A 72,089-nucleotide genomic window follows, 5' to 3' on the forward strand; every position below is an offset into this window, starting at 1 on the left:
AACCTGAAAATTATAAAGCGTTGCAACGCGAAACGATTTTATTATTTGGAAAGTTCTGTTGATGTCGTTATATTTTGTGATACTACGAGGATTGCTCATATAAAGTAAAAAAATACATGCCCTCACAGCATGAGCACGGATGGCCGAGTGGTCTAAGCGGATGACTTTTTACTCCAGGACTCCAGGGGTCAGTGATTCGAGCCCAGTTGAGGTTCACTTTTTTTCCTTTTTAAAATTGTATTATTGTTGTTTTACTGAAGAATTTTAGGTCCTATGTTTAAATTTATCAATATAAAGCATTTAATGACAATATTCAATACATGCCAAAATCTGTGAAAAGGCCCCTTTAATTTAAGTTGCATCTTTGAGCATATAAAGTTCACTATAGAATCAAAAAATGCACAAACGACTTAGTACTTTTATGTCATCATCGCTGAAACATACCTACCAGGATTTGAAGAAACATATAAAATACAAACTACGCAAAGCTTATCACTCTTATTTAAATGACATGCTTGACCCAGAAAATGATAGAAATTCCAAGTCTCTCTGGAAATATATCAAAAGCCGTAAACAAGATGCAGGAGGCATAAGCACTCTGAAAAATGAAGGCTCCATAGCAGACACAGCCCAGGGGAAAGCCGGCATGCTGAATAAGCAATTTACCTCCGTCTTCACAGAAGAAAATCTCTCTAACATCCCCGTTAAAGGACCATATCCATTTAAATCCATGGACCCAATTACCATTACTCGCCAAGGCGTTATTAACAGCATAAACCGACTCAACGAGAAAAAGGCATCTGGGCCCGACAAATTACCAATCATCATGCTAAAAAATAGCTGTGAAATTATAGCAGACATTCTTTTATGCATATTTCAACGTTCTCTGGATACAGGAATTGTTCCATCAGACTGGAAAACGGCAAATGTTGTTCCCATCTTTAAAAAGGGCGATCGCTCGAATCCATCTAATTATCGACCTGTCTCACTAACTTCTGTGGTCTCCAAAATGCTCGAGCATATAGTGGTATCTATCATAATGAAACACCTAGACTCGCAGAACATCTTACACGAGAATCAACACGGCTTCCGACAGAAACGGTCATGTGAGTCCCAGTTGTTGTTAACTACAGACGACCTTTCGAAACACCTAAATTCAGGCAAACAAGTTGACATGGCCATTTTGGACTTTTCTAAGGCCTTCGATAAGGTTCCACACCAACGTCTATCTTCAAAACTTCAATTCTATGGCAGCTCTAATAACACACGCCGATGGATTGACTGCTTCCTATTTGGACGGAGCCAGAAGGTTGTCGTCCAGGATGCCTCATCTGAATCTTCACCAGTCACCTCAGGCGTACCACAAGGAACTGTCCTCGGGCCTTGCCTATTTCTTCTATAAATCAATGGCATCTCTGACAACATCTCTTCAACTATACGTCTCTTCGCGGATGATTGCGTTCTTTATCGCCCGATTAACTCAAACTCTGATCAGCAACTTCTACAACAGGACCTCGATACCCTCAAACATTGGAGCAAATCTTGGCAGATGGAGTTTAATGTTAAAAAATGCGCCATAATGAATATCTCCAACTCCACTAAGAAAAGACTTTATAACTATACTATGAATGACGAAACCCTCGAAACTGTTAAACATCACCCTTACTTAGGAGTCGAACTTTGTGATAATCTAAAATTCAACACCCATATCGATAACATGACCAAGAAAGCTTCACAAACTCTGGGATTCATCAAACGCATCTTGAATAAATGTCCACAACCAGTAAAAGAAAGGGCATATGTGACTCTTGTTCGACCTAAATTAGAATACTCGGCACCAATATGGAATCCACAACAACAAACACAGATTAAACAGATTGAACAAATACAACGCAACGCTGCAAGATTTGTCGCCAATAAACCGTTTAATCCACATCAGCCAGACAGTGTCATATCCATTCTTTCAACTCTCCAGTGGCCGTCTCTCTAACAACGACGGCAGTAATTTGATTTAGTCCTCCTCTTCAGAGTCATTAATGGTCTTACCGCAGTTCCTGTCACATACATCCCACCCCAGCATTTATTAGACCTACCAGACAAAGCAACAGCCTGAAGCTCCTGCAAGCACATTGCAGAGTGAACGTCTACCAACACTCCTTTTTCCCAAGAACAATACCATCATGGAACCTTCTACCTACCTCAGTCGTTACAGCCCCTAGCCTGGACGCGTTCAAGTCAGCAGTCCAGTCTATCCATAACAGCGCCTAGAACATGAGGCACCTTTTTGTACAGTGTATTATACAAGTTGGCTTTATAGCCATTTTATCCGTGTTTGATGCATTAACGCACTCTACCATGTACAGATTTTAACCCTCTTCAGTAGATGTCCACCGTGGCGTTGAAGAGTACTCCATCGAAGTTGAAGTTGATAACGTACGTGTAAGTAAGATTAAAGTTTACTATATTGCACACTTGGTGCATATTCCGGAATGCACGAAATGTTGTTTGCTTAAACTAACCAGACCGAAAACTTCTTTTTATGCAGATCCGAAACATTGTTTTGTAATCAAGGTCGAGTATTGATCATATTTGCTGAATTTATTACATAGATTGTTAGATCATTTTTGATACATTCGATTATCTTTACCTTTAAAATAATTCAAATTACCTTGCAGAAAGAATGTTATTAGAGAGAGAAGTGAAAGATAATTTGTTTCATTTCATTTCCTTCTTTAAGTGTGACATAACTAGTGATCAATACAAAGAGTTAAAGAAAGAAATGTTAGTCTGATCACTTTTCCTTATTCTTTTTGGAGATGTTAAATATGGCAGACAACATATTTGACGAGTTGGAGATGTTAAATATGGCAGACAACATATTTGCCGCTTTGGAGATGTTAAATATGGCAGACAACATATTTGCCGCAGTATGGAATTGGGGACAAAGTCTATTCTGGTTCCCGTCGTACTATAATATAACAACACAAAGTGACAGGGGCAGGTAATCCAGACTAAGGCAAAGTCATGCTTTAAAAATAAAAGGTGCATTGTACAAAAATGTTTAAACAAATCGTGTTTTATAATAACTTAATACTAAAAATTAGAAAGGGACGTACATGTATTTTCTGTGAACGACAACAACAATAAGCAAACGTTGAGGATCTCTAGTAAAATGATAATGTGAATTTTTATGACAATCAAACAGATTGGCAATGTCGTTAGATGTACGCTTTCATGTCCGATATTGTTTTTATTATGTTCTGTTTAATAAAGCGGCTCGGCCTTGCACTGTAGATATGCTTAAAGATCAACAGTAGAATTATGACGTAAAAATAATACTTTATAAAGGAACACCATATAATAACATTAACATTAAAACAAAATATTTAAAAAGCATAAAAAAATGATTTTGAAGATCGGTGATTTCCGTAATGCGTTCCACATGTATTGGGCTCGTGGCCAAGTCACTTTAACACTATCAATATGTCATAAACAACATTTTTCATCATTTTGACCAAAACATAAATTAATTCTGATATACTATTTATATACAAGGTAGGTATCTCTTGAAACATGAAAATCACCTATACCAACATTATAAGCCATGCATTGTCTAAATGGCGGTCGATTTTCGTAAACTATGTACCATTTTGTTGGGAAAGGTTGCTTCGTGACGAAAAATGAAAAAAATGCTACTTAACAACATAAACTACAAGAAAACACTTCTTGAACTCGTAGAAATGCTAGGTCGGCTCTTATCTGTTCGAACGTTTAGTGCCGACTTTACAAGACTAAAACTATCGAAATACGCCGGCTACAGAATATAATCCGCATAAGTACAATAAACAAATACGAGTTTATCAACTAACAACACAATTTCGTCATATTTATATATTTCACGGCTTATTGTTAAGACAAATTATATACATATATATAAAATAACAGAAATAAGATAATTGTTACTTTGAAGTAAATTGCGACAACAACGAGATCAATTCAGCATAAAACAACATCGTGTGCAGGGTCAGCATCGGGTTTCAACAAAAAGGCCCTGTCCGGGTAATAGAAAAAGAAATTAAACAAATATTCTAGACAATTCTTGTTTAAATGACGCGAAATTTCCGTAAGATTTTTTCATTTCAAATCAAAATTATTTGTTTTGACTACAGTGTTGAAGTGTTAAATTTAAACGGTTCGTTTGGACTTGCAATCGAACATCGATCAATTTCTGGTAATAATTGTATCTGGTCAGTATGTGTCATTTATAATTGTCTGATTAACTAATAATTCAATATTTAAAACAATCAAGATACGCCGTCATGTGTGTGTACAAAGAAAACCTTCGATTTATATGTCGATCCTTACGATGACAACAGCTGATATCGTTTCTTTTGTTTTGAACTCAAGCAAGTGGTGTTTGAATACGTCACATCCGGTTTGAACCAAAATGTCGACTCGATCGCGAAGTGCGAAAATTCGGCATAGTTATCGGCTGTATACTCACTGAATACGTTGGTTTTAATCGAATAATTGCATGGATATGCATTAAAATATAATAATCTCACATACAATTAGTATATGTAAGGTTTTTTAAACCGCTGCTGGTGATCTTTTACTGAATACGCTGTACATAATTTCCTCATTAAAACGAAAGTTGAGGTGGATGTATATATTTGTAAGGATAAAAAGTTGCTTTAATGAGACTCACAATTAAAGGTAAATTATACTCATTATTATTTTCCATGTTCTTGAATATACAATTTTCAATTATTTCAGTCCACCATACCGGATCGATATTTAGTAATTTGCAAATCCGGGGTGTACTTATTTTCGGATTATTTTTTGTTAAATAATTTCGGTTTTATATTGGCACTAGAAATATGAATAGTGTTGTTGTTCTATATACATCTATTTAAGTTATTAATTACCCATGTGTTATAAATATTCTTGTATATTATGTAAATAACAACAATAGTAGGATTCAACAAAATGTTTCTTAAAAAGTACAACAATAGCTTTTTTAGTGGGAGACTATGTAATTGACAGATTGTCAAACGCTTATACAGTATTCGACATTAACGGGAGTCCGGTAGTTCAAGACTCGTGGAAATGAGACCCGGACCACTTGTTTTTGTGTCAAGGAAGTCCGGTCAGGACTCCTTCAAAATCATCTGTGAATTATAAAAAAAATCCCTTCGACTATTTATTCGTTTCGCAAAATCAGAATGTCTGTACAAAGATAATTTTACTCAATACAGTCATTGTCAATCACTGTCTATAAAAACGTTCAGTTTCATTAGTTTATTGTCACAATTAAATTCTAATAATTTAATATTAACCCTCTACATTCAACTGAAGGAAGTTTTTAATACGAAGAAATTACCTCACACTTCAACCACTTTTAAGAGCTTTAAGAGCTCTTCTTAAAAAGGAAGATTATAGGCAGCTGGTCTATTGTAAATGAGAAGTGTTCAGTCAAAACTAAGTGATGTCGGAAGCATATAGAAAAAACGAACAATACCATCATTTGTACCATTCACTTGAATTAGTATTTTTCTGTTTTCATATGATCCTGTCTGGTCAACAAGTTTTTGTCAGAAGATTTTGTACACTTATTATTGCAGTATTATGATGAAAATACTTTGTCAATTGTATGGTGTATGTAAGCAAAAATAAGAAGAAATTCCATTAAAGAGTTTTAATCAAACGACTTGGCACGCAAATTACATTAAATTAAATGTCATGATAGCAGTTGAAATTTCTCAAACACATTTCCCCTGAGTCTCGTTATCAGATTAAAAAAAATACAATTATGCCACCATTTTTAATACAAAAGAGCTTTAGACAAAGGAAGTAAAGTAAGTTAGTGAAAAGTGGAAAATACTGCAATAGATAAAATATATTTAAAATTAAAACATTTTATTGTTATTTCCTATATTTTGAATTTTTGAACAGCTACGGAAATAAAATGCCAAATCTAAGTAAATTTATGATAACGCTAAGTTCACAAGTCTGTCTTCTTTTCAGCTTCTCACAAATTAAGTATACAATTACTCCCAAATATGTTTTAGAATCTGAACATGATTAAAAAAAAAATACTTCGATTTCAGAAAATATTAAGTCCTGGGATTCCATATATTGCAGCAACTGGCTGTTCTATTGTTTTTAGCCTTAACATTTTCAGAAAAAAACAAAGGTATTCACATATAACACAGGACAGTAAAGGCATGTCTAACTGCAATATTGATCAGTCATATGTTTATATACCTTAAATGGTCAACGTTGAGAAACACATTGCCCCCACCATTATCTGGCTGCTATTGAATTATAATTGTCCTCCTGTCTTTTAGGAAAAAAATGAGACATAGTAATGGCTCCATCTGTATGTTCTTCCGTCCATCAAACTGTGTCCGGTCAATAACTTATTTATTCATCAAAAGATTTTGAAAATACGTTGCATAAATGCTCATAATATGACGACATGCCATGCAAAAAATCGATTCCTTATCTTCAAGGTCAAGGTCACTCTTGGAGTCAAAGGTAAGCATAGTCTGCATATTTCATGTCCGATAAACCCTTTTTCATTCCTTTTATTCCTCAACAGAATTTGAAATAACATCGCACACATTTCACCATAATAAGACGATGTGTCATGTGAAACACCCCGACCTCCCATGATCAAATTTAAGGTCACACTTGGAGGTCAAAAGTCAACATGGTATGTTAAAGGTTATTTTTAATGTCTGGTCCTTAACTTGTTTATTCCTCAGGGGATTCTGAAAATACTTGGCACAAATATTCACTATAATAAGACGACATATCATGCAAATCTCGCAGGTCAAGGTCATGTTTGGGGGTCACATATCAACATAGGATGTTACATGATTTTTTGTTCGGTCCACAACTCTTTCATTCATTAAGGGATTTTGCTTTTTTAACAAATTCTACACAATGAGAGAACATGCAATGCGAAACATCAAGACCCATATCTGCCAGTTCAAGGTCACATTTGGATGGCAAATATAAATCACACTGTGCTTCTACTTTTTAACTGCAGTTGCCACCAGTGTCTGACACTTTGTTCATTAAAAATAAGTTATTTTATACAAATTGGATTTTCGGCTACTTTTTGGCTTCAGTTTCCGCTTGCGGCTGACAATTTTTTCATTTAATATAGGTTATTGTACCAAAGTTTTGTTTTCGCCTTCTTTTGTGGCTACAGTTTCCGCTAGCGGCTGACAATTTGTCAAATTAATGGAAATATTTCACAGTGATCTGTGTCTGGCTATCTTTTGGCTACAGTGGCCGCTAGCGGCTATGGTAGCAAGTACCGGCTATAGGTTTTGGCTACTCAGCCGCAACCTAGCCGCTACTGGTTGACTTTTGCTACCTCCAGGATACCCATTTCGGTTACATTTTTAGGTAGCGGCTAGGTAGCGACTAGGTAGCCGCTACTTAGCGGGTAGTCAGCCGCTTCCTTTTCATTTCTGTAATTAAGAGTATTTTGAACATAAATGATTGATATCACTGCTTAACAAAATAAATAAGTATTTTCGGTGAATTGTACTTAATGCGTAAATAATATAATTAAAAATGCTTTAGTCATTTTGGATTTACCTACTTTCGATTTCAACGAACTTTGATATCCGATAACAGAGAGATTCATCTAAATGGTATATCACGGAAGACCGATGAGCTATACTTTTCACTGATTAATTTTACGTCTGGTTATATTTGTCAATTGTTTTTTTTTTAAATAATTGTTTATGGTTGAGTCGTATTAATTAAATAATTTGTGTCATGCGGGTTTGACTGTACAGAGTGATTGGGCATTGCAAATTTAGGCAATTTATGACTCTTCCCGTAATTACAATGAGCAGACATCTATTGTGTCTAGGATTAACAGTAAATGAAGATGGTCTTTTTAGCAATTTCGTTTTACTCAAACTTATATGTGATTTGTTTTTACGTGAATATAATATGTTCGCTTAAATCGACTATTATATGTTTCTTTGTAATGGTATGAAACTTACAGGATGATATTGTCAGTACATTATGGATAACCTTACTTTAGCTTAAATTTTCGTTTTCGTTTAAAGTAAAGTATATTAAGTTATCGATAATAGTGAAAAAGTGTTGTAATTGAATACTTTATAAGTTTACAAATATAATACCAACTGTCGATTTCGACTTTGGTATGTGATATTGTAAATACATGTTTTACAACAGCTGAAATGATATAGTTTATAAATTGTGTGTGCGTGTGTGTATGTGTATTTATTTAAGATTATATATTTTGTAAATTATGCCACTCTTTCTATGTTAAACATGCTTTGTGATTATTGTACATGTATAATTATGTTGTTCGAATCTTCGATATCGAAGGAAATAAAGAATATATATGTATTATTACTGTGAGCACTGAAACTATGATCACTGTAACAGTAGCTGGATATGGAACAAAAAGAACATAATAACTGTGTCATTATTTAGTTACGAGTACATTCTTGGTATTTAAATAGTACGTTCTTATGGGACACTATTTGCGTCAACGATTTCTAAATTAAATTGTAAATGGACCATTTCCTGTTTATGAAAGCTTTAATTGGCACTGAAAAATAAACAGACCGACAAACAATAAAAAAACTGATTACTATATAAATAAATAAACAAGTTAAGAATTCTCTAATAGCGTAATCGTCTCTGTTTCAAAGATACCAATATAGTTACCATTGGTATTCATTGTTAACTAGTATATTAATGCAATCAACTATGTATACATTGTTTTATTAATGAATTCAATTAATTCCAACATTTTACACATCAGGTACGAACAACAAGTTAAATAACGGATTTTATTGGAAGTAACGTCCTCGTAGTTCATAAATATAAAAAATGGCATCGTCAGGAAATGTGTTGATCGTTGAGGACGACGATGATCCTAAACTTCAGCAAACTGCAAATCTAATGGAAAAAGCGGATGATCCACTCTTTGCAATATCAAGGCCAAATGAACCGCAACATATACAAACCGATGGAGATTCCAGTACTAAATTAATACCGCAACCTATGTCTACTCCAATGAACATTTCTAAACGGTTGCCGCATTTCGGTGAACAACAGAGAGCATCCCATGGAGCATCTGCTTCGAGAATATCCAAAACAGAAGAAATGTCTGCCGTTGAAGACAGATGTCAGAAGTTTCAAGGTAACGATGTGGCGCCTCAACAACGCCAGCGGGCGGGAAAAAATAATTTCGTTGAAAAAGAAGTAGACGAAATTGAGACGAAGAACCGGAATTTGATGAAGGATTGTAAGCCAAAAGAAGAACGCGCGTTTGTGGTATTACATAATGCAAAAGCCAGGTGCTTTAACCAGCACTTTTCGATTGAACTTCAATCTACAATTAGGTATACTTTTGTGTTGTTTCACCCTTTTGTGTAGTGGGTTCGTTTTGACGGGGGCAGTTTTATCACAAATTAGGAAAGCTGTAGGTAGAGTCAATAACATATTCAAATGCTTTGCTTCAGACGTATATTAGATTACGCTCAAATTTGAGTTGATGGACATTGCCGGAATTATTCACAAACAAGACTAAAACTGAGTCTAATTTTGCCCAAATTCATTTTTTATAAAAGCTAACAGTGAAAGAAAAAATTTAATGCAATTATAGTTGGCAATTTAATACCTCTAGAGCAGATTAATATGGCCAAATGTCAGCCCAAAATAAGCACTATTAGCACTGACAAATAAGCTGGATGGTTATATACATTATTACAAATTATAGTAAATAATAAATATGCACATTATGTCCTAAGTTCATTTATTTGTGCGTTAGCTTGATAGTTTTGAATAACAATATCCCAGGCAAAAGATAACTGCATTTTTTACAATTGGCCAGTAAAAGACACGGTCTGGTCCAGACATTTTTAATTTAAATCAGCTTTAAGCTCAATCCAGTCGATCTATCACTGTTTTAATAGCGTTAAACTTGTTTTAAATATGAAATCTTATATTTAATATTTTGATTTACTTTCAGACAAAGAAACGGCCAGTATCTGCCTGAACAGTCTGTCATTGATGAAAATATCAAAGTGACTATCACAGTCATCGGAAAGCCAGGCCTTAAAGATTTGCTAGAACAAACCGTGAATAAGATTTGGAAGGAAAGATTTGACTTCGCAAAAGTATCCACTGATGGTAATACACATTTGCAAACCAAAAAAGCATGATTAATAATGCAAAATTCGTACATTTGTAAAGCGGCTTAAATTGCACAGGCGTAAGTTCACATGTCATACGAATGTGATAAAATATGTTAGGTATATGATTGTGTAATTAATGAACACTTTGTGTACTCGACTTATATGTATTTCTTTTAAAGCTGATGATAAATGGCTGCTTGTGAAGGGTCTATCTGGGAAGGAGGGTGTTACTTTCCTGAAGCACTGTGAAGTAACTTTCGATTGCTTCTTAGAACAGTTTAAAGAGGGCACAGTACACCCACCCACTGGCAAATCACGGTATTTTGTATACACATATTATGTGACTGTATATCAGGTGAATTATACTAGTCTGAAATGAAATATTTGTTTTTGAAGTTACCATGTACGGTTCTTTAAATAACTTTTCACATGGAAGTGACGTCGAGAATTTCGCATAAGTTGTCGTATCAAACTTAACTCGCTAAATGTCATCATGAATATCATACTTTATTTCACGTCGTTTCATTACATAAAATATATTTCACTGGTTTTTTGGCAATTTGTTGTTTGACGTTGCTTTACACTATTTTACTGCATAGTTTGGCACATTGGTTCTAGACTTGGGTTTGTTTAACACTTATAATAAGTACACCAATGAAATATCGCCATTGAAGAATGTAAGACAACATTTAACTATGTATCAGTTTAAGGCAGTTTTATGCTGTTCACATTATGTTAATAATCACATGGGATAGGCCTGGCTTAGTATTTCTTTTACGTATTTGATCACATGTTCGCAACTCAACTTAACAAGCTAAATTTGGAAACTTTAATAAATACATCCAGTTAATACTGTTGAGCCTTTTCCATAACTATTTCCAAAAAACATCAATCATAGACGCGGGTTTGGTTGAGTATGTTTGGCTGATGATAAAGTGTTCTTTATTCGATATAACTAAGCTACCGATACCATAGAGAATAAAATGATTTTTATGTATGTAGTTGTTTTGTTTTTAGCAAATTGATAACGAATGGCTCATGATGGGCTATTGTGGTCACCGTTTGTACGGCGTCCGTCTCGCATCGCACGGTTTGCGTCGTGTGTCGTCAACTTTTAACTCTTTTTCGTACTTGATGCGAATATTTACTTGAAAATAGTAATGCTGAGTTCGAATATGTCTTATGGGTGTCAACAGTTATGCATGTGGTCAAATCTTGACAAAACTTTTTAGCTCTAAACAGGCCTAAAGTATGACTCAATCTTAAGGAAACTGTGTATGAATATAAATCGTGACGATAACTAGGTCAACATGTCAAATCTGAGAAAACAGCATGTTCTCACTCCAGAGGCCACAGTTCTGATTTAATTTTAATGAAACTTGATAAACTTGTTTATCTTTGCTATATTAAAGCTGAGCTAGAATCTTGGACACGTGAGTTAAAACGCTAGGTCACTAGGTCAAATCTTTAAAAAAAAACGTTATTCAATTTATTGACCACAATTATGACACAATATGTGTCACAATGTTTATCTTGACAATATCTAGGTAAGAAAAATTATTCTTGGTTACATGCGTCAAAACAATTGGTCATCAGGTCATATCTTCGAAAACCACGCTATTACTTTACAAGCCACATGTATGACTTAATTGTGACAAAACTTGGGTCGGAATGTTGATTTTTACAAAATCTAGACCATAAAAATTCACCTTAATACTTTGTTACTACTATGGAGGTCACATGTTTAATTTAATCTTGATTAAACCGTCTCTAAATGTATTTTTATCATAAAAAAGTCCAAAAACTAGGTCAATAGTTCAAGTTTTGATAATTGGGTAACATTGAACTGAGGAGAGTATTTTAGGGCCAACATGGTACTCTTGTTTGTATATGCCATTCCGTTAATTGTTCGGAAATGTTACAGGTTGTGCTGCTGGACGTGTCCCAGAGTCTATCAAATATATCTCTATGTTCATATGTATTACTAAAATGAGTATGTATTATTGGCAAACGTATTAAGTAGTGGCATAAGTATGTTTAACTGGAATATGTGCACGTACGTCTTAGTATAAATGAACAGTTTAGATCGACATAATTAGGCCTGGGTAATTTTGATAAAGGGAGTTTTATCGTCAGTCGCATGGTTTTACTGTTAAAAAATGCGAAAATTCCAGAATACATAAACGCAAAATTAATATGCTACTTTGAATTTTGTTGTATGTAAAAAAGGTTAGCAGGTCCAACCACCGAGGATTCGGATACTTCAAGTAGCAGCGACGATGACGTGAGCCCAGGTGCGGAAGCCGATGTTGATTATGAAACCAGACCTAAACGAATTGTGTCTGCTAGATCGATCGGTTCAGACACATACATGCAACTGCAGGGAACATGTGTAGGCATCTTAATTTCATAATTTAACAAACAACATTTGTAGGATATCATAGCTTACTAGAATATAAAAAACATCATGTATGATATTGTTGCCTGAAACTGCGACAGATTTTGATTAGTCTTATGTAAGAAACCAGACTTACATGTTTATTTGCAGGACTACAAAGTTGCGTTGGCTCATGCACTTCGAAAATCGCTAGAGTTAGAAAGGTATACACCGTTGTGTTCACTTTGCTCGAAGACATCTCATTTTAGTTGATAGAGACTAATGCTAACTAGATTATATGAGCATTCTGGTTTTAAAATACCTTGACACATATGTTCACCTATATCAGACCTTGAGTCGCGCGATCATATCGCTACCTTGAAACGTTTTGTCAAATTTTGTCCAGAACAAAATACAGCACTTTTGATCAAAGTAGGGCTTATCCGTTTTTGAACTCTATCATACATGTAAGGATTTAACAATAACTCTCCAGAACGTATGACCAATATTAGACTGTTTGCCTCACGCTGCAAGAATCATGTAAATGCCTTAAATTTCAAGGTCAAACTTTGAGATAATATATCAAACAGCAGGACACAAACGTTTGCCAATTTTAGACGCTGTATCACACCCAAATACCACATGGTTACCTTCAAGGTAAAACATCAAAATACAAGACATAATTTCCAAACCATGGATTTTCAGCTCTATAATTTACCAGTGCACAGAAATAATTTAAGGATGATATTAAATATGTAATATACCGTCATACTTCAAATGGAATAGCATAACACGAGAAGGCATTTTAATTAATTCATCATACAAGTACTCGATTGTTGGATACACATAGACGGGTTCAAGCGAAGGGACCAAAGTGATTTCTTTGAATTCATTCTTGGAGATCGAAAATCAAAATGCATCATTTTTTGTCATGTTGTATGTATGCGTCAAAGCGGTATGTGGAGTCATTAATAACTGCCAATTATAGCTCTTATTATTCAAATATGGTCAGATGGTAATCGTTCAAAGATGTAAAAAAGCCATTTGAATTATGTATAGGTCAGGAGCATAATATATATACTTATCTTTTTTGAGAAACCATGATTTATTTATTAATTATTACACGTAATTTAAATGATAGAATACACACCTAATTAAATACTTCTCCGGTAAGTAAAGTAGCTAAACACCGACATCGCATCATTAAATATTGGTTTAGTATAAATAAGCATCCAAATTCATTATATCAGAAGATAATAGTAATCCTTTTACATTACGTAATGCTATTATTGTACCCTGAAAAAGGTTTTCTTTGACATTGATATATGATGTATGAGTTGGCATTCTTTTACTCAACATTTTAATTAAAAGAACGGGTAATCACGTGACAGTCAAGATGGCAACGAGACAAGAATCCTAACTTTTTTTAATCACATAAATTCAATTTCCCTAATTGAAAAGTACATATTTGATAATATTGTGGGTTATAGACAGGAATTCATGATTATTGTTTTAATCTCTTAGATCCATGAGTGTTGAACGTGATCAAGCTGATTATCATTCTCTAATGATTACAAGCAACTATTCGCAAAACATGAATGGCATGCAACTAAATATAGTGAAAGGAGAAATCACAACAGAAAAGGTATGTAGCCCTGAACTGTATTTGTGTGTGTGTGTCTAGATTACCTTAATCAGAAAATACAAACTGTGTTCTGAGCACGCAATATACCATATTAAAAAATATTAATATATTCACTTCGCATTGATGGAAGGTAAACTGTATAACATAAAGCTTTACGGTACCAATTTTTAAAGGATGCGCTGATTCCACCCGTATTTAGGAACGTTTTTTTATGTTTTGTAATGAATATTTATTTACAAAAACCCCGTTGCTGAACAAGGAAACCAAGGTTTATGCATGGTTAATCAATTTGCGCAATATAACAAGATGTTTTAGATAGAAAAGTAGGTTAAATACAATATAAGGTGCGTTTTTGATAAGTTTGTTTTTATCATAGTATGCACCAAAGATGGGGCGCTAGAAAAGAGATAAACTCTTTAACATCTGTATAGGCCTTAAATGGAAAATATCATTTTAACTCAGAATCTCGTCTTCTATTCTCCATACGTTGTATCCTTCATCTTAAGCATATGATGATAAATATTGAATTGTATTTACGACTACTCATTATTAAAAATGTGAAAGAATGAATATCAATTTTACAATATGATTTCATTTTTTATTGTTGGAAAAAATCAATATCAGTAAAATATATAAGACTGCTGTTAATATGTAAAGGCTATCAAAATATTTTACATTAAACATTTACCATTGTCAATTTCTATTTTGCGCGAAGATTGAGAAACATGTGTACCATGAATGCATACAAATATCAACCAAACAATCATATAGCTAAAACGACGCACCAAATATAACCTCTTTTTCTTACTTTCTTACCATAAAAGTCAAATGTGGACAAAATCGGTTACGGTTAGGGAATAGTCGAATAATTAGTTTATGCGTGATTTTATGATTAATTTACTCGTGGCTGCTTTAAATAACAGTTAATCCTACGCCGAAATCAACTAATGTCCTCAATACATTTTCGGAACTAATCCTGTCGTTTGACAATCGTGAATCGACTGATAGTTACGTGGCTGTAAAGTCGTTCTGTACTTCATATCAAACTATTGAATCAAATGATTTTGTTGCTATTTAAAACATATTGTTATCACATGGTCATGCAAAATGAATGGCAACCATTAACATTTTTGGCCGATGCTCTGGTGAATATGGTTTCCTCAAATATGGATTTTGGTGAAACTACCGTCTCGAAGGCGTATAAGAGAGCAGCAGGACATGCGCTTGAACACGTAAGTAAATGTTCGTTAAATGAAAATTCATAACGGTTAATGCCTGAGTTATTACTAGTTTCTAATTGCATCAAGCACACATTTATGAACGGGGTTATATTGCACAAAATCTTTAAATATTTTATAGTAAAAACCACTGAGTATATGATTTGAAAATTATTCGCTCGCTGAGAAAACCCTAAAGGCACACTTGCGATATAAACTCACGTGTTCAAAAGTAACATCCGCCTAATTGTCCTGAGACGTGTGATTCAACGATAGGATAGGCAGTTTGTCCCGAATTCACATCAGCACACAGACAAGCCTAGATCTATGTAGTAACTGTTTGCGCTACTGATACGAATCTGTATTGACACTTTTTTAAGCGAATAGCTTACTTGTAATGAGACTCATTTAATTATTATTTTGTTGCTGTTTGTTTTACCAACAGAACTATGCGATCGGTAGACAGCAGGGTCTAAATCGAGTTATCGTCACCCCAGGTGGCAAGCTGAATTGCAAAGTAGTGATACACGTCGGTCTTATTGTTGGGAAAGACAGTTGCAAAAGCGTAAGACCACTTTTATTCTAACACTCATTGATCACATTAATTTTTTATTCCTTAATGGAATACTCCGATTAGGTCCGGCATGATGTACTTGTATAAATGATCTTTTGGTTTAGGACATACACCGGCGTGTATAACGTACAATATGCAATATAATTTTAATGTTTTTATTATTATTTTGACGCTGAATAAAAAAAATTGTATTCTTGCAAACATGCAGCGTAGTTGAACGCATTAAATGTATATTTATTTATGAATAATTCATCTGCTTAATGTATATTTTTTTAAAAGCACTCATTATCATATAATATAACTATGGTTCTATTTAAGTGCTTAAGCAACGTTATTCCGCAAATACTACAAGAATGCGAGAAGAATGCGTGTAAGTCAATTGCCTTGATACCGCTTGGTTTAGGACGAATGTACAAGTACGAGGCTGGTGACTGCGCGGAGCAAACCTTTTTGTCTCTAAACCAGTATCACAATAGTGGAATTCTGAAGGTAGAATATTTGTACTGTATTCCAATTCATGGAATATTCCGCATTTGTATAAAACTTTTTGTTTCTTAAAAAGACTGAAACAAATTTATATAGTATTTAGACGTTTACAACTAATTAGACAAATGTCGACACTTTACTGGCATAAACATCAAGCTGCTTTCATTTGTATTTTATTTGTCTTTTGAAAATTTGGCCTAGACGTCAATTATATTCCGAAGCTTCTTTAATGCTAATGTATGTATCTCATTGCAGGAGGTAAAGATTGTTGTTTCGGATGACGAGACTTTGCACGTATTTACGACAACATTAAAATCCGCCGAACAAAGTGGAACCAGTAGTCGTACAGACATACCTCGTCCGAAGCTGCTGGGACTTCCAAAACGAATGGTATCGGCGATTGGTTCTCGTTCATCTAACCCAGCAGATTCCTCCAAGCCAATGGCAGAGCATTTTTACCGCAAGGACGGAAATTCTGGTACGGCATCTTCCCCTAATTTACAAAGCGGTATGAGTACACATCGATCAAGTTTTAACATATGATTATCAAATGTAAACACAAAATATGTTAACTGAAAAAATGAAAGTTAAAAACGATAGCGTATTTTTATCGCAATATGCTGTTATTATTTCAGAAACAAAAAGCACCAGAAGACAAGGACCACCTCGTGTAAAATATCAGGCAGTGCCTGACGTAAACATCAGTGTTTTCGCCAAAGATAAGCCTACATGCGTTAAAGCACTGAAAGAAATGGTCCAGAAAATGAAACAAGATTTGCTTTTTGAGAAGAAATTCGATAGGATGCATTCGTTATCGCATGAGACTAAGTCAGAGATTGCGAAAGTCATAGACGATCACAATATTATATCGATAAAAGGTACTCGTATAACACTGATTAAAACACGACCCGCCACACGTTTTCTATAGGCAAAGATGGAAAATAAGTGTGGTTAATTCTGTAAGGAACAATGGGCAGAGCGTTATTTTGCGAACGCAATTTCGAAAATTCCAAGTTATTGTTTAGTAAATTCACGTGCTTAAGCATGCATGATATTACAAAGTTGGAAACTAAAAACTTTCTAACTACCATGAGACTAAGTAATTCAATTGTTATAATTAAAATAATAAAAATGTTAACTTAAATTTATTTTGGCTTTAATTTGATTATTAGCATTTGTTTTCATCTGATTTAACATGGCATATGACGTCATATCGATTATGCCTTCAATGTTAATAAATAACGCTTACGTCATTTTCTATTGTTTTGACGAATAGTGTCAAGGATTCGCGTATGAATGTTCTCTGACAAAATCGAAATACATATAAATTAGTTCTTATTTGATATAATATGGCTCTTAAAAATGTGTCTCTCTTTGTCTATGTGAACGGCCTTTGTCCGTAAAGTACGAAATTGGCATTCAAGGAGTTTGGATTTATTTAGCCTTTATTTACTTTATTGACCGCGCCTTCTAAATGTTGGCCGCGCGCACTAATTATTGACCGAATGACGCCGCCACCGTTGGTTACGCGCAGATAATGTGCACTGTGCGGAATAGGTTATTGTAAATGGATGTTCAAACTGGCTATTGTTTTAATAACGAGACAACGTTAACTCAAATCGTTTGCAATTAAATTAATAACGAACACCGTTTTTTTTTCTTATACAAAATACCACGTACGTGTCGTTTGCTTATGTATTAAAGCATAAAGGATTGAATTCGTTTGCAATATGTGTATGTGTATTGCAGAGAAAGATCATTTCCTACTGAAGGGGAAACGTGACGAAGTGCTTAGTGCCCACAGTTGCATTATGGGGATTCTACTGAAGAACCCAAGAATGTCAAACACGAAAAGAAGTGCTGACAATACTAAAAGAGGAACGACAGAATTTGCATGTGTCGTTGCGGGAGAAGAACCTATGGTCCCAAATTACTGGAAGCACTACCAAGAGGGTTCAACGCTTTCAAATATTATTTTGACTGTCAAACACACAATAAAGGGAAAGGACTATGAAAAGGTCGATATCGAACCAACATCCCACACCTACAGTAGAATTGTTCGAATGGTCAACGAAACCACAGATCCTTCAGTTATTGGACAGGGAAAAGACGCGACTGGTCTCGATCCTGGACGATATTCTAAACTGTGGGTAACACAGATACAACGAATAGAAAATTTGAGTTTGTTCCGAAAATACTGTCATAAACGACTGTCGTTGTTTGAACAGCTAGTGAAACAAAAGAAAGGTGCTTGGCCAAAAGTTGAAAGCTTACCTAAGTCAACAGGGCCAATAGAACTACAAAAGCTTGCGTCCAAAAAAATGGCATCAGATTTGCATCCTGAGATAAACGAAGTGTTGTTGTTTCATGGTACAAAAGAAGATACCATAGAAACCATATGTCAGGATGGCCTAGACTCGAGGCTCGGAAGTGACAAAGCGATGTTCGGCCCAGGCGTATATGGTGCGGAGAAAGCATTAAAAGCCGATCAGTATACAGGTATTTTTCTGTCACGATTCCTTGACACCCAATCTAATCTTTATTTGAGCTTCTATGATTTGCATTATTTTTATGTTAGTTACGCTATATTATATTTATAGTTAATGAATGATACAAATTAAACAGTGCAATTTAAAAAGAGTTAAATTCTTGACTCATAGTATTATATCTAAATTACTATAATAATAAAAAGTATCCGTAATTTAAGAAAATGTTCAATTTTTAATTTATTCTTATATATGTAGATGATCCAACATCACGTACATACGGGAAAGGTAAATTTAAGAAAATGTTTCTTATGCGTATGCTTCTGGGTCATTGTTTTGTTTGCGACGATCAAAATCCAACCAAATACAAACGAGCACCGTGCTGTACCTGCTTCAAGGTCGTCTGCAATCACCTTTCACAGCGTTTTGATTCGGTAATGGGCGATAACCAGAAACTGTTTAGGGAGTTTGTTGTCTACGATGGTGGTCAATGTTATCCGGAGTACTTGATAACCTACGAACGGCGATAGACTACTTAATGGTGACTAATTGGCACGCTCCAGGTTGTTGTCCAAACGGTTTTAACTCTATTTCTGGAAAATATGTTGATATATCTGAACACCTTAGCGACGTTGTATTAACTGTTTAGTAATAACGACGTAAACTGATAAAATATCAGTGCAGTATTGCGATACAGCTATTTACGATTTATATTTTGACGCCCTGTGTTCAACTCCTTATAAATATGCGTTTGGAAGCTTACGTCAATGTCCCTTGATTGAATTAACCAGAAAGGAGGTACATGTATAACCATTTGTCATAAAACATCAGTACATTTACTTTTTTAGGTTGCAATATTTCATGAACATATTTCATGCTGTATTTTTCTCGACATATACCAAAGGGGTAGAAAATATTTAACAGCAAGTACGTTCTAATACAAACATATATCTAAGCTTATTAAGTTACAGATAATCTCTCATGATATAAAAACTGACAAAGCCATTTCCGAGCGCGGATCGTATATGAATATAAGAATACTGGCTTGTTATTATGTTATTTTATACAAATATTTATGTTATTCGAGGATTAAGACCATAGTTCAAACAATTGTATATGTTCTTGATATTAATCGTTATTTAATGAAATATAAATTAATTGGAATGTTTATTTATATTTTTGTTGCAAATGGTTTATTCACACTTGATTCATACGCTATAAATCGACAGAAATAAACAGAAGCTTATATAGTTCAGTAAATGTATCCCTGTGTTTGTATTGTAGTATTCTAATTGTATCCATGCTTAAGGTTCGAATTTATATTTACGTAAGTAATTAATATATTTTTATTTATATTTAAGTGTAATTTCTACGATGTGCATGTATTTTATAGCTTACAGGAAATATAACTGTTTGTGCTTCTTCGCGTTTATTAATTGTTGTTGTTTTTTATCAGTGCTTGCACTGGTTGGACTAATTTATTTATTTAGAGAATTTTTTTTGTGATGTTGCGTTTTTACTTCAAAATGTATTCAACAAAATCATGCTAACTAGTTTTATGATTTTTTTAATAAGATAATTAAATACACATACGATCCTAATTTATTATTTACATTCTATTCAATTACGAAATACGCGTACAGTTTTCAGAAAACACGTAGCATTTTATGTTGCTTTTTAATTTTATTATAATAAAATTAACTTTCACTACAAAAATGACATGTAGAGAATATTTTCTAAAAACAATTTGACATGTACAAATTATGTTAAAATGTGTCATATAATTACGGTTAACATTTAAAGGAATGTATTAATTATGAAAAAGAGCGCGTTTTCTCAGTCTTAAATATTTGTTTTACTTTGTATTGTGTTTGATTTGCAATTGTCATAGTTATGTCATTTTTTTCTCATTCGGGAAGTTTATGCTAACAATAAACTCATGTTCTCTAACTAAGAAAAAAGTTAGCTTATATAAGCCCTATCATCTGCCATCGGTTCCCATCGTCACTTAACAGCTTTTAGAAATACCTGCTCAAGATTGATTGATTTTTCCAGTATTTTATTTTTATCATGCGTTGTATGTTATGAGTCATAGATTAATATAATAAAATTAAATGTATCATTGTTCATGTATAAACTATAAAATATATTCGCTATGTATAATGAACTTAATAAACGTTATAACACGTAACATGTGCAGTTTTAAAATACATGTATTAGTTTTATTCCTAAAATGTCAATATTTATACTCGAGCCATAATACTGCTTTTAGTAAATCTAGAATGAAAAACGAACAACAAACGAATCAACCTAAAGGTAAAAATACTTTAATACAAACAAAGGAATACTTATTATTGAAATAAAGCTAGTTATGCCTGTCATATATTTAATGGGGAAACCGGATCCGGTTTCAGAGAGAATGTGGCTATCGGTCATCCGTCATGTCTTTCGGTCAGGTTTCTGTCCGCCCGTTCGTTAATTTGTCCGCATACTGGGCTCCTGCGATTTCGCAAAAATGATGAAACGTTCGTATACTTATAAATGGCAGTGTCATTAGTATTTGCTAAAATTTGTTGATCACCTGAGCTCAAAGGTCATTTAAGTGTTACTGAAACTAGAATAAAACTTAGTTTTGTAATATATAAAAACGTATATAATATATGTTCATAAATTGTGGTAAAACACTGTGCTTTATGTATGAAATTGCCTTCTTTTGTTGTTTATCCGCTCCTTCCTCAGACCGTCCTTAAAACACTACGCTAAAACTTAAGGTATTTAATTAAAACTTGTTTTTATCCTTACGAGAAAAATGGGGTTAATTTGCAGCATCTGGTGATTGAAATAAATCTATAGGAATGTCTAACTCAGTTCATGATCATTGTAAATGATACCGACTTTGGTTTATTAACGATTTGGCGCATTGCTATATCATAGCTTTTTTCATACAACAAAAGCAACCTGTATTATCAATTATCATTTAATGTATTGTTATTAATATTTTCAGAATGGCGCCGCCCAGAGTCAAACTGTTAATTGTTTCCACTTAACGACATAACGAAATAGTGCAGGCTGATGCCTTTGTAAAACTATGTTTCTTTCGACGTGAATGTTTGTAATACGACCATACTAAAGGCATTTAGAGGCGCCGGAGGTCTACAACAAGATATCGTAACGCTTAAATTTATCAAGCGTATATATTGAATGTGTTGATACGTTTCTGTTATATAACGGTACAATATATCTACCATATGAAGATGTTGAACGGTTGAACGCAAAATAAACTTCCTGTCAAAAGAAGGCAATATAAATTTTGCTGCGATTTTGATACGAGTGTTTTAAAACACAATCAATATTTAATTATATTAGAACGTCTTTTATCCCACTTTTACAGCGAATTCGGTTGATTATAGCCCCGTTGATTAAATTTCTGGTATAATCCACGGCACGTGCTACGTTGTTAGTCTACGTTGTAAACAAATGTATTTCCAAATGTATATAAAAACTAAATGTTATATTGATGTTATAAAACTTTAAGATTTGCAATTCGATATAAATAAAATTGTAATTAATAAAGCACGACTCTCTCACAAAACGATATTCTGATTTAAAAAAAAAAGATTATTTGGTCAGCGGTTACTTTTGGAACGCAGAGTAATACACTGACCTTGGTTACACTACATTCATTATCAAAGTAAGACACACACTCATGAAAACGCGAAATTATCCAGTTAAACTAATTTTGTTTAAACAAAAAGGTTTACTGAATAAAAAGTGGGATGAATAGAATAATAGGTTATAATAACTCGCAAAGGCTCGTGCTTTTTGTTTTCTAAGCCTCGCATGATAAACCTGATCTATAATCAACACTTACCTATTATTCTCTATATAAGCAGGCTTTGCATTAAACTTTATACGTTTTAATTCATCCTTAACCAAACATGTTGTGTTGTGTTACTTGGCAGCCCATACAAATATTCTAAATACGCGATTTGCCTTCTTATTGGCAGGGATACAAATAGACAAAAACGAATCGCCTAATGATTTCCGTAAAAGGTCCATCCAAATTTCATCAATTTTAAATGCTTTGTTTACCGAAGTGGATGAAGTCATTATGCGCACGAGGCTGCACCATGTGTGGACCCGGCTGTCTCGCAGCACACCTTCATTAGCATACCAGGCTCGCGACAGTTGGGAGAGGGCGGCGACTAGTATGTTATGCATTTTTTTTCGCTTATGGGAGGAGAAGTTATTTTACGGATCAATGTATATATTTTTGTTTTAAAAATATCTTGCATAGTGGTGAAGTTTATTGGAAGGCGTAGTGGTACGAAAACGTACAATGTATTAGTTTATTAATAGACATATAATAACGATCGCTATACACAACTTCACCAAATATTAGTTCATAAGTGAATGTCAGGCGACTGACAATTTTTCAGTCAGGTTAATAAATATAATAAAGCTTTATTTTATGTAGACATTTTAAAATCCATTTTACGACAATTGGACATTTTTATGAAAATTAATGGATGCAAAGTGGTGACAACCTTAATTAAAATTTCTTACATCACTTAAATATCTTATAAAAAATACACGTGTTTTTATACTAACAAATAAATGCAAACAACACATCTATTATCCATGTATTTTTATGGTTGTCTATCATAGGCCTATCCCTACCACAAATAGAGCGCGAAGCGCGACACGTATTATTGATTGTAACAATGAGTTGCGATAAAGGAAGCAGCCGCTTATCAAGGAGGAGCTGTGTCCCAGCAACCCGTTTCCCTAGAGTCAAGCACTCCTCGGAGTTTGTTTAAACCACATATAGAGCGCGAAGCGCGACACGTACAGGTGGTATCGGCCCTTTAGCATTATCCGACCATTACGTCCGTAGTCATCTTCCTTAGAAGTTGAGAAATTTTGAAATCCTTGTTCGAAGTCCAAATTTGAATCCGATTGTTCCCAAAATTTCACAGTTTTTTTATCAATTAGGACCCAACCGAAACTCTATATGAGCAGTATCGGACCATAAGTCCAGCGTTATGTCACTTTGAATTTAAAAATAAAAGTGAAAAACTGCTTGGTTAGGTGAATATGTCAACATTTTTCATCAATTTTTTTCCAAACTTACAGTGTCTTCATATCAATGAGCATTTTTACCTCATTTAAAATGAGAAACATCGGGACAATAAGTCCAGAATTTTGTTCTATTAAATTTGACAAAATAAACAATTTCAACTTGTTTAAAAGATTTCACAACTTTCGTCTAAATCATTCCAAACTTATAACGTGTTTTTATATCAGTATTACTCGAACACTATTGAAAATGATGAATATCGGAGCAATTAATCTATTATGATCTTTAACTGAATTTCAAAGTATTGTGAAATGCAGCTTCATTATACAATTTACAGTTTTCATTCATTTTTTTAAACTTTTACAGTGTTTTCATATCAATGAATACTCAACCCCTATCATAAATGAGCATCGTAAGAATAAGTTCAGAATTATCTCCCCTTGAAGTTGAGAAAAATATGAAATTACGCTTACAAGATGAAGCAGATTTTTTAAAACCTACACAGTTCTGTTCCATTAATGAAAACTGCACACGGATGCCAGTAAAAAAAGGAAACCAATGTAAATAAAATGAACTATGAAATATTTGGGGTTACAACACAAAATCATAGATAATGGTTATTTGGGGGTTATAACACAACATCATAGATAATGGTTATTTGGATGTTATAACACACAATCATAGATAATGGTTATACCAGTATCTTTTTCTATTTTGTTTAAAATAATCGGCCAATATATTCATATTTACAGTACAAACAAAATCGTTCCATGTAACTTCATTGAATGCCTTTTACACTGAAATTCCCGACGCCCTTGGATGCTTTGCATCATTACTTATCTTGTATAAAGTATAAAATGCATCCATCATTGTGTGAGCACGGATGGCCGAGTGGTCTAAGCGGTAGATTTTTACTCCAGGATCCCAGGGGTCAGTGGTTTGAGCCTAGTTGAGGGTTACTTTTTTTACTGGAGCTTTTTACATCCAATGTTGACATTTATCAATATAAAGCATTTTATGATAAACGTCAATACATGCCAAAATCTGTGAAAAAGCCTCTTTAAAGAGCCTATGCAAATACATGTTCATTTACTACGAACAGGCGGTTGAATTACAAGCCGTACGGACGAATTTCAGATAGATCTCGTATTATAAATCTAATCAGCAAATGATAAGTACATGTATATCACATATATGTCGACCTCAAATTATCTTAGCATTAATATCAACGTATATGGGGAGTTTAGTTGAAGATTATATGAATAATGTTATGTTTGATGTTGTGAACTAGTAAACTGAAGAGTTCATTAATCAAACTTATTTTGAATGTTCTAAGCGGACATATAAGAACGCCATTTTTTGCAAAGCTGATTGAAAGCTATATGTAATATAATTTACCACAGTGCGGGAGTTAAATAAAGAAAACTAAATATTTACACAAATGAACAAAACTATGAATTTCATAAGCGCCTGGAAGGTTTCACTTGTTTTGTCCAGCTTTTCCTTTGCATGTACAACGGCACTTCACGCGTTTGGTGACACGGATACCAGCACCTGTAGCATGGAGATGTACGATAACGACTAGGCGGCATTCTGGGCCTGTCGGACGCAGTTTGCGCATCAATCCAATTGGTTCCCGTCCCCGATAGCCGGGCTCTTCAGTTATCAGGTAAAAAAGTGGTGACAGTTTCTTATTACCGGCGTTCAATAATACAGCTTGCTTGATTGAACTAATGGTGGGCAAAAAATATAAAAACATTGTTTTGTTCATTAAACCAAAAAATAAAAAATAAAAATAACATTCGAAATGAAATTGTAATGCACACAATCCTATTTTGTTGTGCAAGAAACTTGTTACAGATTGCATGTAGACAGTTTCTAATCATGTCAAAATGAAAGGAAAAGTGAGAACTATATTAACACATGTACATGTATTATGTATCAGTAAATATTTTCTTCGAAAGACCAACCAGTTATACAAAATACGGATTCATGCATTTCAGGTCTGGAACGGTTACGACGGTTTCTGGCAAAACGGCGCCGTGCTGGAAACCATGACAAACTTCGTTGCAAATACGAATGGTACAAACAGACGCTATCTAGCGTCATCAATGGCGGCGAGCGTGACCTGTACAGCCTTCTAGAGGCTTACGGACCTTACCCGTCCTTCGATGACATGGGCTGGTACGGCCTGGCGTACACACGGATATACGAAGTTCTCGGAAACGACTTGTTCCTTCAGGACGCAAAGGATATCTTTGATTGGTGCCGGAGGACCGGATGGGATACCAGCGGCGCATGCGCGTGAGGATTTTATTTTGATAACACGTTCGCCTCCAAGCAGACGATCAAAAACGCGCAGATGTTGCAGTTGACCGCAAAATTGTTCAGGATAACAAACAATACGGATTATAAGAACAAAATGGAGCAAATTTATCATTATATTTTGAATAACAGCCTGATAAATGAAACAACATATTTAGTTGCGGACGGTGCGACCTATGACTGCACCCCGTCTAACGTGTATGGTCCTACCTATAACTCTGGTGTTATGATCGGGGCAATGGTGGAGCTATGCAAAATAAGCAGCGACCCGAGCTACACTGATCTCGCATTCAAGATGGCAATGGGAGTTATCGAGAGATCGTGCGACGCCGAAGGCATATTAGTAGAATCATGCACTGCAACGTGCGACGAAGTTCCTATAACGAAATGTAATATATCGTACCAAGATGGCCCACCGTACTTCAACAAATCTGGCCCCGTGTTCTCGCCGGATTGGCGCGGCCCTTTTTCATACGGAGATACGATGCAGCAAACCTCCGTATTGGACCTTTTCATTTCTGCCATCCAACCCAGCACCGAATGTAGCGGAAGTTTCTGCAACTACGACCCCCCGAACCCGCCACCCCAGCCCCTCACATGCAACAGCAAGCCCTGCCCGGAAAGGGAAGATTGCTGTGAATACAGCCCCTATACCTCATACACGTGCTGCTACACCAACCAGCACTGCAACAACACCACGGGAGTTTGCGACAACAACTAAAACGACGGAATAAACAAAAACTACATTTCACATTAACTTTCCTTACACAATGAAACAAATGTTAACATTCAAAAGTGTTTAGCTCTTGATATGACGTTGTTGTACAATTTTTACGGACATAAATAAATCACACATACATGATTATGCAAATCGCCATAATGTAAAATATTGGTAAAGATACGCAATTATTCATCAAATGCGCTATACCTAATTTTGAATTTGTTTACATCACATATTTCACAACGGTAGATTTGTAATCCCTCATCATTTCTCGGGAAATCGTTAACATTTCACGGACGCCTGTAAGAGTTCAACGAATCGGGTCTAATACGTGCTAATTGCAAAAATACGTTTTTTAAATAAACAGAAGTATTAAATGTCTATTTTTATAGAATGTAATTACGTTCGTGGTATAGCAGTTATGTCTTGTTCTTTGAGAACCAGATTTAACATTTTGCTTCCTAGCGGTGCAATAACTAGCGTTACATACAGCAACGGATACTTATCGATGGAAATCTTTAAATTAATACAAGGTTTGTAACGCTTTTCCTCGAAAATTTGGAAAATACTCTGAGTGTTAGCAACGCGTGTTTTGTTGCGCTTAAAGCCTGCGTGCCGCAGTGGTAGTAAAATACTTGGAGTGTTAGCAACGCGTGTTCTGTTGCGCTAAAACCCTGCGTGCCGCAGTGGTAGTAAAATACTTGGAGTGTTAGCAACGCGTGTTTTGTTGCGCTTAAAGCCTGCGTGCCGCAGTGGTAGTGAATTAGCTTTTGCTTCCAGGTGTCATGCGTTCGAATCCCGCGGAGGGCAATGTTTTTATTCTACTTTTGCTGCTTTCTTGTATACTAAGTCAAGACTATAATATATATATTGAAAACATTATTGATCCGTTGGAAAACGTATTTAGTAATAATGTTTCAAAGATATAAAATTCTATTAAAAATCCTTTTCATATTGCTCGAGGTTGTGATTATGTTTATGAATGAATTTATCACGATGTCTAAATATTGCACACATATTCTACCTGAGTTTAACATTAACTAAGTGTTGACCAGTAGTTTTGTTCCATATCTATACATAATTGCCATCGACCATAACGTTTTATAATGTTTTACGGAAGCATGGTCACGGACCGCCTTTCCTTTAAATTACACAATGTTCAAGTTTTCTCCAAGGTAAATAATAAGTAACTACTGTGACTGTAGAAAGGTTTGAATGAGGAAACTGTGCAGACACATACTAAGAGCAGCTAAGTTTTTATACTTATTAATACTTTATAATGATTCTAAGAAAACCGCATTTACGCTTCTTCAAAGTCTATTGTATGTATGGGTTCATTGCCACAACACCATGCAGGTGTGAGAGAGGGCCTCTTACCATGTGCAGGTCATTTTATATCAAACGTGCGTAATGTCCTTGCCAATCTTGAACAACTTACCGTCAAATAGCATTCTGTTCCAATCCCCACTGTCTTGCAATACAATTGTTGAAATGGCGATAAGAGCAAAAGGCATGCAAGACATGGCACACTTTGATTCAGACATTGGATAGTGATATGATTAGTAGTGATACTAAATAATAACGAAGCGAGGCATAGACAACAGTAACGTTCTGATGGCATACAAACTAACACGTATCTCTATGTAACCATACCATAAGTGGTTATCGCAACAGCCTAGCACCTGTTTTGCGCATGGATTGGTCACGTGTTGCAATAGTAGACTCACATTCCTGCCCATATGAATTGAATGCAGTACCCGGTATAATTGCAAGATGTGGTTCTACACGTATCATTAGAAACCCATAAACAAACCAAGGTGTTCTGACTGATCTTTAAAGCTAGCAAAGACTAAGGTTTGTACTACGTATGTATTACACTATATTATTATGTAGCACAAGAAATTCATACCGGTATTCACAAAACATACCCAAGGAAAAGGCTGAATTTTATTCATTGTGATATGCTGCAGGGGCAACGTGTAAAATGAAATTTCTACATGCCTATAAAATTTCGTCTTGCTGCTTCTTTTGATATTTTGTTTAAATTTGAATATTGAAGAACATTATTAGAAATATTGTTACTTTAAATTTAATATTTCAACATTCATAGTTCATTTTAACAGAACAATGAACACTTTCCTTTGACAAACGCTACAATTGACAATATTGGTAACCAGGTGAAATTGTCACAAATACTTTGCATTATCACTATGTCCAAGATAAAGGTCACTCAGATAACAGACAGACAGACATATCGGTGATAAATATCACGCATTGTATATGGAGAATGAGCTTCTGTTTTCTTATTTTACCAAACAATGTATGATAATTAAGTTCATGTTAGATAACGCGATAAATGTAATTTGTTTCAAGCAAAGAAAACTTATCTTTATGTTTCAGTCAGCAATTCTCACTACATCTACTTTTAGTTCAGACTTGTTAGCACTACAGTATATCGTCCATTTAACCCATTTATGCCAAGCGTCTAGAAAAAAAGGCCTTTGCAAACAGCGTAGACCCAGATGAGACGCCGCATGATGCGGCGTCTCATCAGGGTCTGCGCTGTTTGCTTAAAGGAATTTCTGTAAGAAATATTCTAAATATAGAACTAAATATACTAGAAATCCCTTATTTTGCAAATAAATTTATCCAATTTAGAAGGATTGGAGAGTCCACTAAGCATAAATGGGTTAATCGAATGTTATGTGAAAGTCAACAACTTTGTGTCACTCTATTTTGTATACGCTCAATCGAATATGTAATTGCTCTCTGAATGATTTTACGAAATTTTTTATTTCTTTGTTCATTTAGTCTAGACTAATAATATACACCATGTACATGATCAACAAAAATATGCAAAATAAAGTTAATTAACAAAACAGCTTTTTCCCCTGATACGTAAATGAAAAACTCATTGTACTCACTGTACACTCTCTTACAAAGTCGAAAATTCCGCCTCCTCAGAAATCTCTGTCAATAAAATATCTTACATATTCCAGACCCCAGGAACCGGTTGTGGTTAAAAGCTGTTTAATACCCGGGTTTTACTACATTTATATGTCTAATACGGGATTCTGCAGATTAGCTAATATTTACATCTTATTTGCCAATGTTTATAAAATAAAAAGTATGAAGTAAACTCTACTCAGTATCGTAAACAATGAAGTCTGATTCCATGGCAATTACTGGGTCGGCTTCGTGTAAAATACCGACCACATCATCGCTCGTTCGTAACAGCCACGAGCTTTCTAAACACTTTTAACATGAAAAACATATGTAACATTGTAGTTCACACTTACTCACTGTAAAGGTGTTTGCTTTGTTGATTTCACGACAAAGCACGCTGCTCTATGCACATTTGTATTGTTTTTGTCTTGCTTTAAGTACCATTATGGACTGCATGCATATGAATTAGTTCTTCTTGAATGCTCTGAGCTTTTATAAGTACATACGTACAGCTCAGAGGAGGGTCAATAGCTGGGAGTTGGATTATTGCAACTAGCATATGAATAAACTATATACGACGCGTCATGTAAAAATGGGTATTATGCCACTTGGAGCCAGCTTAGCTCCAGCTGACAGCATTTTGGTAGTCTGGTCCGGTGACTTCATAGCGTGGTAGTCTGGTCCGGTGACTTCATAGCGTGGTAGTCTGGTCCGGTGACTTCATAGCGTGGTAGTCTGGTCCGGTGACTTCATAGCGGACAGGGTAACTCATGACCAGACTGCGCGCATGCGCATGCTGCTCTAAAGCAACGCTCGCTGCATGTGGTATAAGGCATATTTTCGCATTCCGCGGTTTATATTGTAATATAACATGTATAGCTGTTGGAAAATGCGACGAAAGATAGTTTAAGTTGGTGTTTAATCTTTCCTTATGAAAATTCTTTTGGATAACCCGACTCATAAATCGTTAACTTCTTAACCCCTATCGTAAATGAGCAACGTAAGAATAAGTTCAGAATCATCTCCCCTTGAAATTGAACAAAATATGAAATTACGCTTACAAGATGAAGCAATTTTTTAAAACCTACACAGTTCTGTTTCATTAATGAAAACTGCACACGGATACCAGTAAAAATAGGAAACCAATGTAAATAAAATGAACTATGAAATATTTGAGGGTTACAACACAAAATCATAGATAATGGTTATTTGGGGGTTATAACACAACATCATAAATAATGGTTATTTGGGGGTTATAACACAAAATCATAGATAATGGTCATACCAGTATCTTTTTCTATTTTGTTTAAAATAATCGGCCAATATATTAATATTTACAGTAGAAAAAAAATCGTTATATGTAACTTCATTGAGTGCCTTTTACACTGAAATTCCCGACGCCCTTTATGCTTTGCATCAATACTTATCTTGTTTTATTTAAGTGTGATATTGTGGTGTGTGTAGAAGCCGGAGTACACGGAGAGGACCCACCTGCCCTGTATGGTGACCACCAATTAAACTTACATGCTTCCGTGAGCGGAGATTGAACCTGAATCGCCTAGGTAGAGGTCAAGTTTGTGGTATTTAAAGTTGTGTTGTGTGGTATAGACAATCCGTCGCTTGCCTTTAAAAGTGTGCATTGCATTAAAAGGACCTTTTCATGATTTAATAAATTGACAAAATTTTAAAAAATATGTTTCAGATTTTCAAAGTTTCGTTGTAGTTATGTTTTTTACAAGGACACCGAACATGTAATACTGAACATTTACCATGCTCTAAAATACCAATTTTATGCATCTTTTACGATTTAAAAACTTGAACATTTTAAAGCGTTACAAACGCGGAACGATTGTATAATAATGAACGTTCTGTTTTATTGTAATAATTTGTGACATTACGAGGATTGTTTAAATGAAATATAAAATAAATTAACATATTAACACGGATCGTAGAGGGGGCGTTTACTCCAAGGGTCAGTGGTTCGAGTCCGGATGTGGATTTATTTTTTCTTTCTTTAATTTTATTTTTGCTATAAAAGGGTACTTTAAAGTTCTAATGTTTACATTTATCAATTTAAAGCATTCAATAACACACGTCAACATATGCCAAATATGTGAAAATGTCCCTCTAAGAAATTGTTAATATATTATGTTAGATTATTTTATTGTTAATATGCTTATTGTTACATCAAGATTGAAGAGCGTTCCGAAGTTATCGACGCATGTATCCAAACCAATGTTCTTTATGCGAATTCTCCTGGGAAAGTGTCTCTTGCGCGCCGACAAAAGTTTATAAGTATCATCTAGCACCATGTTGTACGTACCAAAGAAATTACAGCAAAATACACCCACTAAGCGATGGCACAGCAATAACAATAACCTGTTTCTTGGTTGTTTATAATAGTGTTTAGTGCTACTCAGAGTACTGGGTTACAAACAAACTGCGATAAAACGTATTAAGCATGAGTAATTTCATATTTAAGTGTTACTTGTCAGAAGATACCTTTGTATTTTTGTGATATAAAGTTTACCTTCAATTCAACAGAATTAGATAAGGCTAATGCTTATTTCGGTGAAATTAAAAAATACAAGGTAGAAATTTAAATAAGGAACCTTTAGTTGTTATATACAAATTTTATTGTTTCTGTTGACCCCTTGCCATTGGTTTTAACGAAATGCAATGTACGTGTGTGTGTATTTGTAATTATACAAAAAGTTTGCGATGTGTCATTCTCGTAGAGAAAGGCATACTGTCAACTCATTTTACACGTACTACATTGTTAGTCTCACGTAATTCTGTCAGACAACATAGCATCAGCAGAAGGTCATTTTCATCATCACAATTTTCAAATTGTATTGTCACGTGCAATAATTAATTACCTAATTAACCTTGAGCAATTCCTTTTGATATGACAATGCCACCTTCTTTGTCCAATAACGCAGGCCAAATAATAAATTCGATAACTTTAAATTTGCCACCTTTTTTATACTCCTTATACAACTGCGTGTCGAATTCAGCATCCTCGTCGCCTGGTAAAACAAACATCGGAGGTCTCTGAACAACCAGCCACCAGGACACTTCAGCACATTTCTTGGCATAGGCGGTAATCGGGGACTTTGCGACCCTCTTCAGACTGTATTTATCTAGAATTTTATCAAGGTGGTTGTAGCTGAATATCTGAAATGTAAACATTTAATGTCAAATAGCTGGACATTACTTTAATGCAATATGTTCTCAATAAATGCATACGTGTACATCTTAATGTAGATCCTGCAATTGTTTCTTGAAATAATGTCAAACTATTTAATATTTACAATGTTTATGGTGTACTTAATAAACTACATGTATTGTTTATAAGTTTATTATACATCCATAATAAATATTTTATCAGGAAACTCGAAAGTGCGCGTGCATGTGGTGAGCGCGAACAATAGACTGAGTAAACTGCGCAGGCATGTATGTATATAATATAAGAGTGGCACTGGGTATGACTCATGCATTCAATTAAAGGCCTATACTGTTACATCCTTTCAATTTTACAAAAGATAGACATGCTATTAAATGTACTAGTAATTTATAAGTCATTATTATTCGCTTAAGCAAATGCACATAATAAACGGTATAAATGATCTCAAGTTGCCTTCATGAAATCATGCAAATGATAAATAAAATACAAGTAACGCATGCGTAATGTCAAAAGTCTGCATATAATTACAGCACACTATTTACAAAGTAAAGCACATAGTCTTTGAACCGCTCAGGTGGCTTCACTTGTCGACCTGATCTAGTTGTTGTTATTAGTGGTTCAATAGAAGATTGTATTTGTTTCTCTGGGCCTTTATCATTCGAAAGTTCGATTGGAGGTAATTTTGGTGCATCAAAGAATTGTTCATTTTCACGATTTTCCTCCCATGGAGTGAAAAGTTCTGGTGTCTTTCTCAGTTAATTGCGATTTCTATTGATGACGACGCCAGATTCTGTTCTTACATCATACGAACGAATTTGGGTGTTTGGCTCAATTGTTCCCCTTTCCCATGTTGTTTTCCGTTCCGTTTGTTGTATACGAACAGTGTCACCGACCTGTAAAGGCTTTATGTCGCGTGCATTGCGGTTGTAGTCATGCGCTTGACGCTCTTTACTTTTCTTGAGCTTTCGGTGTACATCATTGGGTACTGCAGGCTGAAGCTTCGAAGACTTGATTGGTAACAGTGTTCTTGTTGTTCGATTGAACAACTGTTGCGCTGGGCTATAGCGAGTTGATTGTTGCGTAGTATTCCGGAAATTAAGCAATGCTATCATAGGATCAGTGTTCGAGTGTTTCGCTCTTTTTCATTATGTTCTTGGCCAGTTTTACAGCATTCTCGGCTTTTCCTTTACTCTGGGGATATCGAGCTGACGAGTATGAGTGAGTAATGTCCCATTCATTTTCAAAAGCTTTGAACTGCTCAGACTTGAACACTGTAGCTTGATCTGACACAAGCGTTTCCGGTATTCCGTGTCTTGCGAAGTGTTGCTTAAGCTTTCTGATGATAATTTTGGACGTGGCTCGTTCCAAGTAATCGATTTCAAACAAATTGCTGAAATAGTCAACTGTCACTAAGTACTCTTTGTTGTTGAATGTGAACACGTCCATTGCTACTTTAGCCCATGGACGGTCTGGTACGTCGTGGCTAATAAGCGGTTGCTTACACTGCTTCCTACCAAACGACTGACATGTTTCACACTTGCTGACGTAATCCTTTATTTCTGACATCATGTTCGGCCAATAAACACTGTTGCGTGCTCTTGCTAGACATCCTTAAAAACCAGTGTGAGAATGAATATGTTCTAGCGCGTGTTTTCGCATCGATTTCGGTACCACTATACGATCTCCTCAGAATATAATTCCATTTTCGCATGAGAGTTCATCGCGCACTGATACATATGGCTTTGCTTCTCATGGCGTATTTGACCATCCGTTGCCTATTTGATCAATCACGATTCTTAAGGTCGGGTCTGCTAGTATTTGCTTGCGTAGATTGTCTTGTTTTGCTTGAGAAAGCACAAGGTAGTCCGTCATTTTTGTACTTTCAATCTCTTTTTCGTACTCCGAGAGTAGAACGTCGTCGAGTTTCGTTGAACCATTGCCATGATAATCTCTTGAAAGCGTATACGATATGTACATGTGTTCGCCTTTCTTGTACACAATGTCATAATCGTACATTTGCATAGTAGCATCCTCTGCAAACGTTTCGGAGCTCTGATCAACGGCTTTTTGCTTATTATTTCAAGCGGCTTATGGTCACTCTCTACAGTCACTTTCCGACCATATACATATAAGTGAAATATCGTAGCACAGGGGCATTACAAACTGCTTGCTTGATCGCTTGTAGTGCTTCGTCATGCGCATGGGACCACTGGAATAAGTTGTCCTTGTGTGTAAGCTGGCGTAGTGGCTCACACATGTCACTGAGCTTGTGTAGAAACTTTGTCAAATAATTGACAAGACCTAAAAATCTCTGCACACCTTTCTTGTCTGTTGGTTTCGGCATTTTCATGATTGCTTCAACTTTCGCGGGATCCGGTTAAACACCTTTGTCCGTTAATAAATGACCAACAAACGGCATGCTTGTCTTATGTAGCTGCAACTTGTCCTTGTTTAACTTCATATTGCGTTCTATGCATCGTTGCAACAATTTTTTTAAGTTGTTATCATGGTCTCTGACGGCTTCGTTGTACGTGGAGCCTTTGCCGTAGATAATTACATCGTCTGCTATAGCGCATAATCCACTGAGACCACTAAGGCTTTCTTGCAAATACTACTGGAAGTATTCCGGTGCTGGAGAGATATTCCAAGCGGCATTTTGAGCCAACGGTACATTCCGTAAAGCGTTTCAAATAATGTTAAATAGCTAGACTCCTCATCTAACTTGACATGCCAAAAAGCATTTTTCACATCGTATTTACTGAATACTTTTGCTTGTGAGAGCTCTGGTAATAAATCTTCAACCACTGGCATCAGAAAGTGGCTACGCTTCAGCGCTTTGTTAAGATGCTTAGGATCGATGCATAGACGAATCTTTCCAGAAGCACGTTTCACAATTACCAAACTAGATAACCAGTCAGTGGGTGTGTCAACTTTCGCAATTGTCCCATTATTGTCAAGTTTATCTAGCTGCTTTTTTAGCTCAAGTTTCAATGATAACGGCACGCGTCGTACAGGCATTTTCACTGGTTGAACAGTATCATCAACGTCCAAATGAAGTGGCTTAGAAAATTCACCTTCACCAATGAAAACTGTTGAAAATTTCTGTTCAATATCATGCATTGACAAATAATCAGAGTTGTCCACAGGGCATATGTTTTGATATAGAATTTTTATCAATTGCATTTCTTGGATTGCTTCTGCACCCAGTAGCGGGGTCACATCTTTATCAATCACTAAAAATTCAACATTGTACCTAGCATGTGTCTTTTGATTTTTTTGATTTGGATTTCCCTTCAGCTTTGATCACTGATGTGTCATACATTCTCAATGTTGAGTCAGTGTATTCAATTTCAACTCCTGGGATTAGTGACCGTGGAATGATAGTTGTTGTCGCACCCGAATCTAATAGAAATTTAATTGTTTTCATGAGTTTCACTAGTAACATGTTTGCATAATTTTGTGCTGAAAACACTTTCCTGCGTTTAGTGTTAATATGTCATCGCAATTCCCATCATCTGAAAGGTCACATTGTTTCACATGGGTTTTGTGTTTTGATTTTCTGGCTGAGTGACATTCTGACGCATAATGATTAAGCTTTCCACATTTTCGGCACTTTACTCCAAAAGCTGGGCACTTGTTTGGCATGCAATTTGTTCAACAATAAGGACATTTCTTGACGGCTGACTTTGGTCCTCTGTGACTGCTTTGCTTTTGTTGCGGCTTCGATTTTGGTTTGACGAAATGCACATCGTCGGATACACCTGACGCACCTTTGTCAATTGTCTTGATTTTTGCACTTGAGGCTTCTGCGGCCCTGCACATTTCAATGCATTTTTGCAACGTTAATTTGTCTTCTTGTAAAAGACGTTTACGCACCTGTGTGTCGCGTATTCCGATAACCAATCGGTCTTTGTTTAAGTCATCGTTCAATTGTCCGTATTCGCATGTCTTGGCAAGTTGGCGTATTTTTGACAAATATGTGTCAAATGAGTCCATCTCACATTGTACGCACGTATGAAACAGGCACTAAGTCCTGATGCTTTTTCGTAGTTAACCCACGAGCGCTTATTTTTTTCCAGTTTGTGGCAATGTTACCGTCCATTTCGAGCTTTCCAGGAAACGGTATTAACGATTGCATTGTCGCTGGCGCTGCTATCGCGGCTGGTGGTGGTGCTTCATCACCCATGGCGTAGATCCAGATAATTGGCACAGAAAACAAAATGTTGTTTTTTTAAACTGTCCGAACGGATTTATCCCATTATCATCTTTCTTTTGACACCATGTTTATGGTGTACTTAATAAACTACATGTATTGTTTATAAGTTTATTATACATATATAATAAATATATTATCAGGCAACTTGATAGTGCGCGTGCATGTGGTGAGCGCTAACAATAGACTGAGTTAACTGCGAAGTCATGTATGTATATACTTTCAGAGTGGCACTGGGTATGACTAATGCATTCAATTAAAGTCCTATACTGCTACATACACATTATCAACCTTTGCAATAAGTTGTTAATTATGATTAAAAAAGAACTGTTTTGTGGTAATTTTGATCAGCAAATACCCCGCGATTTTTAATGCAGCGTGTACAAAATGCATGTCTCTTGATGTTATTTTAAAATTGTGAAGCTATCAAAATTGTACATTGTAGTATGTTTGGTTTGCTTAAAAATATCTGGTTTGTAAATAAAAATAACAAATATGAAAAAGTAGTATTGGTTTATTTTTAGATAATTTGTAATTTACAAGTTGAAAATATACGTGTTTTTGTTTTGTGGTATTGAAATGTAAATCCTCCAATTTCTAATTGTTTCCATTTAAAGGTAATGCTTTTTTTTCAATGTTTCAAAAATGCGCTTTGTTTAATGGAGACTTTGCTTGTTTTAAAAATTCAGGAAACACTGTACAAAGTATTCAATATCTTACATTTTGGATACGCGTTATCGATAAATCGGCCATATGTTTCCGGTAGTCCACCAAGAAGTCTGTATATGCGGATTCTTTAACCTTGAAATCGTTCACCTGAAAGCGATACATATGCAGCTTCAGTTTTATGCAGATTTGTTTATATTAACTCCATCAAATATATGGTAAATGTAATATGTGTTTGTGATAAATTAAAATGTGTTTGTATTATAGTGTGTGTTTTTTCAAAGTCATAAATCAAAAGTGTATTGTTGCGTGTCTATTGAAAGACAACTATTAATTGAAATGTACATTTATTTTTCTATTTTATGAGACGTTATAAAATTTTTTACTCAGGATCATTTTTTACAAGTTTGAAATATAAGTGTTTTTTTTTTGTTATGTTATGTGGAATTGATATGTAATTCCTCCGATTTCTAGTTCAATTTGTTTGTGATAGAAAACACCGCCTATTTTTTATTGAAGTGAAATTCGCCAAAAAAATTCCCCATTTGTATAATGTTTAGGTATTTATACATAAGCAGGAAAAAAACACTAGAAATCAAATCGGAATGTTGTTCACTGTACGGTATGCTTACATTTTTCAGCTCGCCTGTCTGAATAACGCATTGGCAAGCTTGTTCTAATTGTTGCATTTGTCTGACAGATTCATCTTTGCAAATGTTGAAAGCTTTCTGAAAGGAAAAAAAACTAATTAATTGTCATGTAAAATACTTGCTTAAAGCAGCTGATATTTTTGTTCATTCCGTGTTCATATTCATCTGTTGTTTTAAGATTTACAAAATAAAATATTGTACTTTGAAATCGTATATACTCGTTTTTGACTTCCAAAATTTTGGATATAGGTATTGATGTGTCGTATAAGTGGAAAAAACAACATATTTATAACATTGTTACTACTAATGTATTATTGTGATCATGTATTTAAATGCATGATTCATTCCTAAATACTAATAAATCCAAGCGGCTCCGTTTATACGTTTATACCGGCAATGCATGCGTATTTTTGTTCGAAGAATTTAATATTATGAAAATGTTCAAACGATTCGCATCGCAATTGTTGTATTATTAACATGTTAATTCATAGATTTATAATAACACAAATAAATATTAAAAATGTACCAAAACTATTTCTTTGAGACATTTTGTCATTTCTCTTTCCCTCATTTGGTTCTGTCGACCGGTCTGCGTCTTCTTGATTTCTTGAAATGCCGCTTGCCACTCTGTAGTGTAAAGTTTCTCGAATGCCTCGCCTAGTTTCGAGACTATTTGTTCGTGTGTGTTCACTTGTCCATTTAACTCTTCTTCATTAACTGTTGCGCTAATTGAACAAATTATAAATTTATTTCTTAAAGTGTTTCATAAACAATGTTGTGTTGATAGAGAAAACAAAATCAAGGGACTTTCAAGAGAGAAATACTTGTTATGATCTACTATTCGTAAGACAGAACAACAATTTTAAACATAAAATGATTAAAAGTTGGTCAGTCAAAAAAAACTTTTAAAATGAGCATAACCTTACACCTATACCTCAACATATACGCTAAATTTAAGTTTCTAAATAAAAAATATTTTAAATGTTTATGTGATGATATATAGGAAATTTGGTGTTGTTGTTTTTGTCTTAAGTAATGTTGACATGTTTTATATATTTTACGAGCTTGTTAACTAGAAACCACATACGCTTCTTCGAGGTCTTGCTCTAGGTCCAATGGCCCGCTGAGTAAAGAGTTTCTAACACTCATTGTTTCCTTATCCACCGCCCCTGCACTTCTTGTGAACAATGTTTCCTTCATCGACCCAGTCTTTCGCGATCCATTTGATGGGTTCAACGAGGAGCTGTCAATTCGCGGAGCCTTTTTCCGATGTACGTATTTGCGGTTCGCGTTCTGGAAAGACCTTGCTTTGGCACGAAGCTGCAAATCCTGGAACCGGTCGTGCTTGTCGCGTTCGTCCTGACAAAAATGATCGATCTCAATTGTCCTTAGTTATGAAGAAACAAACAACTTTTTGTACATGATAATTATTTCCCATTATTTCCCACAGAATGCAATCATTTACTTTATATTCGTGTTCAACTATTTGCATGTTGTCATTGAACATATTTTTTCAAATAATTTATTTACAATATACAGTTATTATGATTTAATGAAGAAAGTCCGCACGTATTTTTTTAGGGCACACTGCGATTTTGCACAAATACGCGGGCACACTGGGATTTTGCACAAATACGCTTATGAAGTAAATTAATCAACACTATTGTAACTATCATCAATTGCATCGTTTAAGAAACTATATCAGAGTGAACATTCTTTACAGTATTAAGGCAGTCGGAAATAACTCATTTAATACAGATTTATTGGTGAAAAAGGGGACTGGGTCGGAGTTGCTTGGAGCGGTAAGCATTCCACGTGCCTTTAGTCAGATCCATGCTTGGAAATTAGTAAACAGCTTTCCAGATGCATTTTAACAATACGAAAGAACCAAGTGCTTACTTTCCAGTATGGAAGAACAACATCTTTGTATTGTTGTTTGGCTCGGGCCAAATTGCTTTTTGCTGCTCGCCAGTTCCGTTTATGTGCCTCGTTGAATACAGCTTCTATACAGAAAAGGTTCCGCTTTTCGTCTGTTGAGAGTCTGATAAAAGTAAATGAAAACATCAACACCGTTGTATTGATTTGTTATTAAAGGAGGATAACAGATGCGAACGCATTGTCCAAAATTGGAAGTAAGTAATGTCATTAATATATAGAAACGGAAATAGACTACAAAATATACATCAAATAAACAAGGGAAACAGGAAGAGCATAGTTGGGTCTCCGGTATTATGGGATTGCAAAAACCAACTAATGAAATCATTTAATTTATTACACTTGACATTCGTCAATAGATCAGCAACAATCACTTATACTGAATAATACCTTATTCAATAGTATATAAAGGAACTTCTACAATATGAAGCGGAAAATGTAAGCCGTTATACAAGATAATATATAAGTACCAAACTATACGATACCTTTGGATCATCCGAATGTACTCTCTGTTTGCCATTTCCAAAATCTTCGGTATCAGAATGAATTTCTCTGTGACTAGATAATAAAACAACTTTTCCACTGCCCATTCCAACTCTTCCATTATTTTCATATTATCATACTAGTACAATCATAATTTGTACATTAATAAATAACACACCAAATATGGGTGTAAACGTCTCAAAAATCAGCGAAATTCACGAAAAAAACACATTTAGTGATAATAGATTTGTTTTTTCGAATGAATACTTTTACACTCATGAATATTGCTTTTAAATGTATTTGTTTTAAAGGTATCATTTGCACTAAATTACTGCCTTAGAAAATCGATAATTGCTTCAAAGGGAGCTTACTCTCATGCGTTTTATTTGCAAGATTACAATTTAAATTAATGTCCTTTGTAACTATTAGCACTCATTGAAGAATGGTATTGATTTTGAAAATGAAACGATATTCTTATTGTTTGAACCCAATGATTTGGTAAGTTGGTTACATTCAAACATTAGATTTTCAAAAAGTAAATCTAACATTGCTTCTTTGTTCGTTTGTATTCGCTTTGTCTTTACCACATTGCCTTTAAACTTCACTTCGATACGTATAAAAATACTCGGCGATATATGAATAAACCCTTTATGAACAACTAAGGTTTCGTATGCTTATTAGAGAACAATGGGCGGTCACTTCTGTTTGTAGAGAAAAGCTAAATACAAAGTTAATCTCCCTTAATTACAAGTATGTTGTGTTCACAATATATGTACTGACCTTATAAATAACGTTTGGAGTTCTTTAAGCTAAAATTATTTATCGACGAACAAAACAGTTCGCATTTAAACACCAATAGTTATTCCTCGTTATTATTCTTAAGTTTTTTAAGAATTTATCTTAAAGGGATGACATAATTATATGTAATGCAAATATGGATCACCTATTGCGTATTTAAACTGAAATTTTAACTACGTGTACTCATAAAGTGAACAGATCAAAGCGCTGAAGGCATTGTAGAAGTTCGCTGTTGTTTAAGTTTAGACGCAATTCAGTTTTAAAAGTTATGTTATAGCTTTTTATATTGCACGTTTTAACTGAACAGAACCCATTTAAATATAAAGAGTGTGTCTTAAAGCACAGGTCAAGATGTGTTTTTTATTTTAAATCATCAATAAAAAATATAATTTAAGCTTCATTTTTGGAAAACAGGGCTTAATGCATATGCATTAATTGTCATCCCAGTACCAGAGACTCTCTTGAAACGAAAAACATTATGAAATCAAAAATGTCGTCCTTGATAAGCTTTTGCGCATTGCACAGGCTAATCAGTGTACACAGGCTAATCTTATTTGACATGTATTAAGCCCCGTTTTCCCTGAAAGCAGCCAATATGTACAGATTTCAATGATAAACACTAGACTGGCCAATGTCGTCGTTCAAGCTGTTAAACACTATTAGTCATATACTCACACTGCAGTGTACCAGTGGTGAACTATAAACAGGCAGATGTGGTGGTTATTGTTCCTAGCAGACGCTCCTAGCATTTGACGTCTGCATAATTTTACTGCAACAGGCAGTGGTTGTTGTCTTTCCATAGCGTAGTTAAGCAGTTAAGCGTATACTGATTTCCAAAACTTGCTCTTTAACATAAGTGTGAGCTAACGCTCACACTAAAAAGTCATTCATTAACAGCAAATGAAATAAACACATTTTTTATTTTAAATCACATGCATTCCAAGATTTTACTTGTTTAAAAAGGTTTCAACCATCGTGGATTGCTATATTTAGAATTAAAACATGTTTTTACTAAAGACTTGCATACAAATATTGCATCAACAGTGGACTACCCTTTTTTAACTCGCATTGCGCATCCGAAATAATTAAGTTATGACACAAGATAACAGCTGTAAAAAGCTTAGATAAACAGCCAAGGCGTGTAATTCCCTAAAGTTACTAACATCAGAAGCATGACTTTTTTGTAGATAAGAATTTTAATACCCTTTGTCCTCTGTTGGGATACAAGCCCTTTGAGTCTTTGAATCGAATAAGTCACACACATGTGCATGAATATCATATTAAGATGCTTACAGATATTCCTAACATAGTCGATAACTACCGCAAGCTTTACCACGTCAAGATCATTTAGTAACATTAATGATCACGATTGCAGAAAACAGCTGGTCGAGTTTCGGAGAACGCGTTGGAAGTAAGTCACAATCATTTCTTCACCATCGATGCCAAAAGGGCACGTTATACTGCAAACGGGATCGGTTTAATTATTTAGCGCAATATTGATTTAGTCCTTTCATAAGCCAACTATTAGTCCCATTTCTGTTTTTCCCCACAAGAAGCTATATCAGTTAAATGATTTGTTCAAAGGAACAAAAAATGATAGGAGTGCATGATCACAGAAATTGTTAAAATCGTTAACAGTAAAATCAGTAATCAGTTAAAAAATATATTTTTTTATATAGCAAAAAGTACATCTTAAATAACCCGTTACGACAAAAATATATATTTTAACCCGAATCACCTATCCTCCCGTTTACGATTCGGCACTTCAAGGATTTTAAAAGGTCGAAAAGTGTAATTCAGAGAATATTTGAGACTAATCAGCGGATGTCCGGACTGAGAGTACATCGGGAATTTGATTAATGTTACCAGTAATTTTATTTTTACTACCAGAATTTTTTTTATTCGGTTCCAGTTATGCAATTAACGTCCCTAAATAATAACACTTCTGTATAAATATTGTTCAACCAGATATCATTCTATAAATATCAAAGAAGTCCACAAAATGTATTGCAACAATGTAAGCAGGAAAAATTTCACACAAACACAGCATCCACATAATATCTCCTCCGATCTTAAATAAAAGTTTAACCATATAATCTATGACCATGGTGATTTTGAGATAACGTTGATACCAGATTCATACATTATTTTCAATATCAGGCAATGCCTCCGCTACAGACTTTAACTAATCTGATTCGCAATTTTCTATAAAAAAAAATGAATATTAAACGAAATATTTCTAGCCGATTTATTTATATTCATATATTAAACAAAAATAATTTAGTGAGAATATGCGCATAATTAAGGTTGCAAATACAGTTTGTGAGTGCAATCTAATTCCATGAAAGAATCCCTAGTTCTCCCCCATCGTGCCCCTTATCAAACAATGAACGCCCTCGACGTAGAGGGTATGGCACGCGATCCATTATCACTTGCCTTGAGCTCTGGAGGGTATGGCACGCGATCCATTATCACTTGCCTTGAGCTCTGGTCTGCTTCATCTTACGTAGCAGCTTTCGTCGTTTAGTCACAACAACTGGACGCATTTGAATTAAGTGTTGTCCCAGTCCGAACAGGCTAATAAGGGACGACACTTTCCGCTTTTATGAAAATTACGTTTATAGGAAGTCTCTTTTTACCAAAAATCCAGATAAAGCGGAACATGCATTTACAATGTCATGTACCAATTTGGTGGTGGTACAATATAACATAAACTCGGTATTAGCATGCACTATTTTCTGAGTATATACTGTTTTAACTTATTTACAGAACATAAAAACAACATTTGTATAGCAGGTCTTTACTATTACAGTAGGTAAAGATTGAATACCAGAATATTCAGTCAGTGATCTGCAAGTGTCCGTTTCCTTGCGCCACACCTCGACTAAGCACAATGCCGTCTGTGTACAAGTACAAGGTAGGCCAAACAAGGTATCTTATTGTAGAACCAGTAGTCTTATACGATTTAAAATAGTTGGGATGAAGCTGCGTGTTTTGATCGACATGTGAACTTATGTATAGGACTGGATCTTGCACAGCCATTCTCCACGTTACTGCTATGCATTGGCGAGCGTACGTATCCATTGGATTGTCTGCTTTTATTCCATATCGCCTATGGATCACCGGCAATGTCTTCATTAGGAATAGCTGGAACGTCAAAAAATTATTTATAAATATATAATGATAAAATGTCAAACCGGCCTAATCTTTCTAGATCATTTTAATGTTGAAATGACAACGATGGCAACACTTTGATAATACAAAGCTTGCAAGAGTGGTCGTAATTATAAAAAAAATAAAACGTTGTTTGAGTTAAACATATTGAAACACATACGTCTTGGAGTCTCTTGACGGCCAAATCTGACACTTCTCGTCTGTATCGCACCATGTGCTTAGCATTTCCGGTCTTGCCTAGTTTTTCTTTGTCGTTCTGAAATGTAGACGTACTTCTAAAAAAGATAGTATCCAGCATTGTCCAATCCACTAATGCATTTTCTTCTATTCTAAACAATAGTATGGCTCGTGTCACACGTTATGTTTTAATATGTTGACAAATGGTGTAACTTGTAAATGTTAATTTGAGATACCGGTTCTTTAAAATTAGTGCTGTTGTTTTTTTTTCAAAATTACTAACACTTACAAATGTATATTTCCCGCTTGTGACGATATTAAGAACGGCGTTTTCGAATTCGATCACTTGCAATCTTGCCTCGTCTAAACACTGGCGGTATGCCTCCTAAATTGGAACATTTACATAAAATGCAGAAATATTATATGCATGCACATATCTTTACTATAGGCATTTATATATTTCTTGCCTATTTCGTAAAACGTTTAAATAATTTATTTCCTCATGTATACGTATGCTTAAAAGAACGTTGTAATAACCCTACACATGGGGGTATGTATATGGAAAGAGAGGAATTTAAGGCAAGAAACACTGCGTCGATAGGTCCGGAATTACTGGCAATCGGATACTTTCGAACTAAAGTAATCTTATATGAGACTGTATGTTGTGCAGTGGTACCAGTCGGCGACCTTTAGATCAATTTCATACTTTGCGCTAAAATGTGAAAATACAGGGCGTATCGTCAATACTAAATGTCTTTGGTAAAAAGATCAATGTTTGATTGAGGCCTAGGTTGAATCAGTATTACCTTACTAAACATGAGAACATTAAATCACAGATACATAACCTGTTTTGCTATTGTCTAAAAATTTCAATTGACACATATGTTGTCGTATTACCATGAGTATGTACAGCAAGCATTCGATCGCTGTCTCCTCAATGATTGCCTGACGTTTCAGACTTGTCATTGCATGATGCCATTCTTCCTCATACAGCCGTGTGTAGGACTCCGCTATCTTAGAAGGTCTGTTGAGGTCCGAGTCCGACTCTTCGCCGCTTTGATGGGTGCTAGAAGCATAACATAAGAGAGAGGACTGTATACGAGAACAATTAAACTATAGTGGAAACTTAAGTACTAGAAGATGTGAACGTATTAGAAAAAACGTTATACTAACGTAAATAAATTATGGGCTAATATACGCTGCGTTGACATGTAGATATGAATGATATATAATAATATGCGACATACTATAGAAAAGTTTTAGAATTAAGTGCAATGTAAAATGTTCTTAAAAGATGCATATGTTTATGTCCAACGAAAACTTAACCAAGTTGTATCATCAAACAGTTCATATTTTAAAACATCATTAAGCATGATTACATTTAACGTTATCTAACATGGACCTTTCATGGAATTGCAACTGTTGTAATGAAACCCATTACCTGTCAGGTAAAGCTAATGTCAACGCATCCTTTGGCTTCTCTCTTTCAGAAGCGTATTTCCCAGGATAATCGTTAATGCTTGTGCGTTCCATTTGTTTACTGGACGTTACCGGTCTGGCGTTTGGTCCTTGTTCGTCATAATTTAACACCGCACTGTTCTTTTCCATTTGCGTTCTCGCCCGATGGTTTGCCGACCACAAATTAATACGCCTGTAAGCATTGCTGGTCTGATGACTATGTAATAGGTAACTGTCTTGCTCCAGGTCATTTGGAATGGAGGTAACTCCCTCTTTGAACAGGTACTTACTGCGATCTAACGCGCTTGTTGGTCTGTCGGGTGCCGGTAAAGCCTTCTGTCCTTGAGATTTATTCTTTCCATGAATAGCGGTGTAACTGTTTGCAGACGGTATCTAAAATGAAGTTTAATCCAATGTATTGCATTCTCATAGTTAAGAGGCTATACATGTATTAACTAATACGTTAACGAGATTATGTCTGACGCTAGTCGCAAACAGGCTTTATTGCCACATAGCGATTTTCACTAGTCTACGTTTGAATAACGTGTTTATAGAGAATTCAAGAAACGTTCATTTGTATTCAAATCATATGATAATTGTTCGTGACCTTAAATTTTCGGACATATGGGTTTCAATCCATTATGAATTACTCTAAATTTGCGGACATTTTATTTTACAACACTATTTTACCAGAATTCCGCCCTGTTGCGAATACCTTGTGGCACTTCGATCAGGCGTTTTTACAACCAGATAAGGTTATAAAACCACGAAGCCGAATACCGAAAGTCAATTGACCATCACATGACATTGTGCGTTATTGGGTAAATAATTATTTATACTGGTAATGGACAGTTGTTTTTTACCAAACAACTTAAAGTGAAAGATATCTACAAGTAGTGTATTCTATACGGCGTGGCATTTTACAAGCACGTCTTCATGCGTTGAAACAAATGACGCTGGATACCCGTATCCGATCATCAAAGAAATATTTTGAGAAGTCTCTTAATTTCCAAAGACCTGTATTTTTGTCTCCAAATTTTAGCAGACCTGTATATTTGAAAAAAAAATCTATTTTTTAATTACTTTAAAGTGTTTGAAAACTGAGAGAAATTACGCTATTATTTGAGTAGTTCATGTTGCATTTAAATATGCAAGTTAATAAACTCTTACTATATTGCGGCATACAATATGTTAATGAAGACATACTCACATTTAGTTTTTGCTGCTTCTCAATATAGTCCTGATAAGCCTTCTGTGCACCTTCTAAATTCTCACGCGCCATCGTCCATTCTTGCCTTTCCACGTGCTGTAAAAGCGTCTTGATGAAATTGACCGTTTTCTTGTCTTCGTAGCTGAGGCTCGATCTGATGTTTTGAAACTCGTCAATAGCATCTATTAATAGTGAGGGCACGTTCTGCACGTTGTTAATAGAAAGGTGCGCAAATAGAAGCTCTAATTTACCCGACGCGGGGTCCGCCATTTTGACTTAAATGCTTAAATTGATTTTCATTGCAAACCTTTAACTCAACTCAAACAAACCCGTCTTTATTATCAGATGAGGGTTATTTGTTTAGTTAAACCTTTTGTTGTAAAGTATTCGGCCGCACAAAAGAATAAGTGTATCTAACTATCTGATACTCACAGCGCATGAAAACAATCTCGGTGATTTATTCGTGTTTAATGACATGAGTAATTATTTGATATGCCGTGAAGTGTTGTGATTGTATTTCAATATCTCACTCAAGGCAGGACACCGCTTAATGTCAGTTCGAACCAACATTGTGAACGTCAAAAATAGAATTACTTTTATTTATTGCGCATAATGTTATTCATATTAATTCGTTAATTTTTATCTACATATGTTTATCAAAGAAAAAATCCATGTTTATTGACTTAATAAAATTTGATTTCGTCGTGTGGTCATATGCAATGTTTCACTTATATCAGATACATTAATAATATAGATTTGATTACTTTATAACGCATAACTCAATAATTTATTTAAGTGTTATATTCCGTGTTACAAGCAATATACACAGTAAAAATGTCGATCCCGATAAAATATAATTATTTAACTTCATACGCTAGTTCAAACATTGGATCGGTTAAACAGTTAACACTAAATTGACGTATGAAAACCAACAGTGCAAATGTAACAAAAGCGCGCGCCACCGATCTTCGACGCTAACAGTTTCGGGCCTTAACTTCAAATAAATTACATGTTTTAGTAACAACACAACAACACTATGTTTACGATACTTTGTTATCTGTCTTTGTCTTCGCAGATTCTGTATAACACGTGTATATACTTGTTTTAATCGGGTGGTCCATTGATGTATTGTTCGGTTAATAACAGTCCATGAAGTTAATTAATCAAATGATATCAAAGGAATGGTTATTAAATTTTAGTGTGGATGACTAATATGTGTTTTTTGCGATTGGTTTAATACTAATGCTAATGTATGTCCACGCATTGGATTCTTTAGTTTCTTTCTATTTGTTAACACACATTAATTTGTCCAGCCTTTAAAAATGAAATTGAAATATTTTATTAATAAATGCATTTCATAAGTTCATTTGTCGTTCAAGATTATATGCCGTTAACTGATACGTTCATGACATTATATTATAGTCTGCTTTCATGATACAAATTATACACTCTGCGGTCGCACTTCTCATTGGAAAAAAATTCATCTCTAATTTTTAACATGTGATCTAAAACATTTTTATATTCGGTATATATGCAAGTGTTATTTATTATGCAAGATGTTTGTGTCAATTAAAGACATTATACACAACAAATAAGAAGCTTTCATCGGTTAGTCCACACATTAAAAACATACACAGACACGTATTTAACATATCTACTATTAAACGCATAGCACAACTCATATGCGTGAAACATTCTTATGACATAGCTCGCTGTTACACTAAACTGTTTACTAGGTGCAGAAGTTTCTAACCATAACACAATCACGATTTATATCACACTCAATTTTCGATTGCAAATTAATTAATACAGTATCAACATATCAAATAGCGGGAAATTTCGTGTATAAGTATATTCAGAATCCTTCATTTAACGACCTTGAGCAACCCCTTTGGACAAAAGCAAACCGCCCTTGTGGTTCCGCAGTGGCGGCCAAACGTAATACCACAGCGACGGTCCTTCTTTTGTGAACGCATTATACATTTCCGAATTGAACATCGCTTGACCCGAGTCCCTATCGTCCACTAGGTAAACCTGTGGATCCAGGATCACCATACCCCAGCAGATCGCAACACACTGGTTGGCGAACAATAGTACCGGGCCGTGTGTACGAATATTCTGGTAGACGCCGACGCTGCGAATAATTTCTGGCAAGTATCTTCGTCGAAACGTCTGCAATGGAAAGATAAGTTAAGCAAGATGGAAAGACAATACATAAAACAATCCCGAACACAAAAACAATAAAAGTGACAATAATCGTGCGGAATAATAAATCATAATATAAAAAATATACCCATGTCTTTTTTAACTAAAGTCATGTTTTAAAAGTGCAACGTTTACAGTTGGGGTTCCTTTAATACTAGTATTAGTAGTACCTCTTTCATTCTTTCAAGGCAGACCTCAGCCACGCCTCTTCGATACTCGAGCAATAACGACCTCCTCCCTTTAATATGAGCAACGGGATGCTGCAATAATATGATACTGGATTAGAAAAGCATTCTATGTAAATACAACAAGATTGTTGCATATGTGCTGGCATATAAAACTTAATTGTTTACTTTCAATCTCCGATTTAATGTAGTTCACAGCTCAGAGTAATTTTTACCATGCCAATGTCAATCAAATATAAAAAAGAAACATTTACAAATATAGCAGTTTTAAATAACTATGTCAGAGTAATAGTCAAATAGATAAATTGTGTAGCTCTGATAACAGTCACAAGGCAAAGTACACAAGTCTGACAGTATTTTAAAAGAACGATATAATGCAGCATGTGTGTTAATGGGCATAGTGTTTGTTTAAACTATAGAAGTTAAACATAATAATATTTTTACAAATCATGATTTAGGCCCTAGTAAATGTTATACATATTTTGTATTGAATGAAATGCTTCTAGATACAGAATTGATAAATAAACACAGTAAACAGTATGTATCAGAGTAATAGAACAATATATATTTATATTAATACAGAACATAACATACAGAGACTCCTTCCATCAATATGGACGTTGCCGCCTCCTCCAGTTTGGCGATCTGTGTATCGGCCTCAACGGCGCAAACACGGTATGCGTCCTTCAAAGCAAAAGTTTAGAAAGTCATAACCTCAAGTACCACACCTAGTTATAGAGATGATTAAAACAAACCGGTTCACCTTTTCTATAGAAAATGACGGTTTCATACAATTCAATTAAGATTGAATGGAATTGATTTGAATCTAAATGTACTAGGATTTACTTTTTGTGGATTTCTTGGTATAATAGCGCAAATTTGAAAATCTGAAAACAGTTCTTATTACAGATGGCATCCGACGATTATATTTTAATAAGAAAATAAGTAAATTAAGTCTGTAGGGATCATCGCCAAGATAAATTTAGTTAAAATTTGAATATTATAACGATACAAATTTCCATATTTGGACATTGTAAGAAAGCAACTTAGACGACAATTTGTACATTATACATACTAGTATTATACGACAATGTTCTATAGACATAGACTCTTGTTACAAATTCAAATGAACATGAAAATACATTTTGTTAAGTCGTCAGACTTAAATTTCAACAAAGCTCACGTAAAAAACAACTGAGCTCTTACTACAACTATTCTCAACCCCAAATTTGCCATCCCAAGTTTCCTGTACGCGCAATGAATGATTTATTAAGATAACTGTTACCAGAACAATCTAAAGCAAATACTGACATCCGCGGATTTTCACGTATTTTAATCAAGACTATATAAAGAGAACTAATACCAGTACAATCCTCAGCAAGCACTCGGCAGCCTTTTCCTCGTAAATTCGCAGCTGTTCCAGCTCCTCTATCGCGTCGTGCCACTCGTCTTTGAACAAGGCTGCAAACTTCTCGGCTATCTTTTGCGGTGAACTCAGATCAGACATATCCGTTTGTTTGCCGTAAGCTTTTCTAGATTTAGGAGGCCTGTCGAATATACTCAAAAGGCACTATTTCTATGTGATTGTTTCAGCAGTTATATAAGAACAATCGCATTTAGAAATAAATTAGGTTGCAGGAGATAATTATTATTCACACATTGGACAATGTAAGACTCACTTTTCATAATAATAACCATATCAAATATATTTGTATCCGGAACTAATAACAGACGATTAATTATACATTATAGTAAGTTTTGCGCTTTAGTAATGACAATGCCGTTCTTTAAACCATGTGACCAATCGACACTTCCTAAATTGTGTTAAATATCAATAGAATACTGTAACTAAAACAACAGTTGAAATAAGTATTCATATCTTTGCTTATAAAACAAAGACACATAATATTTTAACATCTTACTCTGAAGATGGCCTCTCCATTTTAGAGCCCTTTCTTGAACCCTGTGAGCCCCCTTTGCTTGGTGCCCTGTTGGACCTGCGAGACACGCCCCTACTGTTTGGACCGCTAAGTGATCCTAGCAACACTTCTGATGGTCTATGTGTCTTTATATAGTTGGGCACCTACAACAAATGTTATGTTCATTTGTAGAGATCAAGACTTACGTCTTAATAAATACATGCTGACATTTTACAAAACAAAGCCTTTAAGTCTTGTTTGAAATTGAGTAAAAATGATCTATAACGTGTTTGTCTTTTGACAAAAAAGTCTCTTTTACTGCAAATATTCATTACTTTTTAACGAGCAATGACGGTATGGGTCAGATATACATGTATTAAGTGATGTTGTTCCATTTAACGTTTTAAACGAAACCTTCCCAGCTAACTCATAATGATTCTATTGCTCTAAGTTTATAGTAACTTTGAATCAACATGTATAGTTAAAATTGTGAGATGTTTAATACCTGATGGGAGGGTGTTGTCGATCGTATCTTCCTGAAGAAGTATTTGTTGTACTCCTCTTCCGCCGGCTCCAACAGGCTGCGTGCCTGCATCCATCGCTCAGCCTCGCAATACTCCAGTAACGCCTTGATATAATTGACCTAAAAGTGGGATAATGGGACTTAATGCATGTTCCTTCGCACAGGCTAATCAGTGACAACACTTTCCGCCTAGAATGGGTTTTCATTAAAAGGAGACTATTTTAAACGACCAATACCATATCAGCGGTAAGTGTCGTGTTTTATTTGCCTGTGCGCACTGCACAGGCTAAGATCGGATCATACTTAACGCACATGCATTAAACAACATTTTACAGCAGACTTCGAGCCTGCATCCATCGTTCTGCTACGTAATTTTCCAGTAACGCCTTGATATAATTAGCCTTAATACAAATGTGCGTATAATAATATTATTCTTTTTTATGTTCATTATATTTTAGCACTATACACCTTCTGGATAGTAGAATACTATTCATTAACTGTTCTGATTTAATTGACGAGTGTGCCAACAGTGTGTATCGCAATAAATTACATAGATTTGTCATTAGAACCAAACGGTTTAATTCGATCAAGTCTACGGATACAAGTTTTCCTTATTGTAACATGCTAAAATAGTGTATAAACATAATATAATGCACCTATCTGGAACAACTAAATGCGTATAACAGTGAATTAATCAATCAGCGTGTGCTATCGTTATGGAACAGTCTACAAATATCAGAACGATTGTACTTGAACTGGTGTTTTATCTTTTAATTACTGGACAAACAAGCGGTGAATTTAACAAGTGCATGTTGCAACCAAAACAAGTTTTAACTAGAATTCATAAATACATGTATATTGTACATACCTTACGTTTCTCTTCACGCGCAAGAGTTCCGATATATTCTGCATATACTCCTCTGGCATCGGGGAGTATACGTGGAATGAACAGATGCTGATTATGATGTAACCGATCGAACAGTATTTCCAAAGTGTTTTTCACCGTTCCGACTTCCATGGCTTGTTTAAGGGTTAAATAATATTCCACAAAGTTTACTATAGTATCAAAACAGTTTTCGCGGTGTGTATAGAACAATGGGCGCCCGTGTCGGTTCATTAAGCGCATTCGAAAGGAACAATTTGATTTAATCATTTATGTGTATCGAAAACGTAAACGTCAATACTTACAAACATGCACTTACTTTCAACAATACATAACTTTTGTTACCGTTTTACATTTGTACATTTTTTTGTTTAAATTGGAATTTTAATGCATAGTCGCCTAGTATATTTAAATAATGCAATAAATTGTATGCGGGAAAGAGGATCGGGTGTTCTCAAACGTATGTATAGCTGATGCTGTCTGCTAAACTTAGTGTCGGTTCAATAAATCCTTTTGAAATGCGCTCTGACAGGGTTAAGGAGGCAAACTGAACATTCAAGAAATAAAGCCACATTTTCTTCATTGGAACTAAATGCCAAATGTTTTTCACATTAAAATATTAAATAAAGCATCATTGTTTAAATGTCAATATCAAGAGGGTCAACTTGCCTGACTTTCTTTGTCGCTTCTTTCATTTTGCCTCAATATTCAGCCAAAGTTAAATTGTATTTATTCGTAATTGTCTTATAACTAAGGTATCGAAGCATTTTACACACTTATATTTGCAGCGACAGGTATCCCGTTTATTGATGTATGCTTGGAATGGTTTGAGAATCTTATTAAATGTTCACTTCCAATAACACAGTTTCGTCAACCTATCGCCAATAGAACACTTCGCCTTAAATTGAGAATTAAGTTAAAGATCTAGTAAAGACAACCGAGGATCTCCATGTCTTAAATGTATCGAGTCAGTCCCAAAACGCATAATCGTGACACCCAAGTAAGCTCGTAAACGCTACCATTTGGGCTACATCATTCATATAGACACAATACACAAATCATTTCATTCAATATATTGTATCCTTCGTTGTTGTAACCCACTCCACACGTTTTATAAAAGCGTAAGACAACGACGTCATTTAAATACTGCAAGACTGCGAAAGTATTAACGATAAAAAAGCAACGTATTTTATTCAGTCTCATATTTAGACTGCACAGGGGAAATATAATGTTTAATTAATTGACTTCATAATATTGGACAAGGATCTTGTCCATTTGTTAGACCAATGCAGCGCAAACCTCCCCCAATAAATCTCAATATGGTAACAACAAGACCGAAACGGAGATAATATGAGATATCACAAATGAAAATTCACTATTTCGTCGACCCATCCGAGATTCGATCAATTGGATCGCATTTTGAAAACGCATATGATAAAAAATGGACTTCATGGTGGAACTCATGACAACCATTCAAATACAACTAAACGTTTGTTTACATGTATTTGCGATAGTCTACCGTGCCGGACGCATGCCGCTTTGACTAGTGACCGGCTTGACTTGCTTCTGATATGTAGTTGTAGCCTTTTACATTAAGTAAATGTATAATTTCGTTAAAGAATAAAAAATGAAAGTGATGAACACCAGAAAGGGAATAGGTGAGATAGGTGAGCGTCTGCACTGTAAATTCGCTAATGAGATCTTCATATTGAAAAGAAAGAATTAATCTGAAAACTGAGAAAGCCTGAAATTTTGAAGTGATATATTTTTCATCTACGATTAAGTTGAATGTTTCGACTTTCAAAGATTGTTCTCTGTATATTCTTCAGCATGCATGGTTTCTTAATAATCTTACTGTACTATAATGGGTTTCTTTATATAACGTAAAAATAATTTCTTGACGCTTAATGTACACTGATATGCTGCATAATATTATAAATTCAACACATACAAGTCTCAATAATTAGTTTAATTTATATTATCTGTATACTTGTACTTCAGACTGTCGTATAACACATTCGTTCTTTGATTGCTACATTTATCTTCAGAATAATAACAAGGCATTTATGCGATAATGTATAACGTTTTATTATCAGCCAGCTAAAATAGCATTTTAAAATTAAACCAAAAGACGACCATCTACTTTCGTAAACATAAAGAAGAAGCATATTTATGAAAGGCACACTATTCATTACTTACACCTAAAACAAACAATTTGTGAAATGTACATTTAAATATACATGTACATGATAAAAACATAAAGCATCGCTTCGAATCAACATACAACAACATTTGTTAACGTCAGTGCAATCAATTTATAGCAACACTCCACCTCTATAAAATGTATAGAATATCATTCAATAGTCAATAATCCTATCATTATTTTATACTCACTAGAAATGACTACAGCTCTTGCTATGAATGTTACTTGTAATTGTTTAACAGTGATCACAATATACAAATATTTTTGCACAAATCGCACATATTGAAACGTTCCTTGATAGAGAAACTCTAAAATGTTGTATGCGGAGAGTTGACACATTCATGTACTTCTTTATACGAATTCATCCAAAGTTCACTGTCCTTAATGGAGAGCCTTTCGATGTGTTGCCCAAATCTCCGTAAATATTTCCTTCGTTTGTTTGAGGAGAATTCAACAAATTTTAAACCATAGCACAGAACATGTATCATAAATAAACATCTTTCTAAAGTTCTTCTCTGTGAAGCATTCATTATTATATGCCGATTGCATTTCTTAAGACTGCTTTAGAAAGACGTCTCGTATTAAACTTTTTCCGTCTTCAGTCGTTAGGTTAATACTTCAAAGTCCATATAAGGCAAACTAAATGCTGTTTTCTTGAGGACAGTCTTCATCTTTTGTTTCACTCGCGACACACAAGTGCTCTCTAAATAGCTTCTGAGCATCAGACCATATAGATGTGAAAGTTTCGTCATCCTTACTCTGTAAGGCTTCTATAGCTCGTTCTATTTTCGTCAACTTGTAGGCAGTTTTATAAGAGTTCAATTGATCCAAGTAGCTATGAAACTCCCTTAAGGCTCCATCAACAACAGAAGCATCATACTCATTATGATGCAAGCAACTGCTAAACAAAACTTTAAGATTCGGATATCTTTCAGATAAATCCATATCGAAATAAATAAAACATAAAATACATTACGACGAAGTTCAATTTTGTTATAATTCATTCACTCCTTATTCAGAGTTTAACGTCCATTATATTTGTTTGTAAGCGTGTGAGATATCTGTTATCCAACACCGTATTTACCTGCGTATTGAATTCATTTACTATATATAAATAGGTGTGTTATGTCGTCAACACGAATGTTTTGTAGTTTCAAAAAGATTGGCATTATTTTAAATTTGATCTCTTGAATTGTAAATTGGGCCTAAAACGAGTGTTATTGAATTAACAATACCAAATAATGTACATTTGAAACATTGCTTACGAGTCTTGAATCATATATCTTGATTAAAGAACGTTTTTACATGCCTCTCTTTTTATTCTTTATAATTTATGTTATTTGCGTAACACAACTTGCATCTCTGATGTACCATTACATGTGTATAAACAATGTAGAGTCAATAAAACATATCCAAACTTTTTTGCTTACACCATTGTAGTTTAAACAATAGTTTATTCAATAAGGTTAGATTGCACACAAAATCACCATGCATCGAGTTAGTTTAGTTTTTCACCGAACACCAAATTCTGTTGAAACTCCGTTATAATTGATACTGTATGCGATATAGATTAAGGAGACGGTGTCATTTGTATTTTAATTTAACGGAGTAAAACTAATCACGTGTATTTCTCTTCACGCTAGGGATGCAACGGGTACCCAACCATACCCGCATTATCTGTTATATAGTTCTTTTTTATACTTAGAAACATTCGGGTCGAGTCGGGTATTGCAAAAAAATGCGTTTGCTGAATATGTTATTCCAAATTAAGAATATTATTTAACGTTTAAGGTACATTTAAAATAGACACAGATTTCTGAATATCTCTGTTGGCAACTGTCAACTGCGTCCGAAAGATTAATATCTTGACTTTTGTCAAGAATTTGAGAAATATACATGTAGTAAAGAAATATTTAAGTAATTCGTTTTAAGACCAGCATTGCATTTGCTCTAGGCAGCCAAGAATAACTTCCTGTTGAAACATACACAACGACGGACGCAAATATTTTTATGATAGACTTTTCCACTCTCAATAAGGCATTAACTTGTAAAAGCACTTTATCGCATAATTATAAAAAGATATTTGATAATTATTTCCAACATTTCGTTCCATTTATGAATGGGTAATCGTTAATGGCGACAGCAATAATCACATGTCAATTTAAGCCCATTTTAACTTTGCGTCAGATGCTGGTTTATGTTAAAAATTTTGCATCCAAACATTGACTTATATAAACGCCTACCAACCAGATGAAAGTAAATCAGGCACCTTTTTATTATTAACGTAGAGATATGATAGAGGTATGATACAAAAACTCGAAACGAATCGCTAAAAAAGAGACACAAACCCACACGTTGTAATAAACAACTATTTATTGACTCGCATAAAAAAGCTGTTTTACCTATAATAATATAATAAAATATAGAGTTCAATATAAAACATTGCTCATAGTCATCACTTTGTCTTGTTAGGCGATGATATATCCACTGAGTCATTTCTGCCTTCCCTCTGCTACACCTTTGCACAAGATTGTACCGTCCTTATACATGATCACGGGCCAGATAACGTAGTCAATAAATTCACCAGTACGTGTATAAGGTGTATATTTATCTCTGTCAAAGAGCGAACCTCTTTCAGCAATTTCGAGCTCCAAAGGTGGGTCATCAATCACTGCAAACCAGGCTAATTCTACAGCCTTCATGGCATATGCTTGCAAATAAGGGCCAATATTTTTGGAAGAAATCTTATGGGCGTCGAAAACGCGCGGAAGTCCGCAGGAAATAAAATCCTGTTCGATAAAACAAATATCATCCATATCATCCATATCACATATAAAAATATATATTAACTACTGCCTCATCAGCTCTAAATATAAACAAGTAAATGCATAGTATATTATAATAAGTCGGAATAATTACATGCATGTTATTTTAGTTAAAGTTTTTACTGTAATTGATAGGCATGAGATCAGTTGAATCCAATTTCTACCTTTCGTAATTTGTCTATAGCCAAATCAGCGTGCATTTGTATATATTCGCTTATCAATATCGCAGTATTAGCATCAATAGAAGCCTGAAACATAAACAAAAACATCAATCATGTTCAGTCACATTATCAAATGACATGCAATTATAATGGGTGAATTTACGTGTGCAATTTAATGTGAATGATTTACTCATAACAATTACTCGGCATATTACTTTTGGTACGTGAAGAACTCCGCACATTGCATCGAGCATTGCGTCACGTTTCTTGTCGAACATTTTTCCGCAGAATCGAAACGCGTCCTGTAAATGAATTTGAATTTTCATTCTGATCTAATATTGCTTCTTACTAAAAATTGATTTGAAAACAAAACAATCATAAAACAAAAGGAAACCAAAAGCTGTGCATAATAGTCTTCAAACGTACATGAAAGATGTAGAGACAGACTTTCACTGCTGCTTCCGGGACACGGAGTCGTTTTTCTAATTCTTCATAAGCCTTTATCCAATATTCACTGTCCGTAAAGGAGTATAGAGCATTCTGTATGTTTCCAAAGTCTCGAAGAACATCCTTTATGGTTTGTTGTGACAATGACGCTGAAACATAAAACCATGGTGTTAACTAAAGCCCGTATAGAAACAATAACAGCAATGCTAAAATGTGATGTTATGTACATTCCTTATTTTGGGTAAAACTGAAACAAACTCGAGAATCAAGAAAACATGTTAGACACATTTTGATTGTTCTCTGGATATAAATACTTTAGAAGAAAAATGCTATTTAATCTTGCTGTTTTTGATTGATTTTAAAAGATGCACTTGAAAAGAAACAAGCTTTTTTTAATTAAACACAAATTTAAATTTTCAAGAAAAAATTACTGTTGACAGTTAACTGTATCATATTATATTATTTGCCAGTTACCTTTTTGGACGTCTGTGTCAGCTTTATATGTATAAGGTACTGTCTGTTGCTTTTCATCAGTCATTCATTGAACCAATCGGACGATTGTTTTCTTCAGAATATAGGTGTATAGCTTTGTCCGAATTCTTTCAGGGCTCAATTTTATCCTTTGTTTAACGTTTCGAGTCGTCCGGTATTGGTTATTGCGTTTGCATATCAGCAATACACATATGATTTCTAAATAGCCGCTGAGCACAAAGTCATAATTATCATAAATATTTGAAAGCGTTGATATCATATATGTGTAAAGTTGCTTTAGTTTGTTTAAGTGTAGTCTATTCCTTGATCTGAATTCAACTAAACTTATAATCTGAACTTGCTTCAAATAAGTTTACTTCCTATTCAAAGTATATCGGTTATTGTATACGGTCAATAGTGTGTACTAGGTGTGACGTGACACCATTTCACACGCGCATGTACAATCGGTAATACAAACTATTGATTGTTTTCAATACTATTTATACCTGGGGTTTGTTTCATGTATTTTTCACAATCCTTTCATATTGTTTGTCGATGGTTTTAGTTAGATGTCTTCAAAACATTAAATCGAATAATTTATAATATAAACAAGACTGCCAAAAGGCCTCAATTTGCTTAGTTGGGACCCGAAGAAACTAAACTGTTCTACGCAAGTTTTCAACCAGCCTCACTATATTGTACTTTACGTACGTCATATTAGAAAAACTGCATCGTCCCTGACTCTACCATTTAAAGCTCACTTGAGCAGGAAAGTTAGCTTGTCCTTCGTCGTATATGTTACGGCTTGTGTAGTCTACATTTCGCCCATTGCCACTTTAGCTTGGGCTGAATCTTGTTGTAACTTAGTCAACGTGTTTATCGTGACACAATTAAAACATAATTTTAATATGGATCAAGTGGGGCTAACAACTAGTCTTAGAACACAATGTACCGCTGTAAATTCTACATTTATGACTCCATTTTGATCGACCTTGGTAAGAATGTTACCTTTAAACAATACATAGGAATCTGGCTCGAATGTATTTTTTTTAAAAGGTAATTGGATCAAATATTAGAAAACAAAATCACATAACAAGCAGCATTTATGATACAGTCTCGATGACACTTGGTTAGAATGGTTACTTTGATAATATGTAGACCAAGTAAGAAACTGGGCCAAGTGTGGACGGAAGTATGTAACCTGGACAAATCTTGTTTTTATTCAATGAAATGCCTTTCCAGTTTGTGTGAGAAATTACATGATTATTCGCATTACTTTCCTTTTTCAATTCAAATGCATAATCATGTACATTTACGACTGAAAAAGTTTACTAAAAAATATGCGCATAAGAATAAACTTTGGGTTCGAAGATTTATGTGCCTATTTGAAGAGGTATGTACGTGGATTTCTTTATTTATGAACATTACCGCTCAGTTTGTCAATCACTTTAAGGATTATTCACCAATTTGTATGTACAATATTAATTAAATAACGTTATATATTTTCTCGGTATTATAAACACTGACAACAACGTGTGCAGCATATATAAAAATGTTGAAATCATATGTTTCAAGATGTTTATTTCCAACATTAAACAATGAAAACGCTTAGTTTAAATAATACAAATGCCGTTTATCCGATATAATAAAGACACGTGTGATTAAAAGCTTTCAGAACTTGTTGCCGATACGATTGACAGTCCAGCATGTTTTTATGTAGCAAACATTTAGTGGTGACAACCTTTTTGAGCCAGTGTAGCCCTTAAAGGCGCTTTTTTTAAATTTTGTGTTCAACTAGTAAATGAGTTATTCAAGCAATAGTTACTTTATCACTTTATTCATTAAAAAGTTGAACAAATGTCAAAGATTGTCATTTTCTGAATTAATGAAACCACTAGTACGAGTAAATCATTGGGGAAAAGCAACATATTGAATGAATTTTACCAGACAGGACACATATTGATGTCAAATTGATAGCCGTGGTCAAAACCCAAAGTATCAGGTTCGATATCGCTACTAAAGGAATATACTGTCGAAGTGTTGTAACAAAGCCTATGATGGGCCAACACTAATTAAATCTGACACTCATGAAGTCTACGACGCGTTTTTTATCGCATAACGCTCACAACTAACCAAATTGAATATGTTAATGACTTTGTTTAATTTATTATGCCCCCCTTCGAAGAAGAAGGGGTATATTGTTTTGCACATGTCGGTCCGTCCGTCCGTCTGTCCGTCGGTCGGTCCGTCCACCAAATGGTTTCCGGATGATAACTCAAGAACGCTTAGGCCTAAAATCATGAAACTTCATAGGTACATTGATCATGACTGGCAGATGACCCCTATTGATTTTCAGGTCACTAAGTCAAAGGTCAAGGTCACGTTTTGGGGGCATTTGTCTCTGACAGCAGAACACTCGTTTAATTTGCTTATGACACAAAATAAAGCATGCAGGCTTAATCTCACATAATTCGGCAACGAATCCTATCTTATTTGGTTGAAGTTAAATTCTGAAAATAATTGATATCCCGACAGGTGCATGTAGTCTACAAAAAACAAATACATATTTTATGTTTTATTTTTATAGTTTGCTGTTCCAGGCCACATATAGAAGTCAAACAGTTAGACTGCGATTAAGATTTTTAAAATAATGCACACTTGAAAGAATCTTGATAGTATCATTTAAACTGTGCGACGCCACGGTACAATAAAGGACCGTCCTTGTACAGTCTCAAGGCAGGCCACACAATGTAGTCCAGCTGGGATCCGGACTTGGTGTAGGCCCGGTAGAAGACGACGTTGAACTCATCTTTGTCATCAGTTGTGCACATGTACACTGGAGGATCTTGGAGACACATCCACCAGCATAACTTAACGGCTGTTTGACCATATTTTTCTACAACTTTGCTTTTGTACTGTTTTATTCCAGTCATTTTCTGAAATGGAAAAGGAAGTATATATCTTTATGGACGATCTTATTAGCTATCAACATTGTATTATGAAAATGCTTTATATTTAAAAAAATAACTTTGATCAGAACCAAGTCGAATTTCGTCCTTAGTATGTTAATATGAATAGAAACAAATGTCAAATACGGATATAAATTCAAAGTAGACGAAAGGAAATAAAATCAATGAATAAACGAACTTAACCAAAATATTTATTAACGGATAGATGTTTACCTTTTGCAAACCGTCAATCATTAATTCGCCATAAGGTTTACGTATCTGAGATAATACGGAATAAGCGCCTCTTTCTGTATTACCAGTCTGAAAAGCAATCGTTTGATGTAATAATTATCTAAAGGATTTGAGCGTTTAAAATCCATAAGTAAACATTAAATTGAAAATGACATTATTTTAAATGAAATATGGTTGCTATCAATAGTACAAATATGAGCGCAATTACCAAACAACAACATGTACAATATTGAACATAATGTATAATTGTTCTAACATTTGGTATGTTCTGGACAAAACTATTCGTTGATTTATCTTCCTTCAAAATCACTTGGAAGTGGCGGTGCATAACTGACAGCTGTCGCTCTGCTTCTCGTGCACAACGCCTGAATGCACTCTGAAACAAATACAAGAGTAACAATGCGAAGTAAGCATTTTGCGTTTTTTGTGTAAACTAGTTTATGACATACTTTTCTTAATATATTGATTTCAAACAGACGGATTTACACAAAAGGAATGACGTTATCGCGTTTTTGTGTTGTTTTAGCTTAAAGTGTAAGCAGACCTTTTTTTATCAGAAAGAAGGCCAACATCATACAAATGATGACCCAATATTTCTGCAATTCATAACTTCCTAAATTTACAACACTTGTGTCGATGGTGTATACCAAATACGGCTTCAATTTGTTTGTTTTATATTTAAAAAATCGTCATCTTGTATTAATGACACTATAATATACATGTAACATGCACAGTTAACGTCACAAAAGGTAACGTTATTTTGGCACACTGTCAAATATAATAATGTATAGTGCCATGCTATGACAAATAATAAATAAATTGTGATAAATTATTCAGTGGTTATGCGTTTAAGGTATCTAATACATAGGGTGCAACACCAGAGCTGTCTTATAACCTTTATATATCCGATCATACTACTTATTCTTAAAGGGAATATTCGTATTCAATTTAAGTATAGAACCGTTTTTCGGTAGAGATTCAAAACTTGTGTACGTCGAACAAGATTTACTGCAATCCATTGGATGTCTGAAGGGATCATTTTATCAAATCTTACATATTACATCGATAAAAAGCGCAACAAACAGAATCTAAGCATCTAAATAACATTAAATAACAAAAGGCGGCGTAATCACTATCGTACCTGATCATAAATGAGGTGTTTCGAGTATTGATGAAAGCGTGTCAACGTGCATCTTTGAAAAAATATGTCTTAATTATTGGTACCCGATCGCTACTATCATGTTAACGCAATGGCACGTTTGTAATAAAAATTTAGCTTGAGATCATAGCACCTCTCGTATATACTCGCATAATTGGGAAATCGTTTACAGATTGGATCTAATGGCAAACATTTTGTATCACAACGCATCGACACTTATCGTATGATATTTAATTCTGAAATCTCATATAAGGATCCATTGGCATTTACAATTTGCAAGTCGTGGTTATCTTTATTGGTCGAACTGTACTTAGTATTATCATAAAGATACAATACTCGTTATATTTTCAAAGCTATTATATTTTCAAAGCTAAACGCAATAGGTTACGACCTGAACAAAGCCTAACAGGAGCTGTATGGCTTCATTATCTGCCTCTGAGAATGTTTTTATTAATTCTTCATATGCATCAGTCCATTCATTGTCGTATAGTTCGGAAAATCCTTCGGCAATTTTTATAGGCCGGTAGGCGTCGCTAAGATATGCAATGTTCGGATTGCCTCGGACAATTACCGCTGCAATCTTCTTGCTGTAAGGCAACGTTTTGTTCTGAGGCCAACATTTTTCTTACTATAAAGAAACTTTCGTTGATAAATAATATTTATTTTAAAATAGAAATTTATATAATCAAATACATTTGTCTTGGGTTATAGACATGTTTTTGTAATCTTGACCGGCACGGAATTCGTATGAAAGCTTTAAAATTTCTGATACCAAAATCAATTATTGTAATTTAACACTAGTATAACGTTCGTAAATACTTATTTAATATTAATTTAATACTAGTTTAATGCTCATTTTAGATGTGCCATATTTTCAGTTGCGCACTCTAATTTTCTGCATGATTGCAAATCAGTCACACATTATAAAATGCAAAACGTATCTACCTTTCTTGTCGTTTGTTTTCCTCGTCTCCGTCAATGGGGCGTATTTCAGGGAAGTTTTCATGTCCTGCAACCTGTTCAACAGGTGCTGTTCCGATTTTATTCACACAATTTAATGGTTCATTTCCTGTGCAATCGGGCTCGTCTGAAGTCGAAAAATACCTTTCCACAATAGATCTATCCATAACTGCATGATAATTACATTCATGGCTTTTGCTCCCGCACACAATAGACATGTAGGCATACTTTACGAACTGACGACATAGACATGGCGTATTTCAATTGGAATATTTAATAAAGCACCAGATATTCCTTTAACAACACTACCTTTTGTAGGACCTTGCTCTTCGAAATCGAAATCACACATGGGTACGTTGTGCTTGTAACCAACCTTCTTTTGGGAGAACTGGTCTTCAAATTCAAAAGAGTTATAATAATAATGATAATATCAACAATAATACTAATAATATCAACAATTATTCTAATAATAAAAAAAATTAAAATAATAATACTAGTAATAATAATAATAATAATTATAATATTAAAATAAAAAAATAAAAATAAAACTTACAAAAATTACAAGTTATTATGTTGATGATTATTGTGATGATGATCCGCATAATTTGTGCATGTATTTCATAATAATAAATAACTCACTCAATTTAATTTGCCCAGTTCCCACACCAAGAAAAAGCACAAAATTCGTTTGACTCAGTAAATAAGAGAAAACTTCCTCATAGCATTTTTCGACGAAGTATTGATTAAATTGATTTAACAAGTTTCTGTTTCTGATCAGTTCTTAAAAGAAGGTACGCGATTATGATATTTAGCGTTAATATGATCGTTTGCTAAATAAAACGTGTAAAATCGATATGTATTGTTTTGCTTTATTCATGCTCTATTAGTCGCTGCTTAGTCTGGATTACAAGCGCATGTGTTTTGAACAGACAATAAATCGCCGAATAAAAATAACCCGTGATTTGCTAATTGATCGGATTTGTAGACACATGTTTTAGAAAGGTCTTGAGAGCACATCAATCATGTGCCAATTAGTAAACAGGGCTTACTTAGAGTAGATGGTAAAATTATTTCAATAAACTTCAAGCTTTTTGAGCTTTACAATGTATATAAAAATTACCATTAATTTACCCAATAAACGACTCTCCCCTTTTTCAATCACAACACGCCAAATTGAAATATAATTGTCCCAACCTTTGAATGTACAATGTAGCTTAGAAAGAACCGGATAACAGTCTACTCGTGCAAACATAAAGAAAACAGGCGGACTAGAAATTTGTAATGGTATATTCTTACTCAGGCGTATTAATGTACTTAAGATATAAGACTCGTCTGCAAAAAGTAAAGAAAATTCTATATGGGTAAGGGTTTAACCCGCAAATGGTGCATTTAAAAAAATACACATTAGCATTTTTTCATATTGGACATGTATGTATCTACATGCTATTGTGTACATCTCTATCAAATAGTGCATACCAGATAAGCGTATTGCACTGTTAAAACCTCTATACAAAGCGTTAAGTGCTTAACCGGGTAGGGCGACATGGTGAAGTATATTGCAAGGAAATATTGAATGCAAAAATGACGTTATAAAGAGCTTTTTCTTTTTTAGCATGGGTCTGATATTATTATCCCCACGCTTTTTGAAAAAAAAGGTGGGGATATTGTGGTTATCTCCGCCGTCCGTCCGTCTGTCTGTCCGTCCGTCCTGGCCACTATCTCCTCCTACACTAAAAGCACTAGAACCTTGAAACTTACACACATGGTAGCTATGAGCATATGTGCGACCCTGCACTATTTGGAATTTTGATCTGACCCCTGGGTCAAAAGTTATAGCGGTTGGGGTGGGGCCGCGTCAGAAATTATCACTCATTTTTTTAAGGTTATTTTACATTTACTTCTTTATTTCTACACCGATTCACTTCAAATTGATACTGGACCTCTCTTATGACAATACGGTCAATCTCAACCATGCATGGCCCCATTCCCAACCCTGGGGCGCCCCGCCCACATAGGCCACACCCACCAAAAATTTCCATTTACTATATTTTTTTCATTTCTACACGGATTCACTTCAAATTGATACTGAACTTTTGTTATGACATTAGGGTCAATCTCAACTATGCATGGCCCCAATCCCAACCCTGGGGCGCCCGCCCACATAGGCCACACCCACCAAAAAATTCCATTTACTATAATTTTTTCATTTCTACACGGATTCACTTCAAATTGATACTGAACTTCTCTTATGACATTAGGGTCAATCTCAACTATGCATGGCCCCATAACCAACCCTGGGGCCCCGCCCACATAGACCACACCCACCCAAAATTGCCTTTACTATAATTTCTTCATTTCTACACCGAATCACTTCAAATTGATATTGAACTTCTCTTATGACAATACAGTCAATCTCAACTATGCATGGCCCCATTACCAACCCTGTGGCCCCGCCCACATAGACCACACCCGCCCAAAATTGCCTTTTACTATAATTTCTTCATTTCTACACCGATTCACTTCAAATTGATACTGAACTTCTCTTATGACAATACGGTCAATCTCAACTATGCATGGCACAATTACCAACCCTGGGGCGCCCTGCCCACATATGTCACACCCACCCAAAATTGCATTTTACTATAACTTCTTCATTTCTACACCAATTCACTTCTAATTGATGATGAACTTCTCTTATGACAATACGGTCAATCTCAGCTATGCATGGCCCCATTACCAACCCTGGGGCACACCTAGGTCAAACATTCGGCGTGGGGATACGCGTCGGCCTCTGCCGCGCCATTTCTAGTTATTTCATAAATTTATCTTCGTTAAATGTTCCAAAAGTTTTCAGTTCACCATGGAAAACGTCTTTCCTGTACTAGTTTGTCTATATTTTACTTTCAAAGCGGAAGGTAATGCCCTTAACTATAACGAATACAAATGTCAGTTATAAAGTTTCACAGACTGAACCCAACTCGCGTCGTTGATGAAATATAAGGAACAAGGTAAGCTAACCAAATTGTTATTGAAACTTTAACCCAATAAGAACGGGTTCTGGAAAGAAAATACATTTGTAGACGGAATTAAAGCATTAATTTTACCGATTTGAAGAATTTACTTTCAGAGTTAAAGTGATCGGATCCAAACTAGGGAATGCTTGTTTTCAACATGTAAGGTAAAGAAGAGAATTAGTGCAAGTCTAAATTTTCGATATTTTTTGCCAAACAGTGATGTGTATGCATGGTCCGAACGGATACTGCCAAGGAGACTTGAAGTGTATATAGCGCTGTTGTCGTTAGAGTAGGGTCTGCACAAGACTGATATAGTAATATTATTTTCTATATTCGAAAAGTGGCTAATCCCTTGATTAGTCTTTTCTCAACGGTTGTTAACACGGATAAATGAGCAGAGGTTGTAAAATCGCTATTATGTGTAGTTTTACGATTCCTACTTAAGGCGTGTTTAAGAAAAAAAATGACACTGCACTGCTAGATAAACAAGAGATGCGTTTGTGAAACGCAATGCCCCCCTACTGCGCTTTGAAACCACGCAGAAGCTATATCCAAATTGAAAACACCATGACGAAGGTATTGTCTATTGGTATTTGGCAAAGTTGCGGGCATTTTGGAAAAAATCCGGAAGTGTTATTTTAAAGTACATTCGTAAGTGCAAGGCCCATAACTTCTTAAAAAATCAATGTAACGGAACAAAATTCACAATTCATCTGAATGTTATGTAGGTTGACTCACATACCAAACAATAGCCAAATATCTGAAAGCGTTGCGTAAAATAACTCTGGAAAACCAAAACTTGTCATGTCCAATCCCATAACTTCGCCAAAAATTAATGGACAAGAACGAAACTCACATTCCATCTGTAAGTCATGAAAACAGATTCACATACGAAATATCAGCTCAATATCTGAACAATTTCGAAGTCCAAGTTAGTCCCATAACCTCGAAAAAACTCAATTGAATGTCAATATTAATTGGCTTCTTGCCGACGTAGTTAATAATTTTGCATTTTCCAAAAGAGATGGAGCAAATGCTTAGGAGATGTCGCTAATGATAGGAGGTGGCGCCAATGCAGGATGTATCAATTAACAGTCGTATCACAATGACATTATCACATGACGTACATTTCATAGATAATGTTGTTTGTTATATTTGATTTATTTTTCAACGTACTTACGAAGACCCAAATCTTTACATAACATGAACACAATCTATAATAAATAAGATGTAGTTTTTTTAAATATATAAGTGATCAACTCAATTAGGAAGTCACCAACATGAATCAAACATATTGTAAGATATATACCAAAAATGTGTAATACTCAATTAAACCAATACCATAATGTTAAATAATGTTTAACATTATGAAAATAATTCATCGACAGCAATATTTGTACACAGTATGATGATTCACAAATAAATTTAAGATAATACTTCTTCCTGAAACGATGAATTGAGGCCCTTAATCAAAATGCTTAATTTACTAAAAGGACAAGGTCAACGAATCTTAATTAAGCTCATACATGTTGTTTTTCCCACTATCAACTATCAAATCTTACAAAGACGAACGTTTAAATCCATCAAGACATTATTAGAAAACTACTTTTTGTCATTATAAACGCACGCGACTCAAATGTGCTGAAGTAGTCAACTTACACAAAGTAATGTAAGTCCTGTAAACATAATATAAACCATAACATAAAATATAAAAGTGCATTGGCGCCACCTCCTTATCTGAGCACCACCTCATTGGCATTGGCTCCATCTCTTTTTGAAAAATGCAAATTTATCTGTTAGATCGGCTAGAAGCCGATGTTTTTGTGCACGCATTAATTTGAACAGGTTCAAAGCAATCGTTTTATGTAATGAGCGATTTAATTGGCTGTGAATTTGCTCATCACACAGGCACAAGACATCGATTTGCTTTTACGAATCCTTACAGGCAACAACTTATAAAGGTCCTCACGTTTCTAAGTGGGTTGTTATTGTATGTTTCTGTACATGTTTAGATGAATCAATCTTCGCTGAATCGCACTACATTGACCAATTTTAAAAATAATGCGAAATATGTTGAAAAAATCATATAAAACCTAATCGCCCTGTAAAATTATCCATGCAATTTCAAAACATCCGGGCCTGAGCGCCACCTCGGCATTTATCATTTTATACTGTAATTGTAAATGAATGCTGTATTTTGGGCCGGAGGCCTTTATTTACAAGATTTTCAATAAATCTTCAATCTTGAAATCTTGAATGAGCTTACCACCGTTATCTTTTTTATCTTAAGGTTTGTTATTTATTATTCTGATTAGGAATTTATTACTTTTTATCAAACACGAACAACATTGTTATGCATACATCAACAGCGTGATTTAAAGGAATACAAGTATCTTTGTTTCAGATCACATGACAAGTAGGGATTTTTTTAGATGAAACTTAATATTTTAAAGTAAAAAATAGCTATATCCTTATATGTTATTTTTTGTAGTGCATAGTTTCACATATCTTGAGTTTCGCAATGATCAAACAAATAAACACTATGCGTCAATGGCCCGTCCTAGTAAACCTCGTGACGGGCCAAACGCGTAAACGACTAGCTGTGATCCTGGATTTTCCGGACGGATATACATAATAAAGTAACACTAAACATCATTTAAAAAACTACAGCAATCACATAAATGTGTGACCCCACGGTACAATAAAGGACCGTCATTGTACAGTGCCAATGCCGTACAATCTAGTCCAGCTGGGACCCGGACTTGTGTAGGCGCGGTAATAGTCGACGTTGATCTCCTCTTGTGGGTCAATCGTTGCACATGTACACAGGAGGGTTTTGAATACACATCCACCAGCATAGCTTAAGGGTTGTTTGATGAAAGAATATATACTCTAGTTTCCGACGATTGTTGTTATCCTACATTGTTAAAACATAATATTTATCATAAAGCACTACAATCACATAAATTGTGCGATCCCACGATACAATAAAGGACCGTCCTTGTACATTCTCGAGGGTCCTCGTAAAGTGTCAATGCGGGCCACACAATGTAGTCCAGCTGGGTCCCGGACTTGGTGTATGTGCGGTAGAGGTCGCGGTTAAACAGCGTATCACCATCAACGTTGCACATGTACACTGGTCTTTCCTGGATGCACATCCACCAGCAAAGTTCAACGCAGTTGTTCATGAAAGCCATTTCTTTTGGGCCAGGAATAACTTTTTTACTTTTCCGTGACGATTCCAGGAAACTCTTAAAGGCAATTTATGATACAATAAGAAAGTTAAGGAAACCCTGATCTTTAAAAGCCTTAATAAAAATGCAAGACGTTTAATAAATCGATTGTAAATTGCTTCTTCGATCTTCCAAGCGTACCTTTAGTCTCGTATCAATCAACCTTGAGAGAAAATATAAAACATAAATTGCAATAATCGTTGCTATAATACTCGTATTTAAGATTGGAACAAATTTCATGTAAGAGATATGTACCTGTTGGATCTCTGGTATCGCCCTCTGAGCTTCTACTTTTCGGTAATGGTTACGATAATCTACAGCTTTTGCCGTCTTGTCCTGTCGTAAGCAAACCAGCAAAATAAATTAATTAAAATATGTATATATTAGCAAAGTGAGAGTCTATATGTATTTAAAACAAGCCAGTTTGTTTATACACAATCAAAGAGACACCACAACTAAATTGTTGTATCCTAAAAAAAAATGACTATATCATAGAATATATATAATTTAAAGAGAAGTCCGAATTTTAGTTAACCTTTCAAATCAACATTCCAAATACGTATTATATGGTGCAAAATTGCGTTTTAGTTGTTGTATTTCTTTTAACAAAATACATTAGTTGTTTTGTGTTTTACGCACTTTAAATCAATTGACAAATAACACGAATGTTGGTTTCTGTTTAACACAA

General features: G+C 34.8%; 6 protein-coding genes and 1 pseudogene across 10 annotated transcripts in view; 2 read left to right on the forward strand and 5 right to left on the reverse strand.

Moving 5' to 3' along the window:
- Positions 1-4,439: 4,439 nt before the first annotated feature.
- On the forward strand, positions 4,440-21,181 carry LOC127877307 (uncharacterized). Of its 2 annotated transcripts, XM_052423021.1 has the most exons (15): positions 4,440-4,716; positions 6,516-6,540; positions 8,828-9,410; positions 10,040-10,200; positions 10,385-10,523; positions 12,435-12,597; positions 12,754-12,806; positions 14,107-14,226; positions 15,360-15,459; positions 15,890-16,009; positions 16,337-16,507; positions 16,760-16,982; positions 17,140-17,382; positions 18,254-19,003; positions 19,249-21,181. In XM_052423021.1, exons 3-15 carry the CDS (start codon positions 8,896-8,898, stop codon positions 19,518-19,520), a joined length of 3,030 nt encoding a protein of 1,009 aa, XP_052278981.1. In that variant the 5' UTR covers positions 4,440-4,716; positions 6,516-6,540; positions 8,828-8,895; the 3' UTR covers positions 19,521-21,181. The 2 variants fall into 2 exon arrangements, with proteins under 2 accessions (XP_052278981.1, XP_052278980.1); XM_052423020.1 differs by lacking the exon at positions 6,516-6,540.
- Positions 21,182-25,313: 4,132 nt separating this feature from the next.
- Positions 25,314-27,260, forward strand: LOC127878125 (uncharacterized; annotated as a pseudogene).
- A 3,493-nt stretch (positions 27,261-30,753) lies between these two features.
- On the reverse strand, positions 30,754-34,818 carry LOC127878370 (uncharacterized protein K02A2.6-like). The gene is made up of 3 exons (XM_052424895.1): positions 34,417-34,818; positions 33,041-33,239; positions 30,754-30,878 (listed from the first exon to the last, which is right to left on the reverse strand). The coding sequence occupies exons 1-3, from the start codon at positions 34,816-34,818 to the stop codon at positions 30,754-30,756; spliced, it is 726 nt and encodes a 241-aa protein (XP_052280855.1).
- A 9,477-nt stretch (positions 34,819-44,295) lies between these two features.
- On the reverse strand, positions 44,296-48,421 carry LOC127879701 (uncharacterized). The gene is made up of 6 exons (XM_052426695.1): positions 48,014-48,421; positions 46,787-47,196; positions 46,243-46,411; positions 45,635-45,730; positions 45,329-45,424; positions 44,296-45,141 (listed from the first exon to the last, which is right to left on the reverse strand). The coding sequence occupies exons 1-6, from the start codon at positions 48,281-48,283 to the stop codon at positions 44,833-44,835; spliced, it is 1,350 nt and encodes a 449-aa protein (XP_052282655.1). The 5' UTR covers positions 48,284-48,421; the 3' UTR covers positions 44,296-44,832.
- Positions 48,422-49,129: 708 nt separating this feature from the next.
- LOC127879768 (uncharacterized) lies at positions 49,130-53,863 on the reverse strand. The gene is made up of 7 exons (XM_052426817.1): positions 53,714-53,863; positions 52,828-52,965; positions 52,326-52,486; positions 51,767-51,950; positions 50,998-51,087; positions 50,389-50,478; positions 49,130-50,185 (listed from the first exon to the last, which is right to left on the reverse strand). Exons 1-7 carry the CDS (start codon positions 53,861-53,863, stop codon positions 49,883-49,885), a joined length of 1,116 nt encoding a protein of 371 aa, XP_052282777.1. The 3' UTR covers positions 49,130-49,882.
- Positions 53,864-62,441: 8,578 nt separating this feature from the next.
- On the reverse strand, positions 62,442-65,536 carry LOC127879080 (uncharacterized). 2 transcript variants are annotated; one of them, XM_052425685.1, is made up of 5 exons: positions 65,464-65,536; positions 65,140-65,281; positions 63,292-63,411; positions 63,018-63,104; positions 62,442-62,771 (listed from the first exon to the last, which is right to left on the reverse strand). In XM_052425685.1, the coding sequence occupies exons 3-5, from the start codon at positions 63,361-63,363 to the stop codon at positions 62,514-62,516; spliced, it is 417 nt and encodes a 138-aa protein (XP_052281645.1). In that variant the 5' UTR covers positions 63,364-63,411; positions 65,140-65,281; positions 65,464-65,536; the 3' UTR covers positions 62,442-62,513. The 2 variants fall into 2 exon arrangements, with proteins under 2 accessions (XP_052281645.1, XP_052281646.1); XM_052425686.1 differs by lacking the exons at positions 65,140-65,281; positions 65,464-65,536 and having other exon boundaries at positions 63,292-63,530.
- A 4,908-nt stretch (positions 65,537-70,444) lies between these two features.
- LOC127879078 (uncharacterized) overlaps positions 70,445-72,089 on the reverse strand; it is a 5,690-nt gene continuing 4,045 nt past the window's right edge. For 2 of the 3 annotated variants that reach the window (XM_052425679.1, XM_052425678.1), the window contains 2 exons: positions 71,657-71,737; positions 70,445-71,419 (listed from right to left, as the gene is read on the reverse strand). In XM_052425679.1, the coding sequence (XP_052281639.1) occupies positions 71,111-71,419; positions 71,657-71,737 (390 nt within the window). In that variant the 3' untranslated portion in view covers positions 70,445-71,110. Of the gene's footprint in view, positions 71,420-71,457; positions 71,565-71,656; positions 71,738-72,089 lie in introns of those variants that run through there. The other variant, XM_052425680.1, reaches the window with a different exon arrangement.

Source organism: Dreissena polymorpha, chromosome 4, assembly GCF_020536995.1.
Source record: "Dreissena polymorpha isolate Duluth1 chromosome 4, UMN_Dpol_1.0, whole genome shotgun sequence".
NCBI lineage: Eukaryota > Metazoa > Mollusca > Bivalvia > Myida > Dreissenidae > Dreissena > Dreissena polymorpha.

Bases quoted from the DNA above. Each gene is read 5' to 3' on its own strand.
- LOC127877307 (XM_052423021.1), top strand. From the start codon at position 8,896: ATGGCATCGTCAGGAAATGTGTTGATCGTTGAGGACGACGATGATCCT. The intron at 10,201-10,384 runs GTAATACACATT...TTTCTTTTAAAG, and splicing joins CGCAAAAGTATCCACTGATG to CTGATGATAAATGGCTGCTT. The intron at 16,508-16,759 runs GTAGAATATTTG...ATCTCATTGCAG, and splicing joins ACAATAGTGGAATTCTGAAG to GAGGTAAAGATTGTTGTTTC.
- LOC127878370 (XM_052424895.1), bottom strand. From the start codon at position 34,818: ATGATGTCAGAAATAAAGGATTACGTCAGCAAGTGTGAAACATGTCAG. The intron at 33,240-34,416 runs GTAAAACTGGCC...TTTACATTTCAG, and splicing joins AAGGAAAAGCCGAGAATGCT to ATATTCAGCTACAACCACCT. The intron at 30,879-33,040 runs GTGGCAAATTTA...TACCACATGCAG, and splicing joins GTATAAGGAGTATAAAAAAG to CGAGCGTTGCTTTAGAGCAG.
- LOC127879701 (XM_052426695.1), bottom strand. From the start codon at position 48,283: ATGGCGGACCCCGCGTCGGGTAAATTAGAGCTTCTATTTGCGCACCTT. The intron at 45,425-45,634 runs GTAAGTGTTAGT...TCTACATTTCAG, and splicing joins CAAGCGGGAAATATACATTT to AACGACAAAGAAAAACTAGG. The intron at 45,142-45,328 runs GTATGTGTTTCA...TTGACGTTCCAG, and splicing joins CCGTCAAGAGACTCCAAGAC to CTATTCCTAATGAAGACATT.
- LOC127879768 (XM_052426817.1), bottom strand. From the start codon at position 53,863: ATGGAAGTCGGAACGGTGAAAAACACTTTGGAAATACTGTTCGATCGG. The intron at 52,966-53,713 runs GTATGTACAATA...TCCCACTTTTAG, and splicing joins CGCGTGAAGAGAAACGTAAG to GTCAATTATATCAAGGCGTT. The intron at 51,088-51,766 runs GTATTAGTTCTC...TTTGCTTTGAAG, and splicing joins GCTTGCTGAGGATTGTACTG to GACGCATACCGTGTTTGCGC.
- LOC127879080 (XM_052425685.1), bottom strand. From the start codon at position 63,363: ATGCACCGCCACTTCCAAGTGATTTTGAAGGAAGATAAATCAACGAAT. The intron at 63,105-63,291 runs GTTAGAACAATT...ATTGCTTTTCAG, and splicing joins TTGTCCAGAACATACCAAAT to ACTGGTAATACAGAAAGAGG. The intron at 62,772-63,017 runs GTAAACATCTAT...TTTCCATTTCAG, and splicing joins TGATTGACGGTTTGCAAAAG to AAAATGACTGGAATAAAACA.